We start from the raw sequence: 70,694 nt of genomic DNA, 5'->3' as shown, positions 1-70,694 counted from the left end.
GCACCTACGTGTTCGTACGTGGGTCAGGGATGAGATATGGGTGGATTTTGAGGGCACGCACGCGGTGTTGCTCTTTCTATTCTTTTTTGTCTACCAACGAATTTTCTCTCTAGGCGAAGTACGTGGAGTGGAGGTGCCGTAAAGATGTGTCACCCTTGTGCACAACAAATAATGTAATTCTTGTGGTGGATAATGATGGGGTTTTGAAGTAGTTATGGTATAGGCCGGGTGTGTGTGGCTAGAGAGACTTGGCTAGCATGTTGTTATTTTTCCGTTTTGTCTACGTTTCTCTCTTGGGTTTATGTTTTATTAACATGAGTTTAGTTTTTGTCGATGTTCTAATCGAGGATAAAGTGCATGTCATTGTGATTTCTTGTCGCTTGAGTATGGAACGCGGTGCCTCCTAGATATAGATAAAAATATAACACCTTAACTGCGACCAGCTGAAAAAAAATCACCCCCCTTTATAAATAAAACATCACACCAAAGGATTCATACAACATCAAGTTCAAATTAAACTAAAAAGAGGTACATTGCTAGGGCACCAGCTTAACATCCAACCCAGGCACACAAATGAAAATACAACAGTAGCTTGCAGCTAGAAGGGCAGCGACAACCAAAGTGCCAAAGCGCGAAATCCATCAATGAGTTTGTTGATCGCTTCACGATCATGATGCTTGCTAAGCACTCTACATTGCTGCAGAAATTTGCAAAGTTTATAAATTACATCAATTGGGCAATGCAAGGGAATATGTTCAATGACAAGCTTATCCAAGATCGTACAAAGAGTTCAAGCAAGACGCCGAATCCCACCCACTGGATTTTTCTACGGTCTCAGCTACACCCATTTTGCAATATTTGAAGAAGCCACGGAGGTTGGAGGGGCACCATGCGTACCAAACTACTTCCCCAAGACAACTCCAAAGCAATTGCTCCAAGATACAGGTGAAAAACATGTGATTAGAGCCCTCCTGCACCTCACACAAAAGGGACACCGACTGTCGCCGGACAGTAGCACTTGGGGACTTGCACCCCAAACAGAACCTGACCATGAATGAGTTGCCTATGAATTTTCAAGGGGAATTTCATGCCCCAAACTTGACTCGGCTCCTCTGGGTTGAGGGTGGCCGCAATTGCCAATGGCCCTATATAGAGAGTTGGCCGAGAACCAACCCGAGGACTTGAGATGCCAAGATGTGCAGTCAGGATCCTCAGAGATGGTGGTGTCTGCTATTCCAGCAGGGCAGCCCATGCCTGCATGTCATGAGGTCCAAAGTTTCGGTAAAAGCACAAGCAATTGATGTCGGCCATGACCATCACAAGCCAGATATTACGGTCCTCACGGATTGAGAAAAGGCCCATGAATCGCATCCCCACAGTGTCGTTCCCCAAGCACTTATCAAGCCAAAAAAGGGTTAACGATCCAGACCCCACCAAAGTTGGTGTGCCTATTCAGATAACTGGGAGCAAAGAGATGATGGATTGCCAAAACCGGGATCCACGGGGTTGGTCTGACAATTATTTTGCTTGCCGAAGCCTTCCCCCGAGCCCCCCCCCCCCCCCCCCCCCCCACGCGTTAGGCTTGCATATTTCGTCCCACTTGACCATATGACATTTTTGCTTGCCCCTCTCACCGTGGAATCTAGATCCATACTTGGCAACCTACACATGGATAGTTGCGTGTACCATATAAAACACCATAATGAAGAAGGTGAGACTTCATAAGGACAAGTTAATCAAAATTGTCTGAGCCACCTTGGAGAGTAACCTACGCTGCCAAGTATCACACCTGACATGGACCTTCGCGGCCATCGGTCAGAGTCCCCGCACCAAGAGTTGAGAGTCACTAACGGGGGGGTGCCTAGATAGGATGAAAGGAAGAAACTCAACTTGAAATTAAGGTCATTTGCAATGATTTACCTTTTCTACTAGGGCATCCTATCACTCATACTGAAGTTGATGGTTCGACAAGACATCACTTGAGAGCACAACAAGAGAAACTTAAGGTTGATAAAGAAGTAGCTACACGAGCACATGCCACTCCAACAACAACAATAAATTAAATTGCACGTTTGCCATTGCTCAACCACCTAGAATTTTTTTCATCCGTCATTTGATTCCCATGCGATGCCTAAGGCCGAGTCTTGAATGAGCAGGAGATGACATCATTGAAAGAAGCGGGTCAGAGGCTTGACGGGTGCGGATGGATGGAGAGGTGGAGGGTGTTCACCAATGTTGGAGAAGGGTCATGTTTACAAGATGACTAAAGGGCAATGGAGTCTCGAATGAGCGGGAGATGGCATCACTGAAAGAAGTGAGTCAGAGGCTTGACGGGTGCGGATGGATGGGGAGGTGGAGGGTGTTCACCAATGTTGGAGAAGGGTCGTGTTAAGATGACTAAAGGTCAACGGTCCGATGGAGGAAGCAGCCTGCGGAAGGTGCGGGATGACAGTTGGGAGGACGAGGAAGAAGAAAATCCGATTGAACTAGATATTTTTCCCAGGTGACTGGTACATAGATAATCGGACTGATAGATAGTCGGATGGATAGCTAATTAATACCATTTCAGTTTGGGAGACTGATTGCATGCGATTGCCATCAAGAAGAACATGTATCTTGGGTAGGGCTGCAAGAGAAGCTCGAGGCTTGTGAGCCACTTGAGGTCGACTCATTTTTTTTATCTCAATTCGAAAATAAACAAGTCGAGTTTGAACACTTTGTGCAGCTCCACCGAGAAACGAACCGATCTTAAGTGAATACTAGCTAGCTTGCTTGATTTTAGCTCGATAGCCCGACATAATATCGTTCATACCATATATTAAATGAAAATAAGAGAACTTATTATCATATATGTTGTCCATGATTTTTCTCTATTTTATTTACCACAAACATGGAAGATTAATTAAGTGGAGAGAAGATTTAGGCCTTATTATGGTCTTCGGCCAATAATTTGCTTTTCCAATTATATGTCTGTCGTGAATCATTATGTTATTTTGATACTAAACCTTCGGTTGTGGTTGAATTAGTCAGAATAATTTGAAGAAATTTATATTTGATTGGAACAATGCTTTTGAAGTATTTTCTTGAGCCTTATCTAGTTGAAATAATCATCCTAGATTTATAAATTTTATCATCCTATTTAGCTAAAAACTAACTCGAAGTCATTACAAGCCAAGCACGAGCCATGTACTATGGTTCGATCTTGAGCTCACTCAGTCTGAGCTTGCTCGGTTTTTAGTATGAGTTGAGCTGAGCCAAGTCGAATTAACACGAGTCGGTTGCAGAGCTAATCCTCGGATAGCGTCGTTGCATGCATGCATGCATGCAGCGACACTTTGATACGCAACGATCGTCGTGCTCAGCATCTCGAGGAGAAGCATGAATAAACAGTCTGCCAGCCAACGGAGCTGACGACGACGTCGATCATCGTACGTCGGTCAGTTTCTTGCGCCGCGGCGGCGTCATCGTCGGTGAGTTTCTTGCGCGTCGCATCGGCAGATGGTTCCAGCGGCTGGATAAGAACACCCGCTATGCGCACGACGGTTTTGAATTGAAGGTTGCTTCACACATCCAGCCATCCAAAAGGCAAACGGTCGCCATCGTCGTCGCCGGACCCAGCAACGGCACAAGCACAGAAGAGAAGAGAAGCCCCTAGGAACGGCTCGCTGTAGGGAGTCGGACAGAGCCTGCTCAGTAACCAGCTGCCGCGCCGTTTTTCACTTTTGTTTATATATCACGGTGACATCAAGCGCGTTTTTTTCCTTTTTGTTTCCTCATATTTCTATTGTCGCTCTTTTCTTACTTTTGTTTATATTTCGAACATAAAAATATTACATAAAAAACACTTTACATGAAATTTTGGAAATTGTTAATATTGCATTTGAAAGATGTTAGACGTGTATAGAGACATGTTTCTGTTGTACATGGAAAATGTATAAATGGGAATGTAAAAAGTAGAAAATGGTAATTATGTATACGGAAAATGTTATTCATATGTACAAAAATTTGGGACGATTATAAAATGCCTTCACATTTCAAAAGAAATGCATGTGTTTTTTTACAAAATGTTAATATTAAGTGTAAAAAATGCCCGTGTAATTCGGTAAAAAAGTTTTGAACATTAGGATAAATGTATGCTACATTCGAAAAAATCTGTAAAAGTTTCAAAAAAGTGTTTGTGAAATTTTCAAAAAATGTTTGTACAATGCACAAAAATGTTTCCACGAATGTCAGTTCATGATAGATTTTTGCAAGCACAAGAAACATTTGTCAAAGTTTCGCCCTACAAAAATCATATGTCTTTGTTACTATTTTTTCACATCAAGGAGCATCCGAGTTAAAGACGGATGGATGAAGTGGCGCCAAGCTTCTGGCATTCTCTGTGACAAGAGAGTGTCACAAAAGATAAAAGGCAAGTTCTATAGGACGATGGTTTGACCCGCAATGTTGTATGTCACTGAGTGCTGACGGACTAAGGGCCTGTTTGGTTAGAGACTAATTTTGCCAAGCCAAAGTGTGGCAAGCCACAAAGTATGGCTGAAAAAACGAATGCCAAAATTTGGTAAAAGTTGGCAAAAAATTGACTCTATGACAAATGGGTCATAGCGACAATAAAATATGGCAAATCAAAGTGTGGCAAAAACCAAACATATGCCAAATAAACTGTGATTGTCAAATTTTGGTTTGGCAAAGTGTGGCTGGAACCAAACAGGTCTTAAAAAACGACATGTGCATCAATTAGGTATGGCGGAGATACGGATGTTGAGATGGATATGTGTCCACATAAGGAAGGACCGAATCCGGAATGATGATATACGAGATAGAGTTGGGGTAGCGTAGATTGAAGAGAAGGTTGTCCAACATCGTCTGAAAATGGTTTGGGCATATTCAACGCATGTCTCCAGAAGCCCCCGTGCATAGCGGACGAGTAAAGCGTGCTAATAATGTCAAAAAAGACCGGGGTAGACCAAACTTGACATGGGAAGAGTCCGTAAAGAGAAATCTTGTGACGCCCTCGGCTTAATCGTACGCTAAACATACACGCAAATGCGTACGATCAAACCCAAGGACTCACGGGAAGATATCACAACACAACTCTAGACACAAATAAAATAACATCAGCTTCATATTACAAGCCAGGGGCCTCGAGGGCTAGAATACGAAAGCTCGATAAACACACGAGTCAGCGGAAGCAACAAATATCTGAGTACAGACATAAAACATGGGGTGCCTTAGAGAAGGCTAGCACAAAGATACAACGATCGAACGAGGCGAGGCCTCCTGCCTGGGAACCTCCTAACTACTCCTGATCATCAGCGGCCTCCACGGAGATGACACCAACGGGGCGGCAGGCGTCGGCAGGAAACTCCACTCCTGGGCTCCATCATCTGGTCGCAGCAAACGGATCAAGGGGACAAGGGGGGAGCAAAGCAGCGGTGAGTACTCATCCAAAGTACTCGCAAGTCTTACATCAGAACTATTCTAATTATGCAACAGTATCAAAGAAGGGGGTATATGTGGACTGACTGCAGCAATGCGAGAATAGAGAGAGAAGGCCTAGTCCTATCGAAGACTAGCATCTTGAGGGTCTTGCAGCAATAGACGAGAGTAGAACAGGAGTAAAACATTAATAGTCATATTGTTGCAGCAATATTAAAGTAAGGTCGCGCCTAAAGATCCTCCCTCGACTCCCTGCGAGGAAGCAATCCCGAGGCAATTCTAATTCCAGTTAAGTAACAATTGTAGTTGTAAAAGATCGGGGCACAACTCCAAGTCATCCTGTAACCGTGGACACGGCTATCCGAATAGTTAATTTTCATCCCTGCAGGGGTGCACCACATGTCCCGTCACGCTCGATAACACTCTGGCCGGACATACTTTTCTGGGTCCTGCCCGGCCTCGGAATATCGACACGTCGCAGCCCCACCTAAGACTAATCAGAGAGGCCAGCCCGCCGGTCTAAATCCTAAGCACAAAGGGTTCATGGGCCCAGTTCCCCTTCACGCTCCTGCACGTGGCGTGGGCGGCCGACGTCAGTCCTAGCATCCCTTAATCACAAGCGCGATGCATCTCGGGACCACTCGGGCGCGCGCCGCTACATTGCTGGCATCTGAAAAGCTTCGGCTGATACCGCGATGCCGAGTACCCATAATTCTTCCCGCGTAGCCGGTTAGTGCAAAAAGGTCTCCAACCAACCCAGATCAAATACCCAAATCCATTAGCATTTTAATTAGGCCAGCAACACAGTCTCGCGGGAATCCACCCGTCTTACAACTAATCACCAATGATCCCAGTAACATGGTCGAGTAACTGTGTGGTTGTAACATCGGGGGAATCCGAGGTATCACCCTCCTTGGATTCCGAACGATGTACCCATCAAGGTGGGCTTAGAGGAATCACCCTCGGGGGTCCCACACTTCCGGGGTTGCACGACAGAGGCGTCATCGGGAATGGTGAAAGAGGAATCACCCTCGATAACCACGACCGACTAGCTATACTACAGAGATATCATCAGGAGTACTTAGCGAGGTGTCACCCTCGATACCCGATAGTATCCCTATAGCGTCGTACAACGAAGGGGGGTGAATGTGTTGTGTCTGGTCTGGCTCGTCGATCAGAGATCGAGATTTGAAAACAAGCGGGGCAACTGAACTACGGGGTCAGAGGGGATGACTGCTCCATCTATTCTAAGCAGATTAAAGGTACAGGAATGAAAGTAGCAGTTCATCAAAAACAGGCTATGCATCAAATATAGGAGCTAACTACAACAGTAGCAAAATACTAATGCAAGCAGTAGGAAGAAAGACATAGGCGATATAGGAATGATCAAGGGGGGTTTGCTTGCCTTGCTGCTCTGCGGCAAAGAACTGATCGGCAGGGTCGTAGATGTACCCGGCAGCAGCGTCAGTCTCGGGGTCTACCGGTAAGAAGAGGGGGAAGAAACAATAAATAATAGCACCGATGCAACACAAAGCATGACATGGAAAGATGTAGGCTAGACATGAGCTAACGCAGCAACATCCGTCATAGACGGGTCGAAAGAATATCTGACGATATTTTCCGGGTCTCGGGCTACTACCGGTTATCCTGGAAACGATGGAAAAGTTCCATGTTTGCTATGCTATGGACGCGTGACAGACGAACGGACCGTGTATCCGGGTTCGTCTCGCTTTGCTGATCAACTTTCATGTTGAAATTATTTTGATCTGATTTACGGATTATTTTATATTAATTTTTAAAGTTTTCTTTAATAATTAGGAATTAAAAACAGATTTAAGTATTTAATAAAATCCTATTATGACATCATCGCGATGTCATGCTGACATCAGCAGTTGACTGGTCAACTGACCAGCGGGTCCCGAACGTCATAGGCACAAGTTTTTATTAAGATTAAATATTTATTAATCAGATTAATTCAACGAGGGACCCACGTGTCATACTCTAATTATTCTAATTAATTAATTTAACTAATATATCTATTTATTTATTTATTTAATAAAACATTATTTTTATCATTTATATTAACTCTCGCGTGGGGCCTCCCTGTCATAGACAGCGGGTGCATTGGCCCCACCGGTAAGTGACCCTAGGCCAAATACACATTTTAATCACAAATAAATAACCATACAAATGTCGTATCTCTCCACATGCCTATATACGCAAATACATACATAGTACGGGTATCGAATACATACATACATACATACGTACGGAATACAACATTTGATTTTATTTTTATTCTCTCAAAACTCTCAACACTCATCTCTCTGTTAACAGAGACAGAGAACTCTCTCTCTGCTAACTCAACCTAGAGGAACCAAATATTCAAAACCTCCTACCGGAGTCTACCGTCGACGGATCGAGGTCCCGTTTGCCGGAACGGAACCGGGACTGCGAGGAGATCGACACGGTGGGAGGAGCCCGAGGAGGGGCTCACCGACGGTGACGTGACGGCCCGGTGAAGCCGGAGTTTGCATGAAGGTGATGGTGGAGACGGCGTGGTTCCGGTGGTGGAGGGGACGGTGATGGTCGTGCCGGGATGGGCCCCGGGATGGAGCCGCCGAGAGGGCTCCGGCCGGTGAGACGGAGAGGGTCTCGGCCGACGGATCCGGAGGGGTGCTGGACGGGACGGAGGGCCGAGGTGGGGGCGGCTCGCCGGCCGGGAGGATGAGGGGCCGCCGGAGGAGGAGGATGAGGGGACCGACGGGGTAGGAGGAGGCGGTGGAGAGGAGGGGCACGGGCGAGCCGGCGCTGGGGGCGGTCGCCGGTGGGAGAGTAGCAGGGAAGGGGCGACGGGATGTGAGAGGTGGAGGGAGGAGGCCGGCGGGGGAGCTCGCCGGCGGGAGGCAGGGGAGGCCGCCGGCCGAGGTGGGATCTGGGTCGAGGTGGAGAGGGGGGAGATGGGGTGGCGCTGTCGTGGGAGGGAGAGAGATCTGGTGGCCGAGGGAGTTAGTCACGGGAGGAGAGGAGGGAGTTGCTCTCGTGGGGGTGGTTGTCGGTGGCGGTGGGGGGAAACCGAGAGGGAGCGTGGGGGAGTGGGGGCCCGGTTGGTGGGGGTTGCTGGCGGCGCCCAGGGGGGGAGGGAGTAGCGAGGGGGGAGGGAGATGGGGCGGCGGCTCCCTCGCCAGGGAGCTAGGGTTTGCGGGATGGGGGGTGCGGGGGCCTGGCCAGTTGGGCCCTTCTGGCCCAGCTCGGCCAGGGGGGGTGGGGTTGCTTCTTTTTATTATTATTATTATTATTATTATTATTATTATTTTCTTTCTAATTTATTTTCTTTCTTTTATTATTTATTTTACTATTTGATTTTTTTTCTTTTTAAACACTTTCTTTTATTATACTTTATTTTATCATTACTATTTTTAATACTTTCCTTTTTTTATATATCCTTCTTAATATTTGTAATGAACTTATAAAGTATTTTTCCCTTTGCTTTCAAATTTTGGATCCGGACAGACGCGAATCCACGCGGGTCTGAGATGGGAATTCGATGACGTGGCATCATTAGCGGTTGATCACAGTAGCTTAATTACAATCACTACTGTAGCAAAAGTCGAGGATGTCACAAATCTGAAGGATTGGAACATCACCAAAGAACTAGCCATGGATAAGGATACATGAAAGGTTGCTATTCATGTGCCAGAACCATGAGTTGATCACGAGATATTATGGGTTTCACCTTTAGTCTATTTCAACTTATTTGAGACTAAAGGCTTTGTTGTTGTTGTTGTTAAGGAGCATTCGAGTTTGTGTGCAGATAGTTCGCGTCCGTTTGTCAGCTCAAACAAACAACTGTGAAACATGTTGATGAATTAACAAGAAGAAACATCACTCCCTGCCTCGTGTTCTTCTTCCTTCTCTCCACGTCTCAATTCCAATCCTCGTCCACTGCTAAAATGACTCATGTGAAGTCATATGGTGGATGAAGGCATCGATTTTGCTGCTAGCTAGGTTTTATTTATGTTTTTGGCGTGTTTGTTTTGTCAAAGAACATGCTACTTGTAAGCATTGTGTATTAGGTTTTTTTTTCTTTGGTAAGTTGTACACTGTACAAAATAAACGTCAATTAATATGGATTAGAGGGGGTGGATATTTTCTTTATCTGTTTTGTTAGGTTGTTGGTGGATGTAGTTCATGGCAATTGATGACTTTCTTAATTTTAAAACGGACTTATCCTGAGCCTCTTTTACAACATTACAACTGTTAGGTAGACCCGATCAATGCTTAGAAAACACTCACAACCTTTTTCTATACTTGAATGGTCTTATAACATTATTATCTTATCATTAGGCTGTTGAGTACTACATGAAGAGAGACGCTTACAACAGACAAGTGGTTAGATCTCACCAAACATTGTGTGGTTATTAGTCCGACTGATTTAATAAGGGGGTCACAGCCTTGGCATTGTTGTTGGTACATCTGCCCCATGTTGTTGTTGCTTGTGTTGTCGTCACATGGAATGGACCAAACCTATATATAAAACATCATATTTGTTTGCTTTGAGAGGTTTTTCGTATGAAAGAGTATGAAAGAAGGCATGACGCTGAACTACCAAATTCATTAAGGACCTCCTTGATTCGTAGTGTTATAAAAACTTAGTATTGGCATGTCACACCCATTTGAATGCTATAGGATTTTGATCGGTTTGATTGTGTCAAAAAGAAAACCAAATAATCTGTTTCAAGATGTTTAAGTGGATGTTTAATTTCTTATAAACTCTACTAAAAAGGAATATAGGAAAAAACAATCCTACATACAAACCCTCCCAAAAACGACTTACAAATCGACCAATATAGGAGAAACCTCTACAACTTTTAGAATTTTTTTTAACAAAATAAGCCCCAGTTTAGAAAAAGATAACAACGAGCGCTTGTCATGTGGTCGTTGCATAGCTCACATGTGGGTGTTCTAATGTTGGGATATCTGTCAGCAATCACGCTCAATCTAGCCGTTGGATAAAAAGTTCAAAAAGTGCCGTTGTAAGGAAAGTATCATTAAAGTAGGAAACACGCATTTTCAAAGTCACCGACACATTTTAAACCTCATATCCAACGGTTAGGGGGAGCATGATTGCTCACAGTGATCTTAACATCAAAACAAGCTCTTCAACGATGGACCTTTACCGAACAACATGAGCGATGTAACATCATCAAAGCCTCCTTCGATGAAGCAAGGTGCACCGTGCGACCAACGGCCGGCGTAGCACCCCTAAGCTCCGCCGCCGTCGGTCGCCCGATAATTGGATCCGCCATTGGTCAAGAGGAAATCGACCCGAGAACGAATATGATCATCAAAGGAGAAATGACCGATTATTCGGTGTCAAGTCACATCACGGACTGAGACGTTTGTTCGTTTCACAAGGAATTTTCTCAAGCAGTGGCTGGAAGATCATTTCCATTTCCCAAACGCCTGAAGCCGTCCGTCACTGTGCTCGTCGCGGTCGCACCAAGCTGCACCCGAAGCCACCCATCACAACAACAACCCACGATCTCGCCGTCCGTCCTACCCCTAGCCGCCGCGGCTCCGGGTTCACGTGGACCGGCTGCGTACGGCGCAGCTGACCGGCAGCTAAGCCGCCGGCGCCACCCAATATTCTAGTACTAGTCGCGGTTACGCCGGTCGGTCGCTATCCGCTCTGTGGCTGGCAGCGGCGCCACCCACCTCCTCGCGCCGCTCGTGCGCAGCGAAAACTCTCGGCCAGAGGGAAGTCAACACACGACTTGGCCGGTAGCAGCCAGCCAGCAGGGAGGAGGAGGAGGAGGAGAGGAAGGGAGGGTGGTGGGCGGGGAGTCGCCGCTCGCGCTCGGAGATCGCCGAGAGATCGCTCTCGCCCTCGCTCAAAGATCGTTTATTTATACACCCATCGCCGCCCCCGCCCCCCGCCTGGATCTGGATCTCACCGCATCTCCCACCTGCCCCCGCCCCTGCCACGTCCCTTCCTCCGCGGACCTGCCGCTGTCGCCGTCGCCGTCGCCTGACCCAGCCATGGGTGCCGCCACCGCGGGCCAGCAGGCGGGAGGGACCCCGGACAAGCTCCGGCACGTCGAGTCCATGTCCGAGCTGCCATCCGGCGCCGGCACCATCTCCGGGATCAACGCCGTCGTGCTCGGCGAGTCGCTCGCCGACGAGGAGCACGACCTCGTCTTCCCCAGCCCCGAGTTCTCCGCCTCCGCCCTCGTCTCCTCCCCCAAGCAGGTACATACATCACATATACTGTACACGCACAACGCACCCACTCTGCTCCTCGATCGCTGGGTTCATATGGCTGGGTTGCTGTCGGTCTGTCATCCGCGGCGCTTGCTTTAGTTCAACACAAAAATGTCTTGTCCTGATCAATTGATCGTGATCAAGACAAGGCTGGTGGCGGATAAAAGACACCAAGAAAGGGACAATGCAGATTTTGTGTTCTACCGGCAACAGAGATAGCAACAGGGACTGGGAGCTAGGATGCATTTTTCATCTCGATTTTGATGGTTGTGATGCCTTAAAGTTGTGATCTCTCTTGGTCTGTGTTTCAGTACAAGGAGATGTACGAGAGGTCCATCAAGGACCCGGCCGGGTTCTGGTCGGAGATCGCCGACGCCTTCTACTGGAAGGAGAAGTGGAACCCCAGCGAGGTCTGCTCCGAGAACCTCGACGCCAGCAAGGGCCCCGTCCACATCAGTGTAGGTGTCTTCTGGCGATGGACGTTGACTGAATTTTACCATTTCTGGTGACTGTGAATCATGTGATGGTTCTTGGTGTTGGCCAGTGGTTCAAAGGTGGCAAAACCAACATATGTTACAATGCCGTCGACCGCAACGTCGAGGCTGGGAACGGGGACAAGATTGCACTGTACTGGGAGGGCAACGAGCCCGGTCAGGACGGGAAGCTCACCTATTCTGAGCTCCTGGAGAAGGTTTGCCAGGTAATACTAATGCATGCCTATATCTGATTGTTTTGTGAATGGAAAATGCGTAAATGCTCTCTAGTGTTAGAGGTTTGGGGAAGGTACTGACTCTGAATTTGTTGTTTTATGCTTTCTGCTAGCTTGCCAATTACTTGAAGAGTGTTGGGGTCGGCAAGGGGGATGCCGTGGTGATCTACCTACCGATGTTGCTGGAGCTTCCCATTGCCATGCTTGCATGTGCCCGTATCGGTGCTGTCCATTCGGTAAACACTGCAACTGCAAGCTCCATTTGTTACCCTGGTTGGTCATGTTTGCGTTTATGATGCGATGCATCCCAAAATTTCCCCTCAGGTTGTGTTTGCTGGCTTCTCTGCGGATTCTCTAGCCCAAAGGATCGTTGATTGCAAGCCTAAGCTTGTGCTCACTTGCAATGCTGTGAAAAGGGGCCCCAAGCCCATTCTTCTCAAAGATATAGTGGATGCTGCTCTGGTGGAAAGCGAGAAGAATGGATTCTCTGTAGGTATGTACTAGGTTCGAGTTCTATACTGCATAGACAACTTGAGCTGTTGTTGGGCTTTCGTGGCAACACTCTCATGATTGCCATTAAAGGGGTTAATTTTGCGTTGTTGTGAAAATTAGGGTCAGATCCATATATAGTCAGTGGTGGACAATGGGAGCAGTAGTTATGACTTACTAGATCATTGACAGATCCATATATGACTGAACACTGTCCAATATATAGCTTGCTGATGTTGACTAGTGACTACTCTTGTGCTGGGTAGGTATTTGTTTGACATATGAAAATCAGTCAGTAATGAAGAGGCAAGACACAAAATGGCAAGCGGGAAGGGATGTTTGGTGGCAGGTGCATGTTTTTTCCCTTCAACAGCAACTTGTCAACATTTCCAATATGTATCCTGTATTTCAGGGTAGGCTTGCATCCTCAGATAACAGCAAGTATCAATTCACCATCGTTCCTTGGACATATCTTTCAGGATGTTGTGACCAATTTTCCTACCAAGTGCGATGTGGAATGGGTGGATGCGGAGGATCCATTGTTTCTTTTGTACACAAGTGGCAGCACTGGAAAACCAAAGGTACTTTAAGTTACACTAAATCAGCGACAATTAATATGGATTGGGAGGAGTAGATTATCCTGCTGTCACTTAACCCGAATATTAATCTCTGTTAATAAATCTGTAGGGTGTTATGCATACTTCTGGGGGCTATATGGTGTATACTGCAACAACATTTAAGTATGCATTTGATTACAAGCCAACAGACATATACTGGTAAACAGAAGATTTTGTTTTTGACTTATGAAGAATACAAAACATGCCCTTGGTTTCGGGAACTACTAATAGAAACTGATGTTTTCCCTTATATCTTCAATTGTTTGTTGGCATCAGGTGCACTGCGGACTGTGGCTGGATTACCGGACATAGCTATGTAACATATGGCCCACTCCTGAATGGAGCTGCAGTTCTTGTTTTTGAAGGGGTATATATATTTCTTAAAGCTTTTCTAGTTAAAATTTTGTGAAGTTCTGAGAGCTCAATCCAAATTTGATGAATGGAAGAAAATTCAGTGGGTTTATGTTTTTGGGGTTGCCATTATGTTTGACGTGTCCTTTTGTCTGACAATTCATAACAACCCACTAGACTTTTAGGTTTAGAAATGCAGGTTACACTTGTTAAATGCATTTCTGAAAACTCAATTTGTTTGCTTCAATTAATTTTAATTGTACTATGCCTAACTATGTCTTTGAATCATGTACGAGTAGACTCCGAACTACCCTGATGCTGGTCGGTGCTGGGAGATTGTGGACAAATACAAGGTGTCGATATTTTATACCGCGCCAACACTCGTCCGGTCACTAATGCGCGATGGTAATGAGGTATGCATGATGTTCTTTAATCCAGCTCCCAGTGATGTGAATGAGCCATTGATGCTGGATAGCACTGTGTTTAAGACCCCTACTGTGCTCAAGTCTGGTTGTCTTGAATGGAGGGAAGAAATATTCAATATTCTCAGTCATCTAGTTAAAATCTTAAATCATTGCCAATCAGCCACCAAGTTCAATATTCTCTCGATTTTGCTGTTCACTAGATCTCAACATCTGCCGAACAGCTAGTTCTAGTGAACATGAATTGATCTGCCCGCTGCTTGCTGGAAGTATGTGCGTTGGAGCTTGTCTGCTTTTATATCGATATATCTGCATCTGACAACCCAGTCAACCTAACACAACATACCAACGATTCACTCACTGCTTATTAAGTACTCCCTCCGTTCCTAAATATATGTCTTTTTAGAGATTTCACTAGTGAAACCTCTAAAAAGACTTATATTTAGGAATGGAGGGAGTATGTAATTACTTGACTTGATAAGAAGCTCCTATGGCTTAACAACCGGAAGATTCTCGAGCTGTTTGTACTGTGCAAAACTATTAGATTTAGTAATTAATCGATAGACACTTGTTCTCCAAGATTGAGCTCTTAACTATCAGATTCCATGATATGTTTTTTTACGGAACGCTACAGCGAGCTATTTATTGCCAAATATGGTTGGAAAGAATCCAACGAGGAGACTACAAATATGAAACACTGAAAACAGAACACACTGGCTGTACTATGTTGTGAATAGCATAAAAAACATAGTAGTCACTCTTTAAACCTGTTCTATATGTATGTTTGGTGTGGATGTTTTTTTTTCTTCTCATTGCCTGATATGTTTTTGCAGTATGTTACACGCTACTCTCGAAAATCTCTCCGAGTCCTGGGAAGCGTTGGTGAGCCAATTAATCCTAGTGCATGGAGGTACGTGGACAAGTTATCAAGTGTTAAACGTAACACTATCCAGGGACACTTATAAGAGGTTGTTCTCATGCGTGTTTTACTTCATTTTAGATGGTTCTACAATGTTGTTGGGGATTCACAGTGCCCCATATCAGACACTTGGTGGCAGACTGAAACTGGTGGGTTCATGGTAAGTTCCTCTTAATAGTTGACACTTCTCAAATTTCTTTTTCATGGGATGATAAAGTGACTGACATAAAAAATTAATATTTAAACTGTTGTAAATGCTCTCTGCAGATGACTCCTTTACCTGGTGCCTGGCCTCAGAAACCAGGGTCTGCAACATTTCCTTTCTTTGGTGTGCAGGTAAACACAATTTGTCTGTGAAAATACAGACATATGACTACACATTTTCTCTAATACCCGTTGCTTTTGTATGGTTTATAGCCGGTCATTGTTGACGAGAAAGGTCAGGAGATCGAAGGAGAATGTAGCGGATATCTTTGCATTAAAAAATCATGGCCTGGGGCTTTCCGGACCCTCTATGGAGATCATGACAGATATGAGACCACATACTTCAAGCCATTTGCTGGTTACTATTTTACTGGTGATGGTTGCAGCAGGTAACTTGTTCAAGTATTTCCATCAACATGGTATGAGATCCAAATGTAATTAGTTTTTTGCAATATGGTTTCTCTAAACAGTTTGCAAATAATATTCTTATCTCAGGGACAAAGATGGTTACCACTGGCTTACTGGAAGAGTAGATGATGTTATCAACGTCAGGTAAGCTGCTTATTTGGTTTGTTTGCTGTTTGCTGTTTGCTAGAGTTTTAGTTTAGTATGTGGCTGTTGCAAATTGTTATGCTACAACTGAGTTATCTTGCGCATTTGAATATGTAGCGGTCATCGAATCGGCACAGCAGAGGTGGAGTCTGCTTTGGTTTCGCATCCACAGTGTGCAGAGGCTGCTGTTGTTGGTGTTGAGCATGAGGTATGGCCCACCGATACTTTACTTATCCTTCCTTGTGCTTCCATTTTATTTTCTACCTCATCATATACAGTTCTTATTGTCATATTATCTGCTTTAAATTTCTAATAAAAGAAGCACTTCAGGTCAAAGGTCAGGGAATATACGCTTTTGTAACTTTGGTGGATGGCGTTCCTTACAGTGAAGAACTACGAAAGAGTCTCATAACAAAAGTCCGCACTCAGGTATTTTCATGATGCTTTTGGATGTTTCACATCTTCCATTCTAAAGCGAGATACACCATCAGAAAATAAAATTCCGCCTTTACATGGAAGTATGCGTTCCAATTTGAAACTTTGTCTATTCAGCATGCCAAAATTGTTCAGAACAAAGTGAGTTCTGACCAATCCCAGCACAAATTGCGAAGGTGCCCAATTCTACAATCACCACTTCACCAGCTACTATAACGAGGCCTGTAGTTCAGGCAAATTAGTTAACACTCTTTGTTAGCAAGATAAACATGCTCCAGGCTAGCTGCTGTCAATCTTATGTTGGCGAAGAAGACATAGGGAAGAATTAAAACATGGGCAACTGAGCTCCTTCAATGCTGTTTGCTGCCTGTCATTCATCCGTTCTTTTTCCCTGTGTGTCAGATCGGGGCATTTGCAGCTCCAGACAGGATCCACTGGGCGCCGGGGCTCCCCAAGACCCGCAGCGGCAAGATCATGCGCCGGATCCTGCGCAAAATCGCGGCGAAGCAGCTGGACGAGCTCGGTGATATAAGCACACTAGCCGACCCCGGCGTCGTCGACCAGCTGATCGCGCTCAAAGATTGCTAGGATGTAAAGTAAAGCGGTTAGATGGCGGACGATGGGCTTCCACTGCTGCCCCTCCATGGTTGAGTGTTCTTTGATTCCTATGTGGTTATGTGGTTGGTATAGAATGCTGATTTTCGTGTCATCCTCTGGTAGTCTGGTCTCCTTTTACTCTGCGCAAGTTTTTACTGAGGCCAGTGAACTGAAGGCGAGGTGTAATGCTCCACTTCTGTAAAACTTGTGTACCACAGACGTGTCCAGGGAGCTCCGTGATTGTATTGATTGTCCGAATAAATATAAGTATATGCTAATAAAGAAAATGTCGACCGTGTTACGTGTTTTTGTATAGAAATGGTTTTAACACCGAAAAGTCGATACTGTTTTGTGAAGGCTGGTAAAACCAAAAAAGGGTAAACGGTTGTGCTGTTTTTGAAAGAAGAAGGTGTAAACAAGATAAGAGGAGCATGCAGCAGAGTGCACTGGAAAAAGCGTTGCGTACCTGATCTCCTTTGAAAGAATCATGCCATGTCGTTGCCATCCATGAATTATTGCTCGTTACAGTGCAGTCTTCGAATTGGACCATATAAATTCGAACTAGAAGCACGACATTTATTTTTAAAACGAAGGGAGTATATATATTCTATGAAATGATGTCTATTATGCTTTTCTATGACTTGTCAGCTATGCGCATTTTGTTATGCAAAGATCAGGTGTTCGCTCGGTTGAATCACTTAGATATATCATTTAAATGATAATGTTTTTGATAAAAAAATCATGGTTTAGACGATAAACTTCATGGCAGGAGCGGTTAATGCCTACACTAACTAAAGGTGGAAAATGATGAGTACACAAGTTCCTTCCAAGTCCCGGAGCACTAGATCTTATACAACTTAACATATATATTCCCTTCGTTTTAAATTACTTGTCATAAAAATAGATAACAATGGATGTATTCAGAAGTAAAATACATCTAGATACATCCATTCATTCGACAATTATTTTCGAACGGAGGAAATATAAACAAGGAGGAGATATTTGGTGGAAGAGAAAACAACGAGGAGATAATGTACGCGTGATGTAAAAAGAAAACAACGAGGAGATAATGTACGTGTGAGGCGTGACTCACCCTTCCAATAAAAAACATGCACTATAGAGCCCAGCTTTCAACTCGATTGTGCCCTCCACATTCCCAAGCCAACACGCATATATATACCCTGCACTACTAGATGCCACAAGGATTCACATACATCACTGTGTATGTTAGATATTGCCCACACGTACGCTTGAGCTCACACTCACCCACACATGCAAATTAATGGGGCGCGCCACAGTCTACCTCGTCTCCTTGCTGCTCGCCGTCACCTTTCTACTTGTCTCCCCCGCCGCCACGGAGTCGCTCACGGCCGTGCAGACGGACCACGCGGCCGCCAAGAGCGGGTCCTCCCCGCCGGTGCACTGCTGCAAACGGGAGGAGGAAGCCGTGGTCAGGCCAGTCCGTCCTGTCGGCGATCTTGCGGACTTGGCATCCACGGAGGAGCAAGGCCGGGAGCCCGACCCTCACCGGAGTTACGGAAGGAAGATCGGTGATGATGAAGACGACGATGGGGGTGATGATGATGGTGATGATGATGACGGAGATGATAATGGCAACGACGACGATGATGATGATGGCAACGACGACGACGATGACAATGATGGCAACGACGACGATCGCGATTCTGATTCAGACTCAGGCCATGACTCCCACTCGGGCCACAACTCTGACCGTGACGACGATGATGACAACTCAAAGAGTGGGAAGAAGAAGGGAATCGTGGGAGGTAACCCGTAAGAAGAATGACGAGCGAGCTGCCTAAAGTGACCATATGGTTGTGCGAGCTTCCTTGGTCCTTCAAGCCACTACTTGCTTCAAAATCATGATAGCGAGCTTATCTTTATATGCTATAGTACGAGTATTATCAAATGTAAAACTATGCATGCATATGCACTTTTAAAATCATGTATATGGTTATAGTCTACATATAATGAAGTACACGCAGAAATGAACACAACACTGCTACGTGCACTACCAACATCAGGGGATCTGGTTTGTAGTACCAATCGTGTTAAAGAAAAATGCCAACCTGCAGACCAATCTATGGTCGGATGGTTAGGAGGGCAATGGTATCCCCAGCCTATCAGAGTTTAAATTTTGATGCTCGCATTATTTTTGAATTTATTTCAGGATTTTCAGCATGCACGTTCAGTGTAAGGAGACGTTTCCGTCAACTACGAGTCCCGTCAATCTTAAGATGATATGCCGGCTCGATCAGTCTCTCGAGGGTATTCATAGAGATAGGGTCTACGTGTATTTGTTTATAAGGATGAGTGTATGCTATATAAACGACCGCGTCTATACTGTGTTCTGAAAAAAAAAATACCAACGTCCCCGAAAAAAAGCTAACCGTCTTTTGATTTTATTTTGTAGGAACAGGCAGTGTTTTGTCAAGGCTGGTTTAAGAAAAAAAACAGTAAACTTTCGTGTTGTTTCTAAAAAAAGGTTTAAACAGTTTTCTTAGGGAAAATATTTAAACAGATAGAGAATCATCATTACCTAAAAAAAAGATAGAGAATCACCAAAGAAAGCTGAAAGGTCCATAACCCTGGGCTGGGCCGGGCCGAATCACCAAAGAAAGCTGAAAGGTCCATAACCCTAGGCTGGGCCGGGCCGAATCACCAAAGAAAGCTGAAAGGTCCATAACCCCGAAATCATTAGTTAAAGAGTACTTTTTAACGATTACTCTCATCTTCTTAGATTGTAATAAATGATACACTATATGTGTGCCATTTGCCGTAACCTGTGAGTTTTTTTTTTCGTAGATCCGTATTTTTAAAACGTTTTATCTTCTAAACCGTGCGTTCAAATCTTGAACTGTTTTCATTGTTGGGTTTCTTGCGTCGAGATCTTCAAAACTAGATCTCATTTTGATAGGTTTTGACAAACTTTTTTTCACGGGAAAGCGGGACAAAAAACCGACGTTTTTCCCTTTCCGAGAGGCACGGCCGTGCCTCTCGTGAAAACAAAATCGTGCATCTCGTGGAAAAGAGAGAGAAAGAGAGCAGAAACATATTTTTTCCTTTTCGAGAGGCACGACCGTATCTCTCGCAAAAAAATAAGAGCAGAAAATGCGTTTTTCCCATTTCCGAGAGACGCAAAACCGTGCCTCTTATAGAAGCAAAACCGTGCCTCTCGCGGAAAATTGAAAAAGCAAAAAACGCATATTTTTTCCTTTTCGAGAGACATGGCCGTGTCTCTCACAATAACAAAATCGCGCCTCTTGTAAAAAGAAAAAGCAAAAAACGCGTTTTTCCCTTTTCAAGAGACACGATAAAAAACACGAAACAACCACTCTAAAAGCTGAAAAAAAATACAAAGAAAATTGACACGTAGCGGCGGCTGAGAACGTGCCAATGACGTCGCGCGGGAGTGATAGCTGGTGCGAGGGGAACGAGCTGGTCTGGTCGACGGGAGCATAACGGCGGGTGGCGGAGACGCCGCATCTCCGGCGGGAGGAGGAGGAGAAAATGTCGGCGTTCCTCCTCCCCCACCCCCTTCCAGACCTCATGTTTGGCAGCCAGTACGGGCTCAGGAGCAGGCCACGCCGTCCGGGTGGAGCGAGAGCTTCTCAAAGGTACCTGCGAATGGAGCCATACGACTCTCTAGTTGTTTCTTACGCCCTATTTGATGCGAATCAATGGAAGATATCTCGGGTCGAGGGTGTGAATGGAATGATGCCCGTGAGCAGTGAGCTTCCTTAGAGTTCTGGGTACAAGGTGTTTGTGGAAATGCCTGCAAGGAGAAACCAGCCACTGGCATGTTTTTTTTTTAAATTTTTTTCACAAATCGGCAGTTACCTTTTATCCCTTGAAATGAGTCTTTGTGGTGCTTCTCTGCTCTCCTAAAAGTTAGTTTAAACAGAGTTCAAGGAGCATCGTTATCAACAGATTGCAAGTCGCACCCTCGTCTTGCTCTCGCCTCTCGGGGCTGCACTTGCTTTATGATGAACTGAAGAACCTCCGCAAAAATCATACTCTCACACCGAAGTTTCTTACTTCTGTAAAAGAAATGTGTTGCACGCGCAAGCATGAAAGGGTGGCAGGAGGCTTATAACCCAATAAAGAGGTGACGCATAACCTTAGTGTTGTTACATTCTCCTACATAAGTTTCTTGTTTCTGGACCGATGGCACTAGTTAAGGCTATATTGTACACTTCAAGCATCTGAATCAATAGGACAGTATGTTTTTCCCCCCCTTCTAGGTAGGCATTGTGTACATTTTTCTAATGTGATTCGAAGCTACCTTTTCTCCGTGATTCCTTTCGAACTTCGCAAACTCTGTTTAGTCTGACACAATAAAGTGACCTATTTGATAACTATAACTACTTATCTACTTCCGCTTGTACTTACCAAAAAAAAAACTCCATGGTAACTAACAGACATACTGCATGCAGAATTAAGAAATATACAATTCAACTTGTCCTTTTTCGTAAGCATACAAAATTTCAATTGCTTAACTTGCATTCTTTTATGCATTCAAAATTCTTGCTGAGAAGGGTCTTTAATAAGAACATTGAGACCTCTCCCATTTGCTGTGGGCTCCTAGAGACTGGAGTTGAGATACATTATTTATATTAAAACAAAGCTTCTTGCTCTTCAAAACAAATACAAATTTCTTATCCAGTATACACTTGTACAAAGTACACACGGCACTGCTAGGTACTAGCGTCCCTCTAGTGCTGTAATGCTCATGTTATTTTTAGAACTCATAGTATTTTCTTCTGCTCCATCAGTACCATAGTTATCTTCCGCAAAATACACCGGCTCTTTTGGAGATGGAAGTGATATGTCTCCATTCTCCAGAAAGGACATGATTGACGACGCGAGTGGCCGTGCATTTGGGCTTCCTTGAACACACAGGAGACCGATATGCACGCACCGTATAATTTCATTAAGTGAACAGCTGTCAACAATTGATGAGTCAACAAAATCCTTTGTGTTCCCGTCCTTCCATAAGCTCCATGCCTGCATCCATTCTTATCCCTTTCAAGATGCATATATTTACCATACTTGCAGAAATTCAAGCATGTCATCGTACTTACATAGGCTATAATGCTGGGGAAGTCTGCTTTTAGGTGCACAGAACTGATCTTTGAGCCACTCACAATCTCCAGTAGTAAAACTCCAAAGCTATATACATCAGACTTGACAGAAAACACTCCTTTCAAAACATATTCCGGCGGCATGTAACCGCTGTTTGAACACAGGACAGAATTTTGGTCAAGCACAAGAATAATGTATAAAGATCACTCATGCAGTATATCACTTACTATGTGCCAACAACGCGGTTGGTATTTTCTTGCTGCTGATTTCCGCCAAATATCCTTGCCATACCAAAATCAGATATCTTAGGGCTCATTTCGGCATCTAATAATATGTTGCTTGCTTTGAGATCCCTGTGAATTATCTTCAGTCTTGAATCTTGATGAAGATAAAGAAGTCCTCTGGCTACCCCTTTGGTTATCTCGAATCTTATTGGCCAATCAAGCATTGATTTTCTTATGGCATCTCCTACCAATAGCATCAATTGAGGGATAATCAGTTATTTTTGTTGATTTCATTACTTACTGAAATTTGCCAAGACGTAAGCAGAACATACCAAAGAGCATTGCGTCCAGACTTTTGTTAGGTAAGTATTCATATATCAATAGTTTCTCATCTCCGTGGATGCAGAAACCGAGAAGTCTAACCAAGTTTTTGTGCTGCAACTTCGCAATGAGTACTACTTCATTTCTGAACTCCAGTGCGCCCTGTCCAGAACCCTTACTAAGCCTTTTCACAGCAAGTTCTGTACCATCTTCTAATGTCGCCTGGACACTTGCATACTTTTAGGTCAAACAAGGCGGAAATACAGTTAGGTTGCTGTATAATTAAGAGAAAATTCCACGTTACCTTGTAAACATTGCCAAAACCTCCATGTCCAAGCATGTTGGAGTTAGAGAAATTGTTTGTTGCAAGTACAATTTCTTTGAAGTTAATAAAAGGATACTTTAAGTTTCCATCATGAAGTTCAATAGAAGTGCTTGAAGTTCCTGACATCAGCTTGTTCCAAATTTTCTTGTTTCTTTGTTTGCCTATCAGGAACATTGATGCAAACGTTATAGTAAAGGGACATATCACATAGAAATATGGACGAGCATGGGCCTGCGCAAACATGCTTGAGGGAAATACACCAAGAATGTATGGCACTGTGTTCTACCTCCAAAGCTGCAGATCCGAACGAGGCACACACATATGATTATGAGCAAACTTGAAACGACTGGCAGTGTAATTTTTAAAACATTGCCCTTCTGCTTTTTATCTGCCAAAATTCAGTCTGTAAGCAATCACGATTACACATTTGCTAAATAGTTAGTTTCACAAGACAAGTATTTATTACAAGTATGAACTACATGCACATGGTTTCAACTCAAGCAATCTATTTCTCACATGAACAATTGCATCACGAGTATGGTAACATTTGGGAAATACAAAACTTCGGCTTGATACTTCAAACTAAAAACTGGCACAACATGTTTTGTTGAACTAGATGGAGTGGTTGTCACGCCCCAGTTTTTTATGTAATATAATCAGATGGCATAAACGACTTATGCCTGAACTTGAAAGTTTCCTTCTATTGGGATGTATATCTTGTATATCAGCGTGGATTTTATGAACTTGTAGGAGCAACTGCATTTTCTAACTAGAACATCTATTAGAAGACACCTCAGATGTCTGAAACCTGTATTAAAAGACGTTCTTTGATATTGCCAACTAACTAACTTTATAAACATGATCTAGGATATTGCCAACCTCTGCATGCTCATATCTTCATTCTGCATCCAGTGGCTCCTAATCAGCACCCTCCAATTGGATAAGCTATTATCTTTTTGTATGAAAAAGATTGTAGTGATTTACAGACTGCATACACTAATTTAAACCTTTCTTGTACTCACATTGAACATAGAACTAAGGAGGTTATTATTGGAGCTCCACTGGACACACAAATAGAGTATATCTAATAAAGCAGGCAGAGAAACAGAAACAGTAAACTGTACCACTCAATCCATTAAATCGGATATAGAGGTTTTCCCCTTGTCCAATGAATTTCTCCGTGTCAATCAAATCTCCGATCCATAACAGGCACCTAGTATCATCCTCATCGATAGCATTAGTTCTCATAGTGGTGTAAGCATACGCCGTGCACGAGCAGTTGCTGGTGCATTCTGCTACGCATTCATCTAAGCTTCTATTCTTGACATACAAGAACTGGTCGGGAATCTTCATAGTTGACATATTTAAGAAGCCATCCCCTTGACCACATCTTAGTGCTTCCATACGGTGGCATCCCTGTGAAAACCTGCGGGCCATCCAGTCTTGTTTGTTGTTTGGCTCAAAGCCATCAAAACACTTGCATGTCACAATAGGCTGCGTGTTGTCACAGTAACCAAATGGACCACAGTAACCAAATTTGTTGCATTCCTGGTTAGGTCCTGAATACAGGTCAGTCCATTTGGAGTTGTTGCTATTCCAGATTTGTGTCTTCATCTTGCCTGAGTAGTCAATCTTCATTAGCACTACTGAGACACTAGGTATTGGTAGTCCAAAGGAAGCGTAGACCTCATCACCAATAATTTGCTGTGTATAGTAAATTGTGGACTTGATACTCTCAACATACTTCCCAACTACCAAATTATTATTCCATACCAGACTTCGCCGGTATAGTGTTGAGCCATTCCATGTAATACGCTGCCGAAACTCATCAGGGTCTGCACCATATGAGAAGTTGCCCGGGGATGGGTCTTGGGGGTTTGTCCAAGAGATGAGCCGTTGTAGTGCATGCGTATTGTGGGTGATCCTGAGGTTCATACCTGGAAGGAGAGTGTCGGTCGGGTAATCGAAGCTTTGCCATAAGATAGTTCCATGTGATGACCGAAGAATAAAATTCCCATTGCTATCAAGAGTGGCTTCTCCACCAGTTGCCTCTGACGATGAATTCCTTGCAGCGCTGATGTTTGTCGTCCAGAGAAGCTGGCCACTGGTGTCTGACAAGGCGAGATCGAATCCGCTTGTGAAGGCAAGTGTTGCAGAAGAAGGATCAGTTATGGGCATAGCACGGTTGGCAACCCACACAATGTTATCTTCGGGTATGTTCCTGTACCATATGCCGATGTAGTAATATTTTGTGCTGGAGCTGGACAGAGAGAAGAATCCCAGGGAAAAAGTGCCGTCGTCGGAGGTGATGGTGCTACCAGCGGAAAGCGGCTTGTCGGGAAGAAGGCGGCTGCTGGATGATGCATAAAATGGCAATAAGCAAAATGACCAACAAACAAGGCAGATGATTATGTGTATGGGAAGGGGATCCATTGCTGTAGCGAACTATGGAACCGAGATAATGGAAGCAAAGCAGTGGATGAGTTATCTTTGGACTATTGCAAATCAGAACTCCTGGGAGAGGCAGAGCCAGCCAGTCGAGCATTTTATTGGTGGTACTTTTCGCATAGGAAGCTAATGGGGAAGTGGGAACCTTGGAAGGAGTCAATAAGAGATATTACTAGGAAGTTTGAAAATGTCGGACTAGCCTTCTCAGAAAATTAGAATAGACATTTACTTTTTCTTTGAGGTGTGACTGCTGGGTTTTCTTGTTTGAATGTGCTGGCTGCTGGTACTATTTTAGTTGGATTGCATATGTTTATGAACAGAACAAACCCCTTGTTCTGGTTTTGGTATGTAACCTTAGATGTGTTTCTTGAAACGAATCTATATTTTGACCGTATACATATGAGATTGCAATTAAATGTTAATATCAGTGGTGCAGGAAATTCCATGGTCATCCCATTGGACTTGCATCAGCTATTGTTTGACCATGTAAACTATAACTGGATAGGTTAAAAACATGGACAGATCAGCTCATTTAGAAGGACATGATTTCTTTTCTTTTGGGTTTCAGAACAACATCTTAAGACCCTGACTGGATGTACAGAGGGACCTTGCGCATGTTTCTTTAAAATGTGAGGTCAAACTCTGTGGGTGGACTCATGCGATCTTTCTAGTCTTTGCAATTATAGAAGTTTGCCAGCTACACATTTGAGCGTGTTTTTCCACTGTCTTGTGCAACTGTCTGAATAGAGGGTATCACCTGTTTAGTGTCTCCTCATTTACCTGAAAAGATTGTATCACCTGAAAATGATTTTTTGGATGTCGACGTATTTATGTTATTGCAGATGCTCACAGTGCATTTGTTCCATCATAAATCTATGACTCAGAAATGTTTCTTTGCACCGGAGGAGGTGAAAGCACAACCATAAGATCTGAGATTGCAAGGCCGGAGCAACTCTGTGCAAGTTTCAGCAGATATTCTTATGCCCGACTAATCAGAGGTAGTTTCAGCAGATATTCTTATGTTCGACTAATCGGGACATCGATGTGCCAGTGATCATCTGGCCTTGTTTTGCCGAGTCATATCATCATATGGCACTAGAACTACCACTTCCTTTTTACGGTGAATGTTAATGGTACTGATCTCTTTTTGAACAGTGTAAAACTAATAAGCATGTTTATCTAGTACTGCAGCTATGACATAGCCGACTCTCTAGCTTCAGAGATCGTTCTTCGCAACGGGCATGGGTTTACTGCTTACTGGTAAGTGGTTATTTACCCTTTGGGTAGGCTCTTCCAAATTATGCATGTGTTCGACGTTATTATATTTTGGATGGAAATTCAGAGATCACACCCATTTCCTACAACAACATAATGGGTATGAAACATACTTAATTTAATCTCCTAAAACAAACACAGTGCCGCCTATATTCAGTTGGCCTACAATTTCAATGTTCTGTAGGCGAAACACAGTTGGCCTACAACAATTCTTTTGAGCTGCTCCCATTTCTGGCTAACCAGAGCACACACACAATCATCTATTCATGATTACGGGTTTTTAGCTGCTCCCTAAGAAATGTAGATCTGTATCTTTGGCAGGCTGGGGGTTCATGGTCGTTGGCATCTTCTGTGGTGTATGCTTGGGAGCATCCTGTTATTCTAGCCTAAGGGTCGAAATGCCTTGAGCTAGGCTAGGAGACTCTGTTTTGTCGCCCCTAGTAATTATGTACTACTCCCTCTAAACCTACATAATTGTAGTTGGAGAGAACTAGACTAGTTCTCCCCAACTACAATTATTTAGGTACAGAGGGAATACTACATATGTCTTGTGGCCGCTTCAATTTGTTGCCAGTTTCCACACGAGAAAATGCAATTTACGGAGATGTTTTTCTTTCTTCTTGTGGTCGTGTAAAGTTTCTTTCTGCCTGGATGTGTCTCTGCTGCATCAGTGTTTCATGTGTCGTATTCGTATCTTGTCAAAAAAAAGTATGAACAGAACAAACCCCTTGTTTCAATTTTGCTGGCTTATCTTTTGTGCGTATATACATGAGATTGCAGGCAAATGTGAACATCAGTGGTGCAGGAAATTCCATGGTCTTCCCTTTGTGCTTCAAGATCTTGAGAGCGAGCTTATCTTTATATGTTATATGAATATTGTACGTAAAACTACGTATGCACCTGCGCTTTAATTAAACAGAGGGTAAAGAGGGAGTATCTGGCTATAATCTACAAACAATGATGTCTGCAGAGAAATAACTACTCCCTCTGAAAACTAATATAAAAATGTTTAAATTACTAAAAATAGTGATCTAAACCTTTTATATTTGTTTACGGATGGAGTACATTGCTCGGCATTACTGCCACGTCCACTACCAGCATCAAGGGATCTCGATCGTAGTAGCAACCGTGTAAAAGAAAAATGTCAACAGTGTTTACATTTTTTTTTTGGTAAAAGCAGGTAGTGTTTTGTCAAGGCTTGTCGAAGAAAAAAAAAAGGTGTAAACAGTTGTGCTGTTTTAGGAAGAAAAAAAAGTTTAAACGGATAGAGTGATAGAGCAGCCAAACTTCGTGGAATGCCAGGCCCATAACCCTGGATGGGCCGGGCCTGGCGGGGCTGGGCTGGGCCGATCACCACCAAAGAAGGAATGAAGGAGCCCATAAAATAAAAAAAAGAAGGATGGCTGGTCGACAGGAAAAAATAAAAGACAGGAGCAGAGCGGCGGGTGCTCTCCGGCGGGAGGAGGAGCAAATGATGGTGGCGCAGCCTTCTTCCTCCTCCCCGCCCCCACATTTGCCAGCCAGCGCAGGCCGCGTGGGCTCGGTGGCCGGCGAGCAGGCTAAGACGCGCCGCCGTGCCACGCCGACCGACGGCCTAGCGCGCGATGCCGTCCGGCCCGGGTGGACCGCCGGAGCGAGAGCTTCTCAGAGGTGCGTGCTCCTCTAACTGTGAATCGACTTAGTTGTTTTGTTTCTCAGAGGTGGGTGCCTTCTGCTAACGAAACCTCGACGGAGAATGCCCGTGAGCAGCGAGCCAGAGTGGGCCACAAGGTGTTTGTGGGAATTCCTGCAGGAAGAGACCAGCCACTGCCATGTCATTTCGATTTGCACAAATCAACATTTTATCTTTTTAATACCCCTCGAAAGGGATCTTCATGGGTGCTGCTCTGCTCTCCTGAAAGCTAGTTTGAACAGAGTTCAAGGAGCAGTGCTATCAGCAGATTGCAGATCGGATCGCGCCCTCATCTTGCTTTCAGCCTCTTGCTCTCTGGGCTTCACCTGCTATTTGATGAACTGAAGAACCTCTGCTCTGCAAAAAAACACACATTCTCCTACCAAACTTCCCTAGTTCTGTTAGCGAATGCGTTGCACACCGAGACTTGGGGATAAGACGGATGACAGAGTGTTTATAACCCAATAAAGAGGCGGCACGTAACCTTAGTTTTGTTAACAGTTCACATTGATTCTCCTACAAATTTTTCTTGTTTCTGGACCGATGTCACTAGTTTAGTCACAGGGTATATTGCACCAGTACAGTTTAAGCATTCTGAATCAATGTGATTGGATGTCTTTTTTTTTCTTTCCAGGTAAAGGTAACCATTCTGTACATTTTCTAATGTGCTTTGAAGTCGAGCCGAAAAAGAATGTAATTTGAAGTTACTTTTCCACATGATTTCCGTCAGACTTCACAAACATTGTTTAGTCTGACACAGTAAATAAACTGACGTATCCAGTAACTCCATAGTACTTATAAAAAGCTCCATAGTAACTAAGAGACATATTGCATGCAAAATTAAGAAATATACAATTCTACTATCCTTTTTTTTGTAGCATACCGAATTTTAACTGGTTAACTTGCCTTCTTTCATGCATCCAAATTTCTTGGTGAGAAGGGTCTTTAATAAGAACATTTCGACATCTCCCATTTTTCTGTGGGAGCTACTGGACTTGAAATACATTACCTATATTAAGAAAAAGATCCTTGTTCTTCAAGACAAATACCAGTTTCTTATCTGGTATACTGTTGTAAAAAGTATCCATGACATATGCAGAAATTAGCCTGCCAGGTACTAGCGTCCCTTTAGTGCTGTAATGCTCATGGTATTTGCAGAATTCACAGTATTTTCTGCTTCTCCATCAGCACCATAGTTATTTTCTGCAAAATACATAGGCTCTTTTGGAGGTGGAAGTAAAATGTCTCCATTCTCCAGAAAGGACATGATTGATGACACGAGTGGCCGCGCATTTGGGCTGTCTTGAACACACAAGAGTCCGATATGGATGCACCGTATAGTTTCATTAAATGAACAGCTCCCCACAATTGACGAGTCAACAAAATCCTTCGTGTCCCCATCCTTCCATAAGCTCCATGCCTGCATCCATTCTTATCCCTTTCAGGATGCATATATTTACTGTAATTACAAAAATTCAAACATGCCATAGTACGTACATAGGCTATAATGCTGGAGAAGTCTGCTTTTAGGTGCACAGAGCTGATCTTTGAGCCACTCACAATCTCTAGAAGTAAAACCCCAAAGCTGTATACATCAGACTTGACAGAAAACACTCCTTTCAAAGCATATTCAGGTGACATGTAACCGCTGTTTGAAGCACATCCCAGTTAGGAGCATCGGACAGAATTTTGGTCAAGCACAAGAATAATGTATAAAGATCACTCATGCAGTATATCACTTACTATGTGCCAACAACGCGGTTGGTATTTTCTTGCTGCTGATTTCCGCCAAATATCCTTGCCATACCAAAATCAGATATCTTAGGGCTCATTTCAGCATCTAATAATATGTTGCTTGCTTTGAGATCCCTGTGGATTATCTTCAACCTTGAATCTTGATGGAGATAAAGAAGTCCTCTAGCTACCCCTTTGATTATCTCGAATCTTATTGGCCAATCAAGCAACTGTTTTAGTGTGGCATCTGCATCAATAGTATTAATTGAGGGATAACATCAGTCATTCTGGATGATCTAATTATTTACTGAAATTTGGCAAGACGTAAGCAGAACATACCAAAAAGCATGGCGTCCAGACTTTTCTTAGGTAAGTATTCGTATATCAATAGTTTCTCATCTCCATGGATGCAGAAACCGAGAAGTCTAACCAAGTTTTTGTGCTGCAACTTCGCAATGAGTATTACTTCATTTGTGAACTCCAGTACCCCTTGGCCAGAACCCTTACTAAGCCTTTTCACAGCAATTTCTGTACCATCTTCTAATGTCCCCTGGACACTTGATAGTTTTAGGTCAAACAAGACGGAAATACAGTTATGCAGCTCTATAAGAGAAACTTTCACATTACCTTGTAAACATTGCCAAAACCTCCATGTCCAAGCATGTTGGAGTTAGAGAAGTTGTTTGTTGCAAGTACAATTTCTTTGAAGCTAATAAAAGGATATTTTAAGTTTCCATCATGAAGTTCAACAGAAGTGCTTGAAGTTCCTGACATCAGGTTCTTCCAAATTTTCTTGTTTCTTTGTTTGCCTATCGGGAAAATTGATGCAAACATTATGATAAAGGAACATATATAGTACATAGACGGCGCAAACATGCTTGAAGGGAAATACACAGAGAAAAGTATGGAGCTGTGTCCTACCTCCCAAGTTGCATATCCAAACAAGGCACACACATATGGTTATGAGCAAACTTGACGCAATTGGCAGTGTGATTTTTAAAACAGTGCTCTTCCGCTTTTTATCTGCCAAAATTCAGTCTGTAAGCAATCATGATCTAAACATTTGCTAAGTAGTTAGTTTCACAAGCCAATTTTTTCTTACAAGTATGAACTACATACACATTATCTTGACTCTCAAGGAATCTATGTCTCACATGAACAATAGCATCACGAGTATGGTAACATTTGGAACATACAAAATTTATGCTTGATACCTAAAATTAAAATCCTGCACACCATCTTGTGTTGAACTGGATGGAGTGGTTGGCAAGCCCAAGCTTCTTATACAATATTATCAGATAGCATGTATATCTTGTATATTATCTTGGATTGTATGAACTTCTTTAAGCAATACATTTTCTATTAATAGGAAATAGATAGCAACACAAATTGAAGTCCAAAGAAATACGAGTCAAACCAGGGTGATGGCACCGTACATTCACGGTCCTGCCCATATGAGCTAGGCTCACTTCCTATACATTGACTGAGATTGGATATATATAGACTTCAGAACAACTGTGTTCGCGGCTGGACAAATGTTTCCAGACACCTCAGGTGTCTGAAACATGTATTAGAAGCAGTTCATATTATTCAGATGAATGTGTTTTACATACTAACTAACTTTAAAAAACTTGAGCTTCAGTATTGCCAACTCTTGCATGCTCATATTTTCATTCTGCATCCAATGGCTGCTAATCTGCACCCTCCAATTGGATAAGCCATTATGTTTTCATATAAAGAAGATTGTAGTGATTCACAGACATCTTATATGCTTATTTGCCGTCCACTATTAATTTAAACCTTACTTGTACTGACATTGTAGATAGCACTAAGTGGTATATTTCTGGAGCTCCACTTAACCCGCAAAATAGAGGCTATACTGTATATCTACTAACGCAAGCAGAGAAACAGAAACAGTAAACTGTACCCTTCAATCCATTAATCCGAATGTAGAGGTTTTCTCCTTGTGCATGGAGCTTCTCGGTGTCAATCAAATCTCCAATCCATAATAGGCACCTAATTCCATCCCCATTGATAGCATTGGTGCTCATATTGGTGTAAGCATACGCCGTGCAGGAGCAGTTGCTGGTGCATTCTGCTATGCATTCATCTAAGCTTCTATTCTTGACATGCAAGAACTGGTTGGGAACCTTCATGGTTGGCATATTTAAGAAGCCATCCTCTTGACCACATCTTAGTGATTCCGTCCGGTGGCATCCCTGTGAAAACCTGTGGGCCGTCCAGTCTTGTTTGTTGTTTGGCTCAAAGCCATCAAGACACTTGCATGCCACAATAGGCTGTGTGTTGTCGCAGTAACCAAATGGACCACAGTATCCAAATTTGTTGCAGTCCTGGTTAGGTTCTGACCCCAGGTCAGTCCATTTGGACATGTTGCTATTCCAAACTCGTGTCTTTATCTTGCCTGAACTGTCCATCTTCACTAGCACAACTGAGGATACACTTGGTACTGGTAATCCAAAGGAAATGTAGACCTCATCATCTATGGTTTGCATTGTTAAGTAAAATGTGGACTTGATACTCTTGATATACTGCCCGACTACCAAATAGTTATTCCATACTGCACTTCGCCAGTATGGTTTTGAGCCTTTCCATACATAACGAACCAGAAACTCATTAGGGTCTGCACCATATGAGAAGTTGCCCGGGAATGGGTCTTGGGAGTTTCTCCAAGAGATGAGCCGTTGTAGTGCATGCGTCTTGTGGGTGACTCTGAGGTTCATGCCTGGAAGAAGAGTGTCGGTCGGGTAATCGAAGCTTTGCCATAAGATGTTGCCCTGTGATGACCGAAGGATAAAATTCCCATTGTTTTCAAGCGTGGCTTCTCCACCAGTCGCCTCTGACGATGAATTTCTTGTGGCGCTGATGTTTGTTGTCCACAGAAGCTGGCCGTTGGTGCCTGACAAGGCGATATCGGATCCGTTTGTGAAGGCCAGTGTTGCAGAAGAAGGATCAGCTATCGGCATAGCACGGTTGGCCACCCACACAATGTTGTCTTCGGGTATATTCTTGTACCATATGCCGACATAGTATTGTTTTGTGCCGGAGTTGGGCAGGGAGAAGAATCCCAGGGCAAAAGTTCCGCCGTTGGAGGTGATGGTGCTTCCAGCAGAAAGCGGCTTGTCGGGAAGAAGACGGCTGCCGGATGATGCACAGAATGGGAATAACCAAAATGACCAACAAACAAGGCAGATGATTGTGTGTATGGGAAGGGGATCCATTGCTGTAACAAACTATGGAACTGGGATACGGAAGCAACGAAGTGGATGGTTGCCTTGGAGAATGCACATCAGAACTCTGGGGAGAGGCAGAGTCAGTCAAGCATTTTATTTGTGTGTTTTCTTTCACAGGACGCTTCTGGGAACATTGGAAGTAGTCAAGGAGAGATATTTCTAGGAAGTTAAAATGTTGGGTTGTGGTTGATATCATCTGGACTAGTCTTATCATCTGGAAGATTAAGCATTTACTTTTCTTTTGGGTGTGACAGCTGGATTTTCTTGTTTGAATGTACTGGTTACTATAATTTTCGTTGGATTGCATATGTTTTAACAGAACAAACCCTCATATCTTTTGTGCATATATATACATGAAATTGCAGGTAAATGTCAACATCAGTGGTGCAATGTCTTCCCTTTATGAATTTGAACTTGGCAAGTTAAAAAACATGGATAGATCAGCTGATTAAGAAGCACATATTTTCTTATTGTTCTGGGTTCATAAGAACATCATTAGTGTTAGGAAAGCAACTTATCTATATTGAAGGCCCAAGGGGCATATATATATTACACATGACTTGACGTGCAAGGAAAGTAAACGTAGACTAATAAGGACTCCTAGACTAATACTAATAGACTAATAAGGACTCCTATACTCCTAGACCAATACTAATACTTCCTATCCCCCCCCCCACCCTCAAATGCAAAGCGTATGCAATAACATTGCATTTGAAGAAGTGTAATGCTAAAAAAAATGATAATCCAAATCCGCGTCTTGAGAGTGTCGTCGTAGCATGAAGAGTCTTCAAAACTTGTCGAGTCGCCGAAGGAGATAACGAAGAGATGACACATCAGAGGTAGACACCGCATCACTTGAAAATACAAGAGAAGTATCAAGAGAAGATGGGTTGTCAAAAGAAGATGGCACATCAAGAGGAAGACACCGAAGAGATGGCACATCAGAGGAAGACACCGCATCACTTGAAGATACAACATAAGTATCAAGAGAATATGGGTTGTCAAAAGAAGATGGCACATCAAGAGAATAAAGCATTGTGCAGAAAATCATAGTCCACGACAACCGTCGGCGAAAGAAGCTCGGCGGATAAGGCACGATGGACGTAGATCGACAATGCAAAAGAAGTCCAGAAAATCCTATAGAAAACAACAAGGGCAAATAGGCCACAAAAGTTGCATAGAAAGGATCAGGACCAAAGAAAAGGCCGACGGACTAAGGTATGGTGGACTCGCATGGCATGAGAAAACACAAAATATCAACGGTTTTGGTGGACGCAACGGAAGAGAAAAAATAATATCATGGCGGCGAAGGCCAAAACAGCAGAGTAGTAGCAGCAGGAAGTAGCTAGCAGTAGCAGCACGTAAGCAGCTAGCAACAGGTAGCATGCACCACGTAGAGGAGCAAGCGCGTGAGCAGGCAGGCAGCAGCCGTCGACTTCGATCGGACCAGGAGAGTCATTCTCCAGATTTGGGAGCAACGACCTGAGACCAGATTTGGAGCAGCGACCTGGGCATCCAAACAAAAGCAGCGGCAGCACAACAAGCAGTTCACCAGATCGGGAGCTGGGAATCTCCAGCGAATCAACTGCAGCCTGATGGATGGATGAAGAAACGTCAGCATGTTCGATCTGGAGACCTTGACCTTCGGTGGCTCTGCCCGATCTGGATGGAAGATCGCCAGGCGGCCCAACCAGATGGAGGCAAGGCGTACACCCACGGGATCCAGCAGGCGGGAGCATTGAGCCAGCAGCCGCACATACTGTAGCAGTCCAAAACTTGGCTTGGAGCGGCACAGTCCAAAACTTGGCTTGAAGCGGCACAGACCAAGCTAGAGAAGTCCAGGGTGGACAGAGCATGCAGGGAGCAGCAGTGCAGCAGCGGCTGCCTGGAGATGCGGCCTGCTGATGCCAGGAGCAGCAGCCTAGGTTCGCCTTGGCGGTGGAGCGACTGGCCCATAGAGAAGTCTGCTGTGGCCAGCAGAGGCAACGAGCAGCGGGAGCCGGGAGCGCTGAGGAACACCGACGGCGGTCCTGTAGAGACGCTAATCCAGGTGGAGTCGATCTGGGCCAGCAGTGCGGCATGATCTGCACAATAAGATCTCGATCTGGACGATGTGGCTTCGAGTTGAATCGATCTGAGCAACGACCTAGAGCAGCAGGAGACGGGTGAGCAGCGGCCAGATTTGTAGGTGCAGACCGGAAAAAAAATCGATCGTGATCGAGAGAGAGGATTCGATCGGTAGAGAGGACGAGTTGCAGCGTCCGGAGACCTAAACCTAGGCTCTGATACCATGTTAGGAAAGCAACTTATCTATATTGAAGGCCCAAGGGGCATATATATATTACACATGACTTGAGGTGCAAGGAAAGTAAACATAGACTAATAAGGACTCCTAGACTAATACTAATAGACTAATAAGGACTCCTAGACCAATACTAATACTTCCTAACAATTAGACCCTGACTGGGTGCACAAAGCGACTTGTGCTTGCTGCTTAAAAATTGTGTTAGGATGTGAGTTAAATACCGTGGGTGGAATAGTGTATTTATCTCTGTGCTTATATAATTTTGCCAGCCAAGCATTTGAGTGCGCAGTCATGCCTGTATTTGTGCCCCTAGCTTTGCAGAAAAGGAAAAACTGAAATTTTTAGCTGTCATGTGCAAATATATATATCTGAAAAGAGCATCACCCGTTTAGTGTCTTCTCATGCTTCTCATTATGTTATTGCAGATGGTTACAGTGCATTCCCTCCATCATGAAGGTATAACTCAGATTTTTTTTATTTTTTTTGCACTCTGGGAGTTGAAAGCATAACCATATACTCGTTGAGATGGCAAGGCTGAAGAAACCCACTGTAAGAAGCATGCATGGGTTATAGCCACTCAGAGGTCAATTTTTTACTGAGTTGTTTCAACATATATACTTATGCCCGACTGATTAGGATATCGATCTGCAATGATTATCTGATCTTATTTTGCTGAGGCATATGGCGCTAGAATTACCATTTGCTTTTTACAGCAAATGTCCAGGATGTTGATAAGCTCTTTTTGTAGAGTGTAAACTAATAAGCATGCTTATCTAGCACTGCAGATATGGCATGGCTGATTCTCTAGCTTCAGAGATCGTTCTTGGCAACGGGCATGGGTTTGCTGCTGATCTATAAGTGTTTACCTATCACTTGTGCAAGATCTTCCAAATTGTGCATGTATTCAATCATATATTTCTAAAAAACTCAGAGAGTACGCCCATTTCCTTAAGTGTTTTCCTTTTAGTGCCGAAGCACATGATTATCAAAAATACGAAACTTAATCTCGTAAAACAGACACAGTGGCACCTATATTCTGTTGTTCTACAGTTTCTTCCTTTCAGATAACAAAAGTTGGGCATAACGTTTTGGATCACGAAGGCTTTGTATTCCTGATTTTGTATGTCAGTTCATTCTACTTGCTTGCAACTGTTAAGATTTTGTATTTTACTGTCTTGCTGCATAGACTTTTTTTGCAGCAAAGTTTTCAGATGTGGTGCTAAAATATGGGCATTTGAGTCATGCTGCCATGAGAAGAGAGTTATTAGATACATTAGCCAAGCAGAGGGTTAGTAAAGTTTACAAAAAAACCATAAGCTTTCTTTGCTCGCGCAGCGTAGATTCCTGTACTGATATATAGTGCCAAGTCTTATTCCTGACTAACCAGAGTACACACGAAGTCATGTATTGATGATTACGTCTTGTAATCGGTTCATGTTGTTGCCAGTTTCCACGCGAGAAAATGAGATTTAGAAAGATGTTTCATTTTCTCTCTTGTAGTCGTGTAACTAACATGTCCTCCTGCCTTTGCATTGCGTGCAGCCCGAGTGACAGACATGTGCTCCCATAGCAAAGCAAGGCAGGCTCCTGACTGTGTCGGGTTCCCTTGCCGGCCTCACATTTGCCATCCGGTATATAGGCTGCACAGGCTCGGGCGGCAGATGCGGATGGCGAGCAGGCTAAGGTGTGACGTCGCGCTAACGGAGCAGGCTAAGGTGTGACGTCGCGCTGACGGCTTAGCGAGGCCGTCCGGGTGGAGCGCAGGAGTAAGGGCTTCTCAAAGGTGTGTGCTCTCAATGTCAATGGAGCCATACGACGTCAGTTGTTTCTTACACCTATGCAATGTGAATCAACGAAATCATATGCCCTTAGACCCTTGTTACGAAATCTCGATTCGGACGATGCCCATGAGCAGTGAGCTAGAGTGGGTGCAAGGTGTTTGTGAAAATGCCTGGAAGAAGAAACCAGCTACTGGCTTATTTTTTGGATTTCACAAATCGGCAGCTATGAAAGGAATCTTTACGGTGCTCCTGTGCTCCCATAAAAGCGTAAAACGATTTCAAGAGTAGAGATAGAGAGAGCAAGAGAGTATTAGGTAGTTGATCAATGACTCTTTGAAGCGGCTTGTGCTAGTTATCAAAAACCCAATAAAGAGGCGACACATTGTTCAGGGTTCACATTCTTCTACAAAAGTTTCTTGTTTCTGGACCCGTGGCACTAGTTTAATTAAGATTTATACTATATGCTTTAAGCACTGTGAATCAATGTGACAAGATGTCCCTTTTTCTAGCTAAGCCATGTGTATATTTTCTACTGCGATTTGAAGTTACTTTTCTACATGATTTCTGTCAAACGTCACAAACATTGTTTATTCTGACACAATAAAGTGATCTATTCAATAAGAATTTCCCTCCTATATGAGCTAGGCTCACTTCCTATACATCGACTATCCCTCCTATATGAGCTAGCAGGCTCACTTCATGACTCTCCCTCCTTATATGAGCTAGGCTCACTTCCTATACATTGACTGAGATTGGATATAAATAGGCTGGCCAAATGTTTCCAGACACCTCAGATGTCTCAAACATGTATTAGAAGCAGCTCCTTGATAAATTGTTCAGATGGATGTGCTTTCATACTAACTTTTTGAAACTTAATCTGCAGTTCTGCCAACTCCTGCATGCTCATATTTTCATTCTGCATCCAGAGGCTGCTAATCTGCACCCTCCAATTGGATAAGCTATTGTGTTCTCATATAAAAAAATTGTACTCCCTCCGTTCCTAAATATAAGTCTTTTAAAATATTTCACTAGGAGTCTACATACGGAGCAAAATGAGTGAATCTACACTCTAAAGTATGTCTATATACATCCGTATGTAGCCCACTAATGAAACTTGTTTAAAGACTTATATTTAGGAACGGAGGGAGTAGTGATTTACAGACAACATATATGCTGCACCAAACTGTCTCATCATATTGACTTTATCAAGTCTTATCCTCTAATGTTTTCCTGCCACTACTAATTTAATATTTTTAGCTGTACTAATTTCAACCTTGTACTAGCATTGTAAATAACACTAAGGGGGGTATTACTGGAGCTCCACTGGACCCACAAAATAGAGGCAATATCTACTAACGCAAGCAGAGAAACAGAATCAGAACAGAAACAGTAAAGCGTACCACTCAATTCATTAACCCGGATATAGAGGTTTTCCCCTTCTCCATTGAACTTCTCTGTGTCAATCAAATCTCCGATCCATAATAGGCACCTAGTCTGATCCCCATTGATAACCTTGGTGCTCATATTGGTGTAAGCATATGCCGTGCAGGAGCAGTTGCTGGTGCATTCTGCTATGCATTCGTCTAAGCTTCTATTCTTGATATGCAAGAACTGGTCGGGAACCTTCATCCTTGGCAAATTTAAGAAGACATCCCCTTCATCACATCTTAGTGCTTCCGTCCGGTGGCATCCCTGCGAAAACCTGTGGGCCGTCCAGTTTTGTTTGTTGTTTGGCTCAAAGCCATCAAGACACTTGCATTTCACAATAGCCTGCGTATTGTCGCAGTAACCAAATGGACCACAGTATCCAAATTTGTTGCATTCCTGGTTAGGTTCTGACCCCAGATCAGTCCATTTGGACATAGTGCTATTCCAGACTCGTGTCTTTATCTTGCCTGAGTAGTCCATCTTTATTAGCACTAATGAGACACTTGGTACTGGTAGTCCAAAGGAAATGTAGACCTCATCATCAATATTTTGCAGTGTGTAATAAATTGTAGACTTGATACTCTCGACATACTGCCCGGCTACCAAATTGTTATTCGATACTGAACTTCGCCGGTATGGTGTTGAGCCCTTCCATATAATACACTGCCGAAACTCATCAGGGTCTGCCCCATATGAGAAGCTGCCCGGGGATGGGTCTTGGGGGCTTCTCCAAGAGATGAGCCGTTGTAGTGCATGCATATTTTGGGTGACCCTGAGGTTCATACCTGGAAGGAGAGTGTCGGTCGGGTAATCAAAGCTTTGCCATAAGATGATGCCCTGTGATGACCGAAGGATAAAATTCCCATTGTTATCAAGCGTGGCTTCTCCACCAGTTGCCTCTGACGATGAATTTCTTGCGGCGCTGATATTTGTCATCCAGAGAAGCTGGCCGTTGGTGTCTGACAGAGCCAGTTTGGATCCGTTTGTGAAGGCCAGTGTTGCAGAAGAAGGATCAGCGATCGGCATAGCACGGTTGGCAACCCACACAACATTGTCTTTAGGTATGTTCCTGTACCATATTCCGATGTAGTAATGTTTTTTGCCGGAGCTGGACGGAGAGAAGAATCCCAAGGTGAAAGTGCCGTCGTCGGAGGTGATGGTGCTTCCAGCAGAAAGCGGCTTGTCGGGAAGAAGGCGGCTGCCGAATGATGCACATACTGGGAATAACCAAAATGACCAACAAACAAAGCAGATGATTGTTTGTATGGGAAGGGGATCCATTGTTGTAGGCCTGTAGCGAACTATGGAAATGGAAGAACGGAAGCAAAGCAGTTGATGAGTTGCCTTTGGCCAATGCAAATCACAACTCCCGTTAGAGGCAGAGTCAGTTAAGCATTTTATCTGTGGCCCTTTTCCTGCAGGAAGCTACTGGGAAAGTGGGAACCTTGGAAGTAGTCAAGGAAATATATTTACTAGGAAGTTTGAAAATGTTGGGTTGTGGTTGTTATCATCTGGACTATGATGGCAAATAGAATAGCCATTTACCTTTTCTTTTAGCCGTGACTTCTGGGTTTTCTTGTTTGAATGTGCTGGTGGCTGGTACAATTTTAGTTGGGTTGCATATGCTTATGAACAGAACAAGCCCCTTGTTCCGGTTTTGGTACGTTACCTTAGATGTTTTTTTAACGAACCTATCTTTTGTGCATATATGTATGAGGTTGCAGGTAAATGTGAACATGAGTGGTGCAGGAATGTTTTTCATGGTCTTCCCTTTTGGCTGCATCACCTATTGTTTGACCGTGTAAACTAACTGGATAAGTTAAAAACATGGACAGATCAGCTTCAGAGTTTAAAATTAATAACCATGTTCATCTAGCACTGCAGCCATGGCATGGCTGACTCTAGCTTCAGAGATCGTTCTTGGCAACAGGCATGGGTTTACTGCTTACTAGTAAGTGGCTATTTACTCCTTGTGTAGGATCTTCCAAATTATGCATGTGTTCGACGTTATTATATTTTGGGCGGAAATTCAGAAAGCACGCCCATTTCCTAAAACAACATAATTTGTAGGAAATATACTTAACTTAATCTTCTAAAACAAACACAGTGGCGCCTATATCCAGTTGACCTACAATTTCAATGTTTTGTAGGCGAAACATGGTTGGCATACAACAATTCTTTTGGATATTGTGATAAATTATGGACATTTAGGTCATGCCATCCTCAGAGGAGAGTATTTAGATACTTTGGCCAAGTAGGCAGAGTCTGTTTTTTAGAAAAACACAAGCTTCTTTTGTTCATGTAGGGTAGCTTTGTGTACTGATTAGTGTCAGGTCCCATTTCTGGCAAGCCAGAGGACACAACAGTCATCTATTCATGATTACGGGTTTGGATCACACGCAGAGTCATTTAACTCGTTCATGGTCCGAAGCATCTTGTACTTACATAATTCTTGTTTGGTCTCTCTTGCAGTAACCTAACTGATCAGGCCGCCCGTTACTGTTGTTTTTCTTTGGCAGGCTGGGGGTTCATGGTTGTTGGCATCTTCTGTGGCATATGCTTGGGAGCATCTTGTTATTCTAGCCTAAGCCCGTGCTTGGATTCGTTGCAATCAAATACGGAGGTGTTTATTTTACACCTGTATCTTACGGGTCGCTCACCAATTCTCAGCCGGAACCAAAACGACGAGCACATATCTGTACTCTTTACAAGCGTATTTGAAACGATGTTTTTCTTCCTTCTTGTGGTTGTGTAAAGTTTATTTCTGCCTGGATACATGTATCTCTGCTGCATCAGTGTTTCATGTGTTGTTTTCATATCTTGTAAAAAAAAATGTTTATGAACAGAACAAACCCCTTGTTTCAATTTTGCTGGCTTATCTTTTGTGAACAGAACAAACCCCTTGGAGATGCTCTTAGGAAGAAGTTTTACTTCCTTCTTGTAGAAGTGTAAAGTTTCTTTGTGCCTGGATGTATCTCTGTTGCATCAATGTTCCATGTGTCCTTTTCATATCTTGTAAAAAAAAATGTATGTGAACAGAAGAAACCCCATGTTTCAGTTTTGCTGGGTTTTTTAAAACAACCTATCTTTTGTGCGTATATACATATGAGATTACAGGTAACTGTGAACATCAGTGGTGCAGGAAATTCCATGGTCTTCCCTTTGTACATCAAGCCATTATTTGCTTCAAGATCTTGAGAGTGAGCTTATCTTTATACTGTATGTTATATGAATATTATACATAAAACTATGTATGCACATGCACTTTAAACTTATTATGTACCCCCTCTTGTATCTGGCTACAATCTACAACACAATGATGTCTGCAGAGAAATAAAGGCATGTACAATGGTTGATAAGATAGTATTATCTTAAATCTTGCATGTAATTTAGAGATGATAAAAAAAAGTCTACAATGGATCATCTCTTAGGCTTATCTTCTATAATTAGTTATTCCTAAAAATATGATGAGACATATTGTGCTAAGAGATCACCTCTTGTCTTCTCTCAAATAAGAAAAGGCAAAATCTTTTTTTCGAGTTCTCTCTCCTCCACCTCATCATTTATCCTATGTGGCACTCATAAGATAACACCATTGTACATATCCTAAGTACATCACTGGGCATCACCTGCCACGTGCACTACCAGCATCAAGGGATCTGGACCGTAGTAGCAATTGTGTCAAAGAAAAATGTCAACAGTGTTTACATTTTTTTTGAAAAAGTAGGTAGTGTTTTTTCAATGCTTGTCTAAGAAAAAAAAGGGCAGTTGTGCTGGTTTAGAAAGAAAAAAGAATTTAAACAGATAGAGCAGCATGAAAGAGAGTGAGTGAGCACACAGTAGTCCAAAACTGTATTTCCCCTGGGCACTACTATGTCTTAGCCTTCGGGAACTCCTACCTGCCGCTGCGCTCCCACGCACAGGGGGCGCTCGATTGAGCTAGCCCAGCTTTTTAATTTTGTCTATTTGTGCTTATTTCTTAATTTTCTTTTATGGCTCGTTTTTCTTCCCGTTTTCTTTTTTTTTCTTTTTTATTATCAAAATGAACAAACGATGAATTTCTCAATCATTTTTTGAAAACACGAATGTTTTTTCAATCAAAGAACAAACTTTAAAGCGCGATCATTTTTTGAATCTTGACAACATTTTCTTATTAAAAAAAATAATGTTCAAAAATTCTGAACAAATTTAGGACCGCGAACAAATTTTTCAAGCACGAACATTTTTCGAATCTTGAGAAAAAAAATTAAACGGAGCACAATTTTGAAAACCCTGAACAAATTTGGAAGAGTGAACAATGTTTTAGAAGCACAAACATTTTTTAAATCTTTAGAACAAATTTTGAATATGAGAAATTTTACAAAAAAATATGAAAAAATTCATAAACGTGAACAATCATGAACATTTTTTGAATCTTGAGAACAAATTTCGAAAAACAAGAACATTTTCTGAAAAACATTTTAAAAAATCCAGAACAGTTTCCTTAAAAACAAAAACATTTTTCGAATATGAAGAACTATTTTTGAAAATCCGGAACATTTTTTAAAATCCAGAACATTTTATTAATAAAGCAGAGACATTTCAGGAATTTGAAGAACATTTTTTGAAAATCCAGAACATTTTTTAAAAAAGCACAAACATTTTCTGAATTTTTTTCAAGAATCTTGAACAAACTTGGAAGCGCGAACGTTTTTTTAAAGCACGAACATTTTTTGAATCTAGAAAAGAAATTTTGAAATAAAGAACAATTTTGGAAAACCCTAAAGAAATTTGAAAGTTTGAACAAATTTTTAAAGCACAAACAGATTTTGAATTTTGAGTACAAATTTTGAAACTGAGAACAATTTTGAATATATTTGGAAGCGTGAACATTTTTGAATCTTGAGAACAAAATTATGAAAAGGACAACAATTTTGAAAAATCTCGAACAAATTCTAAAGCACGAACAATTTTTTATAGCATGGACATTTTTGGAATTTTGAAACCAACAATATTTTCGAAAAATCCTGAACAAATTTAGGACCACGAATGTTTTTTGAATCTTGAGAACAAAATTTCAAAATGGAGAACAATTTTGAAAAACCCTGAACAAATTTGGAAGCATGAACAATTTTTTAAAAGCATGAACATTTTTTAAATCTTGATAACAAATTTTGCAAATGAGATTGTTTTTGAAAAATACTGAACAAATTCATAAACGTGAACAATCACGAACAATTTTGGAAAAAAAAGCACGTTTTCTAGAAATATTTTTAAAAATTCAGAACATTTTTCGGAAAAGCAAAAACATTTTGCGAACTTGAAGAAAACAATTTTTGAAAATCGCGAACATTTTTGTAAATCCAGAACATTTTAAAAAAAATTAGAGACATTTTGTGAATTTTTGAAAATCACGAACATTTTTTGAAAATCCAGAACAGTTTTTCTAAGAGCACAAACATTTTCCGAATTTTTAAAAAATCTGAAGAAATTTGATAGTTAGAACAAATTTTTAAAGCACACACAGTTTTTAAATTTTGAGTAATAATTGTGAATCTTAGAACAATTTTGAACAAATTTAGAAGCGTGAATTTTTTTAAACGCACGCACATTATTACATCTTGAGAAAAAAATTATGAAAATGACAACAGTTTTGGAAAATTCCAGACAAATTTGAAAGCACGAACAATTTTAAAGTCCGCACATTTTTGGAATTTTGACAAAAGTTTTGAAACCGGGAACAATTTTAAAATATCCTGAACAAATTTGGAAGCGTGAATAATTTTTTAAAGCCTGAACATTTTTTGAATCTTGTGAACAAAATTTAAAAACCCCAAACAAATTTGGAATAACAAATTTAAAAGCATTTACAAATTTTCCGGAATTTGTAACTTTTCTACAATTAGAAAAAATGTTCCGGAATTTGTAACTTTTCTGCAATTAGAAAAAATGTTCTGGCATGTTTATCAAAATGTTCTGAAACTTGAAAAAATATTTCAGAATTTGAATATATGTTCCGGATTTTGAAAAAATGTTCGAAAATCTGACAAAATGTTCCAAAATTTTCTTTATTTTCTAAAAGATGTTTGCCTTTTAGAAAAAAAAATCGTAATTTTAAAAAATATTCATGTTCAAAAAGTGTACATAAGTTGAAAAAATGTTCTTCGTTTTTTTAGATAGGTCAACATTTTTCAGTTTTGGGAATGAAAAGATTAATAGGAATATTTATTTAACTTATGATTTTTTTTTTTGAATTTGTGTTTTTTTGTAATTTTAAAGAACAAGAAAGATAAGCAAAAGGAAGTTAAAATATATTGAAAATAATACAAGTAACAGGATAACGGAAAAAGAAAAAGGAAAAAAGAATCAGAAAAAATGAAAAAGAAAGAAACTAAAAAAAGAAATAAAAAAATTGAAAAAAGAAACAGAACCCCCCTCCCCCGTAAATACAAGTTTATGATCATTCTAGAACGTTTCAAAATCAATTAAAAACCCTCTACAAGGGTTCCAAAATCGGACAATGTATAGTGTTTCTTCTCTTGTAATTGGGCTTGCCTACCTCGGTTGCCAGGTCGCCCGCTTCTGTGCGAACGCCTGATATTTTGATGAAGCAAGCGTACAATAGGAGCTCCGGGCTACAACCTCCTTTATTCGTGTTTCTACGTTTTATATTTTCTATTTCGTTTTTTACTTTTTATTTTTTACTTTTCTTATACTTTATAATATTTTAAATTTATGTACTATATAAAAACATTCTACTGAAATATTTGAAAAATTGTTGAACAATTATTAGAAAACTGTTAAAGATGCATTTTAAAAATGTTCTAAAAGTATTTAAACAAATGTTGATCATGTATATAAAAATGTCAATAAAGCATTTAAAAAATGTTGAACAAGTAGTTGAAAAATGTTCAACAATTATATGAATAATGTTTAACAAGTATTTCAAAAAAGTTGATCATGTTTATAAAGATTTTGAACAAGTATTTGAAAAATGTTGATCATGTTTCTAAAGATTTTGAACAAGTATTTAAATAATGTTGATCATGTATGTAAAAATGTTGAATAAGTATTTGAAAAAAAATAAAAAGGTATTTAAAAAATGGTGAACAAGTATTTGAAAAATATTGATATGTATATAAGAATGTAGAATGAAAACAAATCAGACTACAAAAAACCGGGAGAAGAAAAGTGTTCAATAAGTATTTGAAAAAATGTTGATCATGTGTCGAAATATATTGAACAAGTAATTGAATTTTTTGGAACGAGTTTTTAAAGAAATGTTGATCATGTATATAAAAATGTTGAACAAGTATTTGAAAAATATTTAATATTTTTTTAACGAGTATTGGAAGAAATGTTGATCATGTATATAAAAATGTTGAACAAGAATTTAAAAAATGTTCAATAAGTAATTTTTTTTGAACTAGTAGTTGAAGAAAAGTTAATCATGTAGGAGTATATTAAAATGTTGAAAATTTATTTGAAAAATGTTAAATAAGTATTTGAAAAATGTTAAACAATTATTTAACATGGAAGCTGGTGCAGTGATTAGCAACAGTGTTGTTTGCCCGCACGACCAGGGTTTGATTCCTGGGGGCGCTCTATTTCTTTTTCATATTGTTGATGTAGGATCAGCCGGGTCAATGGCGCTCCTTGAGGCAATTGGCTCTTCAGTTGGGGGTACAGTACAATAGAATGATGGTGACTCCAACTATGCGCTATGGAGGACGATCGAACATTTTCGACAATGTAACAACATAAGATGCTTGTGTTGGCGAATTCCTGGTGCTCATTTGAGAAAAGATACATCTCTGGCCGAATGTAACAATACGTTGGACCAATTAAGCTGTATAATAGGCTTGAATTGAGATATAAAAAGGCAGGACTCAATTAATTTGCACCCTTTTCAGTCAGTCACATTCCAAGCAGAGAACCCCTCAAAGATTTTGAATGACAACCCGCCCTCCTGGCTGAAATGAGCATACAGCAGGGAGTTTCTGAGTACAATAATGCTACACCTACAAAAACTTACAAAGATTTACTTAACCTTTCAACCTAATTCTCTCTCTCCCTCCTGATTTTCGGTGGGGATGGGGCCCCTCATCCCTCTATTACCAATCACAATCTTTCATGTCAATTTGTATGTAAAATCCGTATGTAAACCTTTGTATATGTAGCATTACTCTTCTGAGTATATAAGATGGTAGCAAAAAGGTGCACAATTTTCTTATCCTACACTGTCATCGTGGTACACCTTCGCTTCCATTGATTCAGTCATAGTGAAAAATTCAGAAAACAATCTATTACCGGAATATTTCCCAAAACCACATTCCAGGCCCATGCAAGGCGCCAAAGATGCATTCTGAAAGAGAGAGCCACAAGTCAGGAATTTTCCCCGTTAAAGAAACATGTCAAGAATTTGAGCATCCCAGGCCAAGCAAATCAGCATACTAGGTAGGCAAATAGGCAACTAATTACTCGGTAAACAGAAAGAGAACCGTGCGACCAGATTACAGTACACACATAATTTTGTTACACAGCGAGGTCTACACCAATCAAGTATTCTTAAGCTATCAATAACTAGAAATCAGACTTACTACTGCATGTGCATCACACAGTCATTGGTCTAGCTGCTGCAAGCCTGTGAGCCATATGAGACTACCATTACTTGACCATATCAGATAATTATCTCCACAGATGAGGATGATCCATGCACGAGTCGCTCCTTAATCCGGTGCCTGCTACCTTTCTCCAGCTTGGATCTGTCAAGGTTGGTGGCGTTGCAGTCCAAGCATGAGAATTCACCACGCAGCTGGATCAACAATAGCCCCACAGCTCGTTCCATGACAAGTCTTACATACTTTGTCACCTTGTCTTCATCCTCGCACCCGCAGATCACCAGCGCCTTCAAGTTCAGGTGCTTCAAATCCTTGGATGGCTCCCACACCACATTGGCATTCTCGGCACTTTTCTTGGGCGTCTCAATACATGAATGTCGAGATAACTTCAAGCAAGGACATCGAAAGTAAATAATCCATGTTAATTGAACTTGCCACCAAAACGTGACGACAATTGCAATTAAATATAGGTTTAGGCCCCTATAGAGTTTTGGAGAAATATGCATGAATAAAGTCGTAGATAAAGTACGACAGAGATATGCTTCCGGAGTCCTTATGAAATTACAACTATATTCCTCGTATTTCTTTCGACCAAGATACTTTATAATAAAGAATTCTCATCAAGAGGGCTACGTGCATCACTCGATGCCGAGGCCAGGGCTTTCCTCCTTTTCAAATAAAAAACATAGGACGAATTTTTGGAGAACTCTAACATGAGATACAATCCAGCTTTTTTTGTCTTGCATGGACATTGTCAGGGCCAGTTCTTTTGATAGCTTCTAAAATAAGTTGAAATAAGTTGTCCCCTACCCAGCGAATTCTAGAAGCTCAATCAAATATATTCTTTTAGAAGCCTACTAATTAAGTCTTGATTACTAGGCTTCTAAAAAAATATTTTTAGTTGGGCTTCTAGAATAAGCTGGCTAGGGGGCGGCTTATTCTAGAAGCCTAAAAAAGCTATCAAAAGAACTGGCCCTGACAATGTCCATGCAAGATTTGGGTGTCGCTTGTAAGTATTTTTGATAACTTGGTGAGTGGTTGGAAATTAGATCAACTTGCTTGTATGTTTTTATTTTTTACTGCTGAATATCCGTAAAACATATCATTATAAATTGTAGAATAAGTGATGACAAGCTAAGATGCGGAAAAAATTAAAAGAAGGCCAAGTAACACTAACTGCAATATGCTCTAGGGCAGGTGCGGCTTCAAGGATAAAGAGTGTCCAGTTCAGATCACACTCATTGAAGATATCCCAAAGAAACACGGAGGTCAGGTTTCTGAACATAGCAGTGAGCTTCTTCGGATGTTCTGGCTGAATCCAAATCTGCAGCAAGAACATAATGAAATTGGTAGAGAAGAACATATGGTATATATATATATATATATATGTGGATGCAAAAGATGTTTAAGTGGTGTGCAGAAATTAATTGTACCATTTGGCACCCGAAAGTGAGAGTAAGTGTCGACAGGTTGCTGGCACTCCTTGACAGGCACTCGCTCAGCGCGAATGGCTCCTGCCATGGCTTGGCTCCAGAAGAGAGTCTTACATCGCGAAGCTCAGTGGAGGGTTCGGTAAGAGCCAATATTGGCACCACACTTGCCTCAGTTTAGGGACAGAAATGAGGTCGATCCGCATGCACCCGACGCAGGTGAAGTCGAGCTCCTGGATCCCGGAGCGTGTGGAAGAATCCTTCTGCTCTGAACCTGGTGTCGCAGTTCGTCAGTGTTAGTGTTAGTTTCAGTTTCGTCAGAGATAAGGTGGGCGCGCATGAGGAGCCTGTTCCCGCGCGCGCTCGTAGTATAGGCTAGATTTGCTTTATCAGTTTCACGCCGCGATGATCGCTCTCGTAGGATGGCACGAGGAGACTGCGAACATGGCGGCGATAAGGGGCGACGAGGAAGCGGTCGTGGGATGGCGCGGCACCTGAGCTTGATCGTGGCCCCCGGTAGACTAGGTACTTTCGGTTGCATCTGTAACCGAAGTATAAATAAGATTAGGAGAAAACGCTGCAGCGGTTAAGCGGCACAAAACCTTCGTCTTCCTGTTCGATCGATCACGAGAGAGAGAGGGTGATCAGGAGGTGCGAGACAGGAGTGAAAGCTGCCGCTGCAACGACAGAGCGCGGCACGTCGATCTTGAGAACAGAGTGCGGATCAACCAGTCTGAAGGCACCCAGGGTGAGGCGCCTGAGCCTACCGCAAGCGGTAATGAGCTCGGTGATGTCAGGATCGTCAAATGCGAGGTGCTTGAGCGTAAGACTCGTGAGCCAAGAGAAGGCGACCGGGTAGGCGCGGCAGAAGGACATGGACTGCCGCCCGACCTCAGCGAGCAGCGGGGTGGCGGCGGTGCTGCTCGGGGGCGGCATGGATATGCGAAACTCGAGGCATTCGGTCTGGCCCAAGCTCGCGACGTCCTCGACGAGGCGGCCTATGGTGCTCAGGTGAGGAGGGGAAGGCATGTAGAAGCCGAGGATGAGGGCCTTGAGGGCGCCGCCCTCGGCGAGCAACGACCGCGCCGCGCCCGTGAACGCGTCCATGGCCTCGAGCGGCGTCGAGGTCCACGCGCGAGAGGTGCTTGGGGAGGCGCCGCCACCGCGTCGAGAGCGGACCGCCTCGCGTAGGTCGAGGCGCTCGAGGATCTCGAGGAGGAGGTGGTCGTGGAGAGGGGCGAATAGCTCCCATACGTTTTTTATGTGTGTTATCTCTCATGCGACGTCGTTGGTTGTAATGGCTCTCATACGGCATCTCCCAGCGCAGAAATAGCTGCCGTGCGACACTGCTGCCTAATCGAAAGATACATGTTTAAAACTCGAATCAGGTGAGCCCCTACGTAACAAGCGGGACCCACAGCGTGGGACCCAGTAACTTATCCAGCTTAGCATTGGTACAAGAGCAGTACCGCGACCTTCCCATCCTAGCCCCGCTCCCCGACCGTTGTTGTTCTTCTTCTCCGACGACGACGGGCAGCAACGCCGTTCGGGGTCGCGACCTAGCAATAGCGACAGACAAAGAGGTTGCTCACGAGGTTATACCTAAAGGATAGGCCCAAATACACATATGGCCCACGTAAAGGCCCATGCCAGTCAAGAATACAATTCAAAAGACATTCGGCTAAGGCGCTACACACCAGGCCCATTGGAGCTATATCCCAAGGTTCAGATACTAGGGAAGAGCTTCACAAGGGCTAATTGTCTACAGTCGGATTTCCAACCCCCCACCCCCCGATGGACGGAGCGCATGATTCGATCACCAACAAGACAAGATCAATCGGATGAGTCCTAGGACATCATAACCCTCATGAGGCATTCAATCTAGGCGTTACTCAACGACAACATAATCTAGTTAAATACGACAGTTACCATTACCACAAACGGTTGCTCGTGCATACAGTCATCAATAGTATTTATACCAATCCCTTATGGAACTCTTCCCAATGCACATAAGCCGGGAGTAGGGCATCATGCTGAGGTTTAAGCACCAACTCATTGTAACCTACACCATGAGCAAGAACACCTGATAGGAGTAGGGTATTACCTTTGGAGAGGGCACGGACATGTATAATTCCTTGAGCATACTCCAATCCGTACTAATCGATAGATAAGATTGCATCTATATTCACCCCCACCCCCCCGGTAGTATTGTCAGGATTATATTCACGATAGTTCCCCTCTCCTTCAATTTTCATCTTGATTCTAGGAGGTTGCGGACCTCCAATTTTTTATGTTCTTTGTCAGCATCTAGTCATGGTCCTAGTGTTTCTAAGAATAAAGTTACTCTAATCCCTTCTTTGGCAGTACCACAGAGTAGAGTGGTTTGTGTCCTTGCAGATCCGATTGTTCTGATGAGTTCATATGATTCTGTTGTGTTGTTTTTCTTGGTTCAATTCTTTGTTGTTGGAATCTTCCCTCGATGGTATGGAGAAGATCTCGTGATTCCATGCCATGCACTTCTATGGGTTCATCCCGACACTACAACAAAAATGATAATTTATGACGCTCATTCCGTGACGATTCAACGAAAAAACGTCACAGTTTGTGAAATTAAGGTGATTCCCTGACGTTTTTTCATTGGATCGTCACAGAATGTGCGTCACAGATTATCACATTTGTTGTAGTGCGACCCAAGTACTTCCATTGCGCAAGACTTTCCATATTTTTGGGTCTGTGACTCAAGGGGATTTTATAAACCTTGATTGGTAATCATGTTCGTGCGGGTGAATGAGTGGCATTATCACCATCCTAATCTAATTGCAGTCTCTTTGTTGTAGTCTTTCGAGTATTCGTCTTGAATAATTGATAGCATGAAGCGGATTCAGCAAAAGATATTATTGTAATTCTTAGAATAGCTTTGTAACTTTTTTTGTATTCTATATCTAAAACAATGTACCACAATATATATGAGTATGATCAAACTTATAGTTTTCTCATGAAACTACTAAAAAAATCTTGCTCTCATGCGGCATTATTTCGCAGATGCATCGCTGCTGAAGGTACGAGTGACCCTAAAAAAATGTCGTTTTGGTCTGTATGATTTTCTTCTTCAAGCATAGCTTCTCAAGGTGTTATGCCATATCCAATGCAGACGTTCATTTGTCCATTATATGTTTGGATTAAACAGTTTGGATATTTTTAGGTCTCTAACATGGACGCCTATATTGGTTCAGATACGTTGGGACGTTTAAAATCCGGTAGACCGACTCCAAAACAGATTGGGGGGGACTATGGGGAAGTTATCTGCCATGTCACACTCCAACAGTCCTAATTAACCCAGAACCACCACTATTTGTTTTTCACAATCTTCCCCACTTCCTCCGCTACCGGAGCCCGGCGCTGCCCAGGCCTTGCTGGACCTTTGTGTTTTTACCCAGCCGCCTCACCTCCTATGTACCTTCATGATAGACTTGCATGTGTTTGGTCAAGTGACATTGCGCATTTTTTTATGTTTTCGTTGTTTAGTTTGAATCAAATATGATGGATTCACAAAAGACATGTATTTTTTTGTTCCGTAGGAACATTTGTCTTTAATGGTATGCTGACTAAACACTAAAACGATCCAACAAATACATGATTAAATGACAACCTTCAAACACAATGCCCATTTTTCACAAAGCCACACACAAACACTCACGAAAAGAAGGACAAACAGAATTCACATGATGCCAGTAGTTTAATTTATACTCTAACAATGCACTAGAACCACTATTATTCAGAAAATAATGATCAAATTCACCCTGTACTCTAAATTCATATATACATTTTTGGTAAAACATCATGCCAGTAATTTAAATTATACACTAGAACTTTTAATAATTTTCTTACCTAATAATACACTAGAACCAATATTAAGATATTTATTAGTCCATAATTTTTACAAATATCTAAAAATATATCGAAGGATGTTAAAACGCATGTGCACACATAAATACAAATACACGTATTCACTATGTTATTAATGCAGTTGTCAAATATAAATTCAAAAATGCATGCAATTTTATTCATTTTTCTTCTCCCTTTAAGAGATTCCAATTTCAAGATATTCAGAAAAGTAAAGAAACAAAATAAATCTTAATTTGAGCACAATTTAATTCTACTTTCCAATGATATATATTAAAATATAAATAGTAGTACATATAATAACTTGCATTATTTTTATGTGTTAGCTAGGCTAACTAAGAAATAGAATATATATATATATATATAGTCATTAAAATATAGCATGATAAAAATATATTTAATATGAAAGTTTAATATATAAAAAATATGAGCATTTTATATTCATCAATCAATTTACATGCTAATTGGAGCTTATGGTGGCTGTGATTAGGGATTAATATTGTAGAATTGCCATGACACTATGTAATGCTTTTTATTTGTTTTCTTATATTGAGAAAATGAAATGATTATACCTTAAATTTGTCTTTTTTCTGGGAGCTAATCAAACGTACAAGTGATTTGAAATTTGGAGCGCACCTCAGGCACCAAATTTTCTATCATGCAAAAAAAACTATTTTTTTTCTAGTATTTGTTTTGAAATTTTTCTTCATCGCGGGTGCAGATGAGCCTCTACGGCCATTCATAGTTTGTAACTACGATGTTTACAAACATGCACTAAATCGCTGCTCATAGCCAATGCAGTAATTTCTAATATCCCCAATCGCTATGCCTCTACGGCCATGCCAAAAAATTGGATTTTATTACTGTTTGTAACTACGATGTTTACCTAAAATGTGTTCATCGTATTTAAAAAATATGTTGGCCATTTTGGAAAATGTTCATGATTTTTCTAAATGTCCATGCTTTTGAAAAATGTTCATGTAGTTAAAAATCTATGTACATGTATTTTTAGAAAGTGTTGATGAGTTTGGAAATTGTTCATATAGTTAGAAACTCGTGCTCATGCATTTAAAAAATGTTCATTCAACTAAAAGGAATGTTCATGTATGGACAAAAGGAATGTTTATGTATTTGAAAAAGAGTTATTGACTTAAAAAATTGTTTCTGAATACATAGTATTTCATAAAGAAAAAAGCTGGACACCAAGGGAATTTTGGAAATATATAAAAAAAGTAAGAATATATATGATGAACAAACTATGAATGTGCAAAGAGATACTAGAAAATGCTCTGGAAATTGCTACCGATGGTCCTTCTTATAGTGCGTCTGCCTTGCAAAAACTTCTGAACCAGGAAAACTTCTTGCTCGTGAACTTCACTATGGGGCTGGTGTGTAAAAAGTCTTCTCTAGAGACTCTGGAGACATTTAGAACACATTCTCCGCAAGAGGCAAGATTTCAGCAAAACATAGTTTACACAACTTATGTCACCTTCTGTATTTTGTAAACTCATCTTAAACCATTGAAGTAAACAACACCAAATTTGGCACAAGTAGATACACTATTTCTCGAGATCCGCTTTAAAATCTCAATCTAACATGACATCGTTTTCCTACTCAATATGTGTGTATCACAAAACTACTCTCTGCTAAAACTGCAACAGTCCGAACTGACAAAACCACTCTTAGATCTGATGCTCAACTGACTCAATCCTGTAACTAGCTAACAAGATTGAAATACTCAAAGTAAGGAACGAGATCACCGAGTTTCATGCCAATCCAAGCAAGTCTAAGCCTCCAATCACTAGTTTGAATATTATATAGTCAGATGTAACAGATCTAAATAGAACATTCACTTCTTCCTCCTCTCTCTCACGAATTGTGTGCCTCTCTTGTCTGCTCTCTTGGTCTATGATGTTTATCACAATGGCAGCCATCTCATGCAGGGATGGACTGACTAGGGTTTACTTCTTCCTTCACTTCCCCGGGAAGCACTCTCAACCATTGGATGCAAATCAGATCATCGGTTTATGCATGTTAGACTTATGGACTGATGTTGGGCTGCCAACGCACCTTGATGTGGAGGGACTTAGAACATCTTTAGCAGATCCGGTATAATCCGGTACTGCAAAATCGTTTTAGGGTTCCCCCTGAAATTTTCTGCAAGAACTCGAAGGTCAAGGCAGAGTACGTAGATCCGGTATAATTCATACTGCAAATTTAGAAGCTAGTTCACGATACAAATTTCATCACATAACCATAGTACGTACATAGCTAACACAAAGTTCATACTAGAAATTAAACCAGGGGGTGGTCGGCTAAATCATGGATGTCAAGGTAGAACTTATCCACCGGCGTGAGGTGCACGCGGGCCTAGGCATGGTCCTCCTTTGGGTCGGCGAGACAGTCGGTGGCGCCTTCTTCTTCGACTGCCACCGTGTGCTCCATAGCGAGGAGCTCCACATCCACCTCTCGACACCTCATGGTGTGCAGGAAAAGGGCATCGTGGAGCTCGTGGAAGTGTCCAATGGACTCCGCCACAACACCAGCGAGCAGCGCAGTCCATGGGGGAGGAGGAAAAACAACGGATTTGAGGCGGGATAGGCTGGGGGCCAGGATGGCGAGCGGTAGGGCGAGCAATTTTGCGGAGGAGGGATAGGGTTTGCTAAATCCCAGCCGGAATGAATTCAATAATTGAGGAGTACTCCTTTCAAGGATCACTCCCATCTTCTCAGGTTGCGACAAGTGGTGTGTTCACGTGTGTCATTTGTCGCAACCTGAGAGTTTTTTCTTTTCTCGTAGATTCGTAATTTCAAAATGTTTTATCTCTTAAAGTGTATGTTGAAATCTCGAACCGTTTTCACCATTGGGTTTCTCACGTCGAGATCCTCAAAACTAGATCCCATGTTGATCGGTTTTAATGAACTTTTGCAGGAAAAAAGGACGGAAAAAACCGTACGGAAAAACCATGCCTCTCGCGATAGAAAAAAACAGAAAACACGTTTTATTTTTATTTTCGAGAGGCACGGCCATGCCTCTCATGAAGGCAAAATCGTGCCTTTCGCGGAAGCAAAACTGTACCTCTCGCGGAAAAAATAGAGAACGCGTTTTTTTCATTTTCGAGAGGCTCGACGGTACCTCTCGTGAAAGCAAAACTATGCCTCTCGGGGAAGCAAAACCGTGCCTCTCGCAAAAAAAAAACAGAATACTCATTTTTTTCCATTTTCGAGAGGCACGAGAAGCAAAACCGTGCCTCCCAGAAAGCAAAACCGTGCCTCTCACAAAAGACTGAAAACACATTTTTTTTCGTGCCTCTCACGAAAACAAAACCGTCCATCTCACGAAAAAAACAGAAAACACGTTTTTCCGGGCATTTTTTAATTTTTTTTGTCAGAAAGCTAAGAAAGACAAGTGAAAACAAAAACAGCAAAAAAACCTGAAAAAAACTAATCTAAAAGGCCGAAAACGCGTGCGAAAAAATAAAAATAATGAAATCCGGGAAACGCTCAGAGCACGACACGTTACGGCACGTGGGAGTGATCGTTCTGAGGTTTTCGAAGGAGTGCTCACTAACTAGTTGCACTCCAGCCGGAACCACAGATATTGCACCGGAGGGATGTTTTTGTGGGCTGCCTCTAGATTTTTTATGGTCCGGCAAAATTTAGCAGTTCAATTCAAGCTGAGAAAATATGTGATCTCGTAAAATAGTTAAACTTTTACGGGCCAACAAGCTTTTATGCGATCTGCTAGAGATGCTCTTAGTCCAACAGTTCTTACCGTCGAAGGATTCCAAAGCAGAGATCTCCACCTCTCACCTATCATTTTTCTTAAAGAACTTGAGATTGTTCAACACGTTTACCGCGCGGGCGCCACCGCCTTCATTAAACAAGTGGTGGGACTTTGCCTTGCCACTGGTCTCGAGCGGCAGCGAGGAGAAGGCGGGATGAGCAAGTAGGTGGTGGCAGTCACCATGAATAATATAGGTGGCTAATCCCCCAAAAAAGTTGAGGGCAACCGAGAAGAGTTTTTGTTTTTTTTTAGATGAACCGATAAGAGGGTTACCAGCATGAGAACTGCGAAGCATATGACACGACGAAGAATTTTGTCTTCTTTTAAACTTTGGATCATATTTCCCGTTAAAAAGAAACTCTGAAATCATATATTATAAGCTGCAACATTCAACCATTTATGAGAAATGTTTTTCATTCAGTTATTTTACTTATATCATAAAAAATGTGACAACTATACATAAATATAATAAGTTGAATGTATTGTTAATTTTGATATTCATGTTATCAACCCAAATTTTCATCAACCAATTCCGGTCACAAATCGTGGGGTATCCTCTAGTATCTCTTAGTTAATATCCGATATGGTAAGCTATCTCAAAACTAAAAAGAACATCCCCTTTCATTTTCAATTCTTTGTTTATTAGACAAAAAAATTATCCGTACTCTCTCCAATTCATATTAGTTGTCATTCATATTAACTGTGGCTGATTTAGGAAAAGGTTATACTAGATCAGCGACAGTTAATATGCATAGGAGGGAATACATAATTTGGGTAAAAAAAGGCTGAAGGCACGCCATCGTACACGCCCCTAAATCTCCATTATCTCAAGTATCAACGTGAAATAAAGGTAAGTAACATAAATTATCCCTTGGATATAAAAAATAAAGTTGTTTCATCGCTATGTCAGTAAGACCAATCATTGCAAAATCAAAACTGATACATTTTACTACTTTTCCCAGTAAGGTGAAGATAATGTGGACGATAAGAAAAATGATGGTACCAAAAGGTCAACGGAACTTGACTTCTGTTAGTGGACGGTTGAGATGCATGCTGGCGACGTTCCTCAACGCAAACTCTGCACTAATTGTGTCCTTATACGAAGCATCATAGAGGCTGATCAGTGCCGAGATCTCTTCAAGTGCTGATAAGTGCTCGATGCCGGCAGGCGCTGCCCCGTGCAACTCCGATCCTTGAGCTTCGATCTGCAGAATGAGCCTTTGGAGCTTGGGCATTGCCTTTGCCTGGAAGGACATGGATGACACTCTGCTGCAGCAGAGTAAGAAACGCCTTAGCACTGGGAATGCTGACTCACAGATGATTATCATTTCAACTGGAGCTCTTCTGATCTTTAGATAGAGGTCAATGAGGGAGGGCAACTCTGCAAGGATACACAGACTATCTTGTTGCAGCTCATCAATTCTTAGTTTCAACTCACTGAGGTTATGGAGTTTCCCCATCCATGTAGGTACCCTGGAAAACCAACAGCTATTCATGCGGAGTTCCTCGAGGTGGGGAGGAGGCGATAAGGTGCTCAAACCATCGATGCAATCTGTGGCATCTAAGTGCAGGCACCGAAGGCTACAAAGTTTTTCCAGAGAAGAGCATAGAACATCCATGCGTGTGGCAGTGTCGACCATACTATCGCTCCAGGTAAGGTATAGAGTACTCAGATTGGTCAGCTCTCCAACGCCCTTGATGCAATCGATTGAGTTATTTTCCAAGTGAATATCACGCAGAGAGCGCAGGGATGTCATCTTGTTAATGCCATCGGGTAGTCGTGCACCTGCTGGCACAGTAAGATGCAACAGGCATGGTAGATGAACTATATCTGATGGGATGCAGCACTTACTGTCTAGATCAAGTGTTTCCAAGTTCTGGAGCTTCCTAATCTCTTTTGGTAGCTGGCATGCGTCACAACCTTCAATCTTTAAATACCGAAGATGGTACAGTTTACACAATCCACTGAGATCGATTGTCCCACCGTAGCTATACACGCTAGAAAAATCAGCAACAAGAACTCGGAGAAACTTGAACTGTGCCACAGGAGGTATATTCTGAGTGTTTCGGAAGATTGCCAGAGACCGAACTTGTGACATACTGATTTTCTTCGGTAATATTGCACCGTCCAAGCAGAAGGAGAGCCGACGGGTCTTTTGATTCAGTCCTGCAACTGCTTGTATGTCGTCCACTACAGTTATAAAGTTCTCTTCTGCAGATTTGCACAAGATAAGATCAAGCATTATATCATGCACTTTGAAGGACTTCACTGACTTATCAAATTCAAAGTCCACGGGTTGAACAAGGCTCCTGTTGACAAGCTCATTGAAGTAACTCATTGCAACCTTGTGCACATCTTGTCCATGTGCTTTGTTGACAAACCCTTCAGCTATCCATTGATGTTCCAAAGCAGTCCTCTGCATGGTGTAGTCTTCGGGATACATACCAATATACATCAGGCATGTCTTGAGATGGGGAGGAAGATTTGTGTAGCTAAGGTTCAAGATTTGTCTCATTCTTTCCAAGGTGAGATTTGTTCCGGACATTGAGCCCAGTGAACTTTGCACATGTTCCCACCTTTCCATCCGATTGCAGTCTTCACTTGCCAGTAGGCTAGCAACGCTAATAACTGCCAGTGGCAAACCTCCACATTTTCTAAGAATTTCAACTGAAACATTTTTAAGTTGATGAGGGCAACCTGCTTCAGAGCCAAATATTCTACTAAAAAAAAGTGTTCTGGAGTCTTCATCGCTCAAAGGTTTCATGTTCAAAATGCATTCACGGTGATTGAAAGAACATGCCTTGGCGACATCCTGAATTCTTGTAGTTGTTATTACTCTGCTGCCAAGATTATTCTCCGGAAAGGCACATTTAATGATGTCCCACACTGATACATCCCATAGATCATCAATTACGATGAAGTACCTAAGAAATAAACCATATATAATTAACTGCCAAATCCACTAGCAGAAAAATGTCCAATATAATAAATATGTTAAATTATATCTTGGTGGAGCTAAATTCGCTTTACAGAATGAAGTACTAGTTCTTTTAATCAAGAACAAATTATGGGACATGTGATAAATAATAAGCCACATTTTAGGTACTACCTCCCCAAATAGATGGCATATAAATTCGTCAAAAACTCAATGCTTTCGTAATCTGTATATATATAAAAGAAAGATAAACAACATCTAAACAATATCAACATATCCACCACTAGATATATTTTCATAACCTATTTACCCAATATTGTAGTTGTTGATATTTTCTTCTAGATATTTGGTCAAATTTAGAAAGAATTGACTTTTTGACTGGATTTATACGCCATATATCCCTAAAGATAACTTAATCACCTAGTGTTTTTAGATAGTGCAATTTGGTGGCTCATCGCTACTCCATTGGATGAGCTCCTTAGAAATGGTTGTAAGCACATTGTTTCCTAGTCAATAAATCTTCCTCGTTTCCCTGCAAAAAAAAAAAAAAAAAAAAAAAAAGCAAAGAGAATCTACATTCCCCCCGTACTTCATCCGGGCCGGCTTTTTTACCCAGAGCATCCACAGGCTAGGGAAATTTTGCACCTTAAGTGTTTTGGCCCTCTACATAGCCCCTGGATTTATACATATGCGACCCTAGGATTCTTTATCACATTGAGTAGTACGTACACACATTTTCAGGCACGTCTTATATAATCTAACACACGTACTCCCTCCGTTCCTAAATATAAGTCTTTGTAAAGATTTCACTAGTGGACTACATACGGATGTATATAGACATACTTTAGAGTGTACATTCAATCATTTTGCTCCGTATGTAGACATCTAGTGAAATTGCTTAAAAGACTTATATTTAGGAACGGAGGGAGTAGATGGCAAGTAATTTACTACAAAAAGGAACAATTAGTACCTCTTCTTGTGGAGATGTTTTCTGAGTTTGTTGACAAGGTCATGTAGATCGCAGGCATGAAACAATATCTGGCCACCAAGTTGAGATAGCAAACTGTAGAGAAGTTTGGGAATGTCTGGTTTTTGAGAGACTGCCACAAAAGCAGAACCCCTAAATTCTCCCTTCATCCTACGATATACTTCATTCACAAGTGTAGTTTTTCCTAGACCTCCAAATCCTACAATGGATACTGATTTCAACTGCTTTTGGTCATCTATTAGCCAGTGGACAAGCTCATTTACCGGCCTATCCAAACCAACAAGGTCTGCTGCATTTGCATACAGTGCGAAAATCCTTTGGTCAATGGACACACTGCTTGACCTAGTAATGCATTCATGAAGATTATACCTTGTGCGCCGCAAACTTGATTCTTGCACAGCAGTCTTGATCTCCTTGATTCGACCGACAATCTTATGGCCATCTCTCAGTGTTCTTAGCCACCGAGCAGTTTTGGTAACAAACCCATCACTTTCACATTTCTCTCCTATGTAGTGGATGTAGTCATCGATGATGTCTTCAATATCATAAGCCATGTCCCTCACTTGATTTCTCCACCCTTTTGTTTGTGGATCTAACTCCTCCACATCTGCGAGCCCCTCAAGAAGATCATTCATACTACCTAGCTCGTCTGTGATGAACTTCACCTCCTTTCTCAAGTTTATGAGCAGATATAACTTCTCCCCCGTTAGAAAGGCCAGCTTACTTAGGATGGATCTCATCACCCCGGTAAAAGTGCCCACCATGATTTCAGTCATTTCTTGATGACCAGCTCTCTTTCTTTCGTTTGGTATACTTTGTATGTTACCGGCGACAATTGTCCACTATAGGTCAGGATAGTGGAATACCCAAACTTGATATAGCCTGTTGAAATGAAAGAAGTTTTGTTGGAGAAACATAAGAAACCAATTGCTTTAGAAACTTCTTCAGTTTATTCATTTCAAAACGAAAGTATGTATTGAGAGAAAAACTGAGTTGTACTGGAAATTGATTTTGGATTGGACCTAAAAGAAATAGATTGTTGTCAAATACATTCGAAGAGAGTGCCATGAACGGCAGGTGTGGCTGCTCCTAGTCGAAGTCCATTCAAGCACACCCGGTTAACACACGGATGAACAGATAGATATAACGCAAAATTGTCCACATATTCAGAATACCATGGCAAAACGACATTTAAAACCAACAATGGCCGACCTGTATGTTGAGAGGGAGTAGTCGGTGCCGGTTACCAGTAGAGATCTACTACTATTTTGAAGAGGAATCATTCCAAGTTGACGCCTTAATCCAAAAGGAGAATATCCCAAACTATCTTTCAAGAGATTTTATTTTGTTAGCCTTTTAGATTTTTTTTAAGAAGGGGTGATTTTTTGGTTATATATGTGGATTCTGTTTCTTCATCTCCACACCGCAGCACTTCTTCTAACAATTAAATGCACGAAAATCCTACACGTACGAATGACTTACGAAAGCCTACGTAACCTTCCATCAACACAATTCTCTCCCCCCATGATTTTAAGTGAGGGTGGGCTGCACCTCCCCCTCATCCCAATCACAATTAATCTGCCATGTGGCTAATTACGTAAAATGTACGTTAACTCATTCGTAGATGTAGCATTGCTCTTAAATGCAGAAGTTGAGTTGGATCCATATAATACCAGCCCGACAATTTGCTGCATCTAACAGCCAACAATTTTCCAATGTTGAACCTTTTTTGTACATAATTCCCACTTCTTCATGAAAAGGCAGCGGTCCTGCAGGTTTCCTCAAAAAAGAATAATTTAATCACATGCCTCAATCACCAAAATCTAATGGTTCTCATTAGCCTAATGATGTATCCGTACATCAGCTCCCTTTCCCCTCCTCTGTTGGACTGCACGGATTCTAATGAAGCTGCCAATATTTATTATATATTTGCAAAGCTTTCCAATTAAAATCATGGCTTCAAGGAAAGGTTCGACTTTTTTTAACTGAACCTGGGGCTTCTTAATTTTTTTAGAAAAGGAGGCATCGCCCTGGCCTCTGCATCGAGTGATGCATACAACCTTTTATTAAAAAGGTAAAATGAGTCCAAAACAAGTATAACAATCTGAGAGAACAAATGAAAGATACAAGACGTCATCCACGCCACAACCGGCGATGATAATAGACCTAGATGACTATCCACCTATCTTATTATTGTGCCGCCATCCAAACCGGTTGAAGATACCCTGAACTACCATCTCCCAGCAGGCACACCCAGTAACCATAGGCTCCCTGAGGCTTCTTAATGCTCTCCACGTAATGCAATAGAGATGGTTATCTCGTAATGTCCAACAGTCACTACTAGTAGGCTATACTCCTATATTGCTAAACATGATGTTAGTGCTTGGGTATGCTTTCTTTTTGGTGGGTTTGCAAATCCTCATGTAGGCCATCTTTTTTAATAATAAAGTACCAATAAATAGAGTATTTTTCCACAATATGTTTTCAGTATGATCCACATATTTGATCTTTGCTGACTAAATTAACATTCTTTAAGTGCACTAAGGAAAATCAGAAGTTTCTCTTTCAAGGTTAGTTGATGCATCACATTGAAAATGATCCTGGCTTCATGTTGCTGTCTTTGACTGCGGTTATTCACCTTGATAGCACCTCAAATGTACAAGTTACTATTCTTTTGCTACAATAAATAACTTAGACCACTGAAGTACCATCTCCACACATTAGTTGCACGGTTGTACTCTGGCTCACATGATGATAATGCTCAACCTGCAACTCTATAATCCACACTACTTTTTTTTATGCTCAAATCAGAAATTTGACATATTATTACTTGTTCATCTGCTTACTTAAGCTTCTGGTCTTCTTACTTTGATTTGTTTTTCTGTGCATTTAAGTTCTTGCGCATGTTTGCATTTAAGTTCTCCTTATCAAAATATTATGGGCTGAATGGAGAGTGGTCATAACTGATACCTTTTTTGTGAGGTACACATCTATACAATATCAAAATATTCGTCTGACCCATAGCTCTGGAAGTTCACATTCTTCTACTGATTTGATGCGCTATTTCAGAAACTTTTGAGATCTGGTCTGCACGCCCGAGTCTCCTCCCACGTGGCGGCCGAGAAGCCTCCACATCCCGTCGGCCGGACTCCGCCTCTCCACCTCCTCCTCCCTCGCCACTGCCCAAGGGCACGGCCAGGCGAAGCCTTGCCGTTGACGCTGCCAAAGGGGACTAGGGGGTCCTCCCGCTCGTGTGGGGCTGGCGCTCCCGGGCCGAAAGTCACGACGGGTGTGGGTGGTGGCGGTGCTCTGGCGATTCCGTTCCTCCGCGGCAGGCAGCTTCACGTTCTGGTGCATCTTGGTCGTCAGGGACGTCGGCGGCGTGACCAGATCGGGCGGCGGCGGCGGGGTCGGATTTGGGCCCAGGCGTGAGCCTTGGTCCCTAGATTGCGGTCGGCACGGTGGCGGGTGTGACACGTCGGCAGCTGGATGGATCCGCCGGGATTCTATCCTTGTCTGGTCCATGACAGCGCGGGCAACTCCGGGAGAAACCCTAGACCCCCATGGGATCCAGTGATGGCGTGCTTTCGCGTCGTAGTCCCTTTTCAGGGCATCGTTTTGGAGTTTGCTTCGATTGAAGGGACCAATGACGCCGGTGGCGCAACTGCCAATGAAAATCGCGCCGACTAGGGTCATGGCGAACGATGGCGGCGTCTTTGATGTCATTCCCTTGTCGAGGCATTTGTCGCTGCAGTTTGCGTCATGAGGCTCGGATGCTCTGGAGGAAACTCTAGATCTGGGTCTCCCGGATCGGACGATGATGGCGTTCAAAGTATCGCTTTTTCTCATGGGGCATCGTTTTGGAGCAAGTGATGGCTGAAGGCGACGAGAGGAGGAGCGGTGTTGCATCTACCGCAAGGCTGACGACGGATCGCTGCGGCATGACGCTGCGGAGTTTTGGCAACGAGCGCGTGTGGATGGACACGTGCAGGACGGTGGCGTTGTCCGACGCCATGATGGCGTCGACGGCAGGCCAAGCAAGTCGATGCGTTAGGTCCTGCTCTGGAGATGGACCGATGGAAGATGGCGGCGGTAGCCTCTGAGAGTGCGTCGGGCCGGTGTGGGACCCAGTCCCGGTGTGTGGCTAGGTTGGGGCATCCGGCTATAGATGTTAGCGTCTGGTGCGATGTGTGTTTGGTATTAGGTCCGAATATTCGCCACACCTTCATTAAAAGGATGGAAGTAGCAACATGTGTTGCCTAGATGACGGCTTCAGGCTAATTAATGTATTACCTTGTATGGTCCGTATGAATAACTAATAAAATGAATACATGCATCGTTCAGATGCAGAGGCCGATGGTATATCCTCCTTTTCAAAAAAAACTCACCAAGCTGTGGTCTAGCTTGGGGCGCCTCCGGAACATACATTGCTAGTTTTACCTCAGTCAGACCCTCAGATCTACCTCTGCGGCAAATTTTAGAAGGGTAAGAGCAACTCTAGCAGACCCCGCAAAACACGCAGACCCGTAAAAATTTCGGCAAATATGTGGGCTCGGTCCAATTTTTCACCAGAACAGAGCACACATACTCGTCCGCCCCGTAATTTTTTTTGCCACGACCCGCAAACAGCACGCCCCGATCGCTATATCTACGGTTTCGCGGCTCGTTTGCGGGTTGAAACCCTATCGCCCGCCGCCGCCGAGCCCCCGCGATTCCCCACTCCCTTCTCCATATTTCTCGCCGCCGGCGACCACCTCCCCCGCCTCCAGCTGCCATGTGGGGCCACATGTGGAGCTCCGGACGCGGCTCCGGCAGCAGATCCGACGACGGAAGCGACCCGGAGCGCGAGCGGCGCTTCCGTTCAGACGCCACGAGGAAGCGCGGGGCACGGAGGTGGACCAACTGCTGCATGTCGCTGCCGGCGAGCTTCCGGCGGAGCGAGACGGAGGAGTACGACCGACGGCGCGCATCCTTCTCCTCCGCGAGATGTTCGTACGCCGGGAACTCTTCCTCCGTGAAACCGCAAACGCGTTTTGCGGATCAAGTTTTTGCGGGGTCTGCTAGAGTTGCTCTAAGGCGGGGTTCAAATGCAGGTTTTTCTTCTGGCTATTTCTGGAAGACAAGATCCTCACCAATGGCAATCTGGCCAAACACGGTCTCCCGCACAACCAAGCCGGCAACCTCTGCAATCAGCTGAATAAAACTGTTATTCATCTCATTCTGCAATGTCCATTCGCAAGATCGATATGGCAAATGGTGGGGGATTGGCAAGAGCTCCCGAGACTTCACTTGTTTCGGATGCTTCTAAAAGCAACCTAGATCACCTCCTGGTGGAATGAGCTGATCTGTCCACATATGTTCCTGAAGCTTCTTATGAACTGATCCCTGGATTTCTGGTTGAGTCTATGCAATAACAGTCGTCTTTGAAATAAAATGATTTCGGCAAAAAAGGAAAAAGGTCATCGGTGCAGCAATTTTAAGTTCTAAAGTGTTCTAAAATGTGATCAGTCCAATCTCCCATTCTGTTTATTGATTATTGATTAGAACTTAGAGGTATGGTTTGATTTGTTTCACTATGTGCTTCCGTTAGGCACTACAACTATTTGTTATAACCTGTTGGTGACGTTCATTTAAGTAAATACGCCAATGATTTGAGTCTGGATAAAATTGAATACTGTATTTTCCTTGTATTTTTTTTCATTGAAATGCCTAGTTGGCAATATTTGTATCAACAGTAAACTACAATTTCATCCAACCAAAAGTAAACAGAAAGAAAGAAAAGAATACCATGAACTGTATAACATCTTACATTCGTAAATACCTCAAGGCTGAATCATGTCGACTTGGTCACCACGCATGCAGGCCAATATCGCTTCGCAGCAAGAGATGGCAATCACGACGTACAGGAATCACGGTTGGACGATGCAAAGAATGAAACAAGAACAGGAGTGGACCGATGATATAAGTGGTGGCCGGGTGGGTTGGTGGGTGAAGAAACAATCCTCCTGGTCACGACCAAGTTAGCCTGTTTTCTACTCCCTCCGTTCCTAAATATAAGTGTTTGTAGATGTTCCATTAAAATATTACATACAAATGTATATAGACATACTTTAGAGTGTAAGTTCACTCATTTTGCTCCATATGTAGTCTTCTAATAAAATTTCTAAAAAGACCTATATTTAGGAACGAAGGGAGTATTTGATTTGATTTGAGATAGTGGACGTATGTACGGGCCATTCATTATCTCGGCCCCTTTGTATGGTGCGATGAACTCATGAACCTAACTAGTGCAGATATATCTATATATGGCGTGTCATCATGCTGTTTTCACTCACCCACCCACTCACCGTAGGCAACGAACGGTTAAACAATTCATGTGCACGCGTCTGTCATGTTTAATTAGTGCAAATAAACATGCGCCGAAAGTCCGGACGCGCTTGTGTTTGTTTGGGTTGGAATGTGCTACTATGAAAAGTGTCGTGTGTTTTGAAAATTCGGACATGCACTCCCGAAAAAAGGAAAAGAAAATTCGCGGAAGCACGTAGAGGAACACACACGTACGTTACTATATGGACCAAATAATACATCTGTCTTCACTACCAGCAGAAAGTTGTAATCCCCATGACCCAACAGTTGTACATATGAACATTGATCTGGAATAAAGCTTAGCGAGTTTTTTTTGAAAAAAACTACTAGCAAAAATTTTATAGGTAAGAATTTAACAGTAACACGGAACATGGACGCATCGCTGCTGCTAATTAGTAGTAGTGCGGGACGCGCTCGAGCGCTACTGCTAAGTAAGTAGTAGTAGCGTTGGGTGGTTAGCCGGTGCTACACTAGTGGGGACGGGGCCTTTAGCCCCGGTCCGTAAGGGGATTTAGTCCCGGTTCACCAAGCGGGACTAAAGGGGCGGGACTAAAGGCCTAACCTTTAGTCCCGACCCTGTTACAAGCCGGGACTAAAGGTGCTCCACGTGGGCGCCTCATAGCGTTCCAGGGGCAGGCCCTTTAGTCCCGGTTCGTTACACGGACCGGGACTAAAGAGTTTCAGATTTTGCTTATTTTTGGGTTTTTTTTTTGAATGAAATTATTTTTGGGTTTTAGGGTTTTAGGGTTTAGGTGTTCGGGAGATTAATGTGATGCCTCGTTTGGTGTTCGGGAATTAGTTTTCATATAATTTAAATAGAAATAATTATGCATATATATATATATATAAGATTAACTTATCTTACAAGCGAGCATATATATACAATTATATGGAGATCTGAATTATCGGGACTAGAGCCCGTCTATTCGATTACATGGACGAACATCAGTAATGGACCCTAGCTACACTAAATCGTCCTTTGTCATCTATAGCTTCCGTCCTCAGAAAGGTCGCAAGCTCCTCTGCAATAGCAATCGCGTGTTGCTCTGGTAGGACATTCGTCCTCATGGCCGTGTACTATATAAGAAGAGGAGATGAATATGAATATCAATCATGATAACAAAGAATGACGGATAAAAATAGAGGTCTGAATGTTCATTGCTTACGTCGAATCTGTGATCCTTGTGCTCATAGGTAAACGTGTGAATGGTCTCGCAAACATAGTATCCGCATAGATGCGTTCCCGTGACTGCTGGTCGCACTTTACGAGAATAGAATATATATAATCAAAATAATAATCTAGCATCATAAATGTATTGAAAATAGAAGTATATCATACTACTACTTACCTGAGCCGCTCTAAAGGTCAGCTTCTCAGGCTCGATACCGGGAGTCACGCACTTGAACCGCTTCCAAACCCTGCCCGACAAGGATAATGATTTGCTAAGTTTTTCATTAATTGATATCTCGGAAAATCATCGAAAGAGACCGATAGAGCACAAGAATGATTGAAATTACCCTTGGAGCATGTCCTGCAGACTTTGGAACTGTTCCAAGGGTCTCGATAATGGGTCGAAGGCATCAACTCTTCCCTTATCAATTTGAATGTCCAACAGAATCCAATGAAAGCTGCACATGTATATATGTGTGTGTGTGTGTGTGTGTGTGTGTGTGTGTGTGTGTGTGTGTGTGTGTGTGTGTGAGTGTGTTATAGTAACTTATCAATTACACTTATAAGTGAATGGACACAACAGAGTAAAGACCCTCACCTGAAGTTGTATGGAAACAGTATGTGGTCACAGAAATTTTGATCTGTTAGAAACCTTAGAAGGTTTTCCTCCGTCTCCTTGGGTTTATCAGTTAGTGTCCCTATATGTATTTTATCTGGGTCAATAAACCCAATATTTAGGATGTTCTTCCTTTTACAATTCAGAATCTTCATTCTGCATAATAGAGTACAAGTTATATATAGACAATGAATTGAAATAACTAAACAAGTTATATGTAGACAACGAATTGAAAAACTTACAGACAATAGCAACTCATAAGAGATTTGTCGAGGGCGTCGCCATTGTACATCTGGAAGAGTTCATCAAAGTCGATATGGATTTCTTCGGGGCGGCCGTAGTACTCCCGTGGGACACTCACCGCGATCATCGTTCTCCCATTCTTTGATTCACTTAAGTACCATGTATGCAGGTAACACATATTTGTTGGGAGATCATCTTTGCTGACCCAAGGCTCTCCCATGACAAACTGTGGCTTAGGGGCTACCACAGCCTTGGGTAACCTGTCGTCTTGGGAAGCCAGAACATCTTCAACCGAGACACCCCATTCAGCCGCCCACTTCTTTGCTAATTCAAAATCTTGCCCCTGCACCGGAGGAGGAACATTCTCGGTTAACACCTTGAGGGGTGGGATCGACTGTTTAGCCTGTTGTACAAGCTGAGGAACGTCTGATTTTTTCTTGCTTGTAGTTGAACTTGATTTGCTCCCACTTGCACTTGCACGTGATCTGCTCTTTTTCACTTCCTTTTGCAATGTGCGTGTATAGTCATCAGGCTTATGGTGTAAGTCATACTGTGATGGAAGGGTCGTGAAGTATTTTGCAAATGCTTTTTGCTTCTCGGTGTATTCCGGGCGGGGCTCGGGTTCCTTCTTTTTCATCTGCGCATCATGATGTTCCTTTGCTATCCTGGCGTTTTTCTCGAGGGTACGATCATAAGGTCTGATAGGAAGATTAGCATGAGGTACCTTTGGGAGGGGCGACCGTTTGCGCTTTGGGGGGCTCCGTCGCTTAGAAATCGTCGGTGGAGCGTTCTTGGTGGCACGCTTCCGCTTAGTATCCTGTGCGGGCGGCGGCGGAGACGGACGACCCAAGTCCGGCGGCGGTGATCGAGATGGACTCGTGTTGTGCTGGCCGACGTCATGTGGAGGGCTTGGAGGTAATGAAGGTGTAGGTGACCTGCGACGACTCGGAGGCGGTGTTGTCCTTGGGGCCGAGCCTGGAAGCTTGACGTACTTCTTGTCCCATAGGATGACTCCACCCAGTACTTCTCCGAGTGTCCTCTCATCTTCGGGTCCAGCTATGTCGAGCTCCATATCATCAAACCCCGCCATGATTTCATCCACCCCGACTTTAGCAAAGCCAGCTCGAATCTCACGGCCATGCCAGCGTGCATCAGGGACAGAAGGTAAAGCTTGTCCGACGGCCACCTTCATGGATATGTTCTTGAATTTCTGATGGAGTTCGCATGATGTTGACTCCTTGATTCCATCCACGAGGTAGCCGGGACCGCCCTCTATCATTCTTCGTGCATCGTCGGACGGGGCCTCAGATTCAGCCACGCTGCTTTTCCACTTAGATGGGGCGCCGGTAATATCAAGTGCAGGATCCTCCTGGCGCGCTACTCCTCTAAGCTCATCAATCTGCTTCTGTTGCTCGTTAATCCTGGCAAGCAACTGGTTGAACTTGTCATTCTCCTCATCCTGCTGCCGCTTCTTTGCTCTCTCTCGGCTTCTGTAAGTGTCTTGGTCTCTGGCAAACCCAAGCCACCACGGGTAAGAAGGACCGAAGCCTCGCGTTCGTCCTCCATGTTCGTCATTGCCGAGGACCAGTGTGAGCAAATCTTTCTCTCTATCTGCAATGAACTTTCTTTTTCCCTCCTTAATTTCTTTCACTATCCTTTTCCAATTCTCCCTAGGTATCCTAAGACCGTCACTGAGGTCTCCTGTTTCTTCGTCGTACGAACCACCATGCGCAAGGAACCAATTTCTTGCTCTCAATTCCCACTCATCACGGAGTGGTTCAGGTATG

General features: G+C 42.5%; 6 protein-coding genes and 1 pseudogene across 6 annotated transcripts in view; 2 read left to right on the top strand and 5 right to left on the bottom strand.

The window, feature by feature from the left end:
* Positions 1–347, top strand: part of LOC123403991 (ethylene-responsive transcription factor ERN1-like) — a 2,018-nt gene extending 1,671 nt beyond the window's left edge. Inside the window, exon 1 of the mRNA XM_045097892.1 lies at positions 1–347. This exon is cut by the window's left edge and continues 1,671 nt beyond it. The gene's annotated coding sequence lies outside the window, so the exon portion shown is untranslated.
* A 10,536-nt stretch (positions 348–10,883) lies between these two features.
* LOC123401074 (acetyl-coenzyme A synthetase, chloroplastic/glyoxysomal-like) lies at positions 10,884–17,298 on the top strand. Its single transcript, XM_045094792.1, has 18 exons — positions 10,884–11,691; positions 12,015–12,161; positions 12,248–12,403; positions 12,526–12,648; positions 12,737–12,905; positions 13,168–13,250; positions 13,381–13,482; positions 13,589–13,677; positions 13,795–13,885; positions 14,169–14,282; positions 15,125–15,201; positions 15,292–15,370; positions 15,478–15,546; positions 15,628–15,803; positions 15,910–15,966; positions 16,084–16,174; positions 16,297–16,395; positions 16,804–17,298. The coding sequence occupies exons 1-18, from the start codon at positions 11,482–11,484 to the stop codon at positions 16,987–16,989; spliced, it is 2,118 nt and encodes a 705-aa protein (XP_044950727.1). The 5' UTR covers positions 10,884–11,481; the 3' UTR covers positions 16,990–17,298.
* Positions 17,299–21,723: 4,425 nt separating this feature from the next.
* Positions 21,724–25,837, bottom strand: LOC123403043 (G-type lectin S-receptor-like serine/threonine-protein kinase B120). Its single transcript, XM_045097019.1, has 6 exons — positions 24,099–25,837; positions 22,954–23,135; positions 22,661–22,871; positions 22,332–22,569; positions 22,104–22,254; positions 21,724–22,026 (listed from the first exon to the last, which is right to left on the bottom strand). The coding sequence occupies exons 1-6, from the start codon at positions 25,405–25,407 to the stop codon at positions 21,724–21,726; spliced, it is 2,394 nt and encodes a 797-aa protein (XP_044952954.1). The 5' UTR covers positions 25,408–25,837.
* Positions 25,838–29,486: 3,649 nt separating this feature from the next.
* Positions 29,487–33,650, bottom strand: LOC123403042 (G-type lectin S-receptor-like serine/threonine-protein kinase B120). The gene is made up of 6 exons (XM_045097017.1): positions 32,031–33,650; positions 30,731–30,912; positions 30,443–30,653; positions 30,113–30,350; positions 29,867–30,017; positions 29,487–29,789 (listed from the first exon to the last, which is right to left on the bottom strand). Exons 1-6 carry the CDS (start codon positions 33,340–33,342, stop codon positions 29,487–29,489), a joined length of 2,397 nt encoding a protein of 798 aa, XP_044952952.1. The 5' UTR covers positions 33,343–33,650.
* A 960-nt stretch (positions 33,651–34,610) lies between these two features.
* On the bottom strand, positions 34,611–40,149 carry LOC123405868 (S-locus-specific glycoprotein S13-like). Its single transcript, XM_045099394.1, has 4 exons — positions 39,819–40,149; positions 38,841–39,767; positions 35,179–35,438; positions 34,611–34,946 (listed from the first exon to the last, which is right to left on the bottom strand). Exons 1-4 carry the CDS (start codon positions 40,147–40,149, stop codon positions 34,611–34,613), a joined length of 1,854 nt encoding a protein of 617 aa, XP_044955329.1.
* Positions 40,150–47,527: 7,378 nt separating this feature from the next.
* On the bottom strand, positions 47,528–50,381 carry LOC123405867 (annotated as a pseudogene).
* Positions 50,382–57,487: 7,106 nt separating this feature from the next.
* LOC123403041 (disease resistance protein RGA5-like) lies at positions 57,488–61,376 on the bottom strand. The gene is made up of 2 exons (XM_045097016.1): positions 60,494–61,376; positions 57,488–59,512 (listed from the first exon to the last, which is right to left on the bottom strand). The coding sequence occupies exons 1-2, from the start codon at positions 61,285–61,287 to the stop codon at positions 57,598–57,600; spliced, it is 2,709 nt and encodes a 902-aa protein (XP_044952951.1). The 5' UTR covers positions 61,288–61,376; the 3' UTR covers positions 57,488–57,597.
* Between the last annotated feature and the right edge of the window lie 9,318 nt (positions 61,377–70,694).

The sequence above is a fragment of the Hordeum vulgare genome, chromosome 6H, assembly GCF_904849725.1.
Source record: "Hordeum vulgare subsp. vulgare chromosome 6H, MorexV3_pseudomolecules_assembly, whole genome shotgun sequence".
Taxonomy (NCBI): domain Eukaryota; kingdom Viridiplantae; phylum Streptophyta; class Magnoliopsida; order Poales; family Poaceae; genus Hordeum; species Hordeum vulgare.
The sequence above is the reverse complement of the archived record's forward strand: the minus strand, read 5'-3'. Positions and strand labels throughout refer to the sequence as shown.

Excerpts from the sequence above, each read along its gene's own strand:
- LOC123401074 (XM_045094792.1), top strand. The coding sequence starts at position 11,482 with ATGGGTGCCGCCACCGCGGGCCAGCAGGCGGGAGGGACCCCGGACAAG. Across the intron at positions 12,649-12,736 it reads GTATCGGTGCTGTCCATTCG|GTTGTGTTTGCTGGCTTCTC; the intron begins GTAAACACTGCA and ends ATTTCCCCTCAG. Across the intron at positions 13,886-14,168 it reads CAGTTCTTGTTTTTGAAGGG|ACTCCGAACTACCCTGATGC; the intron begins GTATATATATTT and ends ATGTACGAGTAG.
- LOC123403041 (XM_045097016.1), bottom strand. The coding sequence starts at position 61,287 with ATGACTGAAATCATGGTGGGCACTTTTACCGGGGTGATGAGATCCATC. Across the intron at positions 59,513-60,493 it reads AAACATCTCCACAAGAAGAG|GTACTTCATCGTAATTGATG; the intron begins GTACTAATTGTT and ends TTTATTTCTTAG.
- LOC123405868 (XM_045099394.1), bottom strand. The coding sequence starts at position 40,149 with ATGGATCCCCTTCCCATACAAACAATCATCTGCTTTGTTTGTTGGTCA. Across the intron at positions 39,768-39,818 it reads GGCTCTGTCAGACACCAACG|AGGCAACTGGTGGAGAAGCC; the intron begins GCCAGCTTCTCT and ends ATTCATCGTCAG. Across the intron at positions 35,439-38,840 it reads CCGGGTTAATGAATTGAGTG|ATCATGCCGCACTGCTGGCC; the intron begins GTACGCTTTACT and ends CTTATTGTGCAG.
- LOC123403042 (XM_045097017.1), bottom strand. The coding sequence starts at position 33,342 with ATGGATCCCCTTCCCATACACACAATCATCTGCCTTGTTTGTTGGTCA. Across the intron at positions 30,913-32,030 it reads TCGGATTAATGGATTGAAGG|GCAAACAAAGAAACAAGAAA; the intron begins GTACAGTTTACT and ends TTTTCCCGATAG. Across the intron at positions 29,790-29,866 it reads TCTCCAGCATTATAGCCTAT|GCATGGAGCTTATGGAAGGA; the intron begins GTACGTACTATG and ends GAATGGATGCAG.
- LOC123403043 (XM_045097019.1), bottom strand. The coding sequence starts at position 25,407 with ATGGATCCCCTTCCCATACACATAATCATCTGCCTTGTTTGTTGGTCA. Across the intron at positions 23,136-24,098 it reads CCGATTTAATGGATTGAGTG|GCAAACAAAGAAACAAGAAA; the intron begins GTACAGTTTACT and ends TGTTCCTGATAG. Across the intron at positions 22,027-22,103 it reads TCCCCAGCATTATAGCCTAT|GCATGGAGCTTATGGAAGGA; the intron begins GTAAGTACGATG and ends GAATGGATGCAG.